General features: G+C 37.5%; 3 protein-coding genes and 1 long non-coding RNA gene across 4 annotated transcripts; 3 read left to right on the forward strand and 1 right to left on the reverse strand.

The window, feature by feature from the left end:
- The first annotated feature begins 18,107 nt into the window (after positions 1 to 18,107).
- Positions 18,108 to 19,212, forward strand: LOC113313059. The gene is made up of 2 exons (XR_003341717.1): positions 18,108 to 18,261; positions 18,745 to 19,212. It is a non-coding gene; the product is annotated as an uncharacterized LOC113313059 (long non-coding RNA).
- Positions 19,213 to 21,473: 2,261 nt separating this feature from the next.
- On the forward strand, positions 21,474 to 22,710 carry LOC113311952. The gene is made up of 4 exons (XM_026560735.1): positions 21,474 to 21,635; positions 21,736 to 21,827; positions 21,978 to 22,386; positions 22,495 to 22,710. The coding sequence occupies exons 1-4, from the start codon at positions 21,474 to 21,476 to the stop codon at positions 22,708 to 22,710; spliced, it is 879 nt and encodes a 292-aa protein (XP_026416520.1).
- Positions 22,711 to 38,268: 15,558 nt separating this feature from the next.
- On the forward strand, positions 38,269 to 42,852 carry LOC113309284 (amino acid transporter AVT1C-like). Its single transcript, XM_026557711.1, has 10 exons — positions 38,269 to 38,505; positions 38,672 to 38,872; positions 39,430 to 39,764; positions 40,850 to 41,064; positions 41,168 to 41,592; positions 41,704 to 41,839; positions 41,937 to 42,102; positions 42,193 to 42,236; positions 42,391 to 42,453; positions 42,555 to 42,852. Exons 2-10 carry the CDS (start codon positions 38,694 to 38,696, stop codon positions 42,648 to 42,650), a joined length of 1,659 nt encoding a protein of 552 aa, XP_026413496.1. The 5' UTR covers positions 38,269 to 38,505; positions 38,672 to 38,693; the 3' UTR covers positions 42,651 to 42,852.
- Positions 42,853 to 43,030: 178 nt separating this feature from the next.
- Positions 43,031 to 47,065, reverse strand: LOC113309283 (RNA polymerase sigma factor sigF, chloroplastic-like). The gene is made up of 9 exons (XM_026557710.1): positions 46,848 to 47,065; positions 45,854 to 45,999; positions 45,484 to 45,611; positions 45,150 to 45,350; positions 44,788 to 45,049; positions 44,463 to 44,693; positions 44,019 to 44,159; positions 43,717 to 43,914; positions 43,031 to 43,566 (listed from the first exon to the last, which is right to left on the reverse strand). The coding sequence occupies exons 1-9, from the start codon at positions 46,927 to 46,929 to the stop codon at positions 43,279 to 43,281; spliced, it is 1,677 nt and encodes a 558-aa protein (XP_026413495.1). The 5' UTR covers positions 46,930 to 47,065; the 3' UTR covers positions 43,031 to 43,278.
- Between the last annotated feature and the right edge of the window lie 21,854 nt (positions 47,066 to 68,919).

Below are 68,919 nucleotides of genomic sequence, written 5' to 3' on the forward strand. Positions count from 1 at the left end.
GTCACTATGTGATAACATATGTGAGCATTCGGCTAACTCCGTCACTATCTAATACTAGTGACGTCTGCATCCTCATCTTTAACTTGAGAAAATGAGGATTGCATCAAGGTTGCTCAAGTTTTGTATCATTATTAATTTCTTATTTTATTTATGTGAAGAAAATATCTTCTTGTTAAAATAGATAATGGATCATGAACCGTAAAAGAGTTGTTCAGAGTTCTTCTAGGGTTTGGTTGTTCATAGGTCTATTTACATTCATTTGTGATCAAAAATGCCCTTCACTTCTCTTTTCTTTGAAAGATACAGTTTCATGGTTCTTGTAACTAGAGGTACCACAAAAAAGGATCCACTTGAAGCAGTTAATGTATATCTTTGTGAAGGAATCATTTCCTCAAGGAAAAAGAAGGAGAGATCCATAAATAATAAAGAAGGTTCTTCCTATAACTGCCTCTTGTTTGTTGTCATAATTTTAGTGGTATGGTGAAGGATTTCATCAACAAAAGAAATGATTTAAAATCTCAAATCATTTTATCTTTAGAAAAGATAGCTCACTATGAACGTATGTTGTCTCTAACAAACAACACCTTGTGTGGACTAAAAAGAGAAATTAGTGAGTTAACTGATATTTCCGAAGATCTGGAGGAATTGAACGATACCATAATCAATGGTTTTTCAATAATGATAAGGAATTCTCTGTAGATGCTCTGAGAAAGCTCTACGATGTCTAGGAAACTTCTTATGAGAATTTATTTTTGTGTTTTAAGAAGGATAACTAGGGTTTGGAATAGCAATTATTGTGAGTACACATAGTTATTGCCAACGAATTTCATTTTGTAATGTTTTTAGAATTATTTATTTAAATTCTAAAGTTTATTTGGAAGATGATTTTGCAGTATTAATCTTTATGGTTTTATATATTGCAACTTGTTATGGGATATGTGTGTTTGTGTCCGTGAACTATGATTGTCCCATGTATGTCAAAAGTTAAGTCTTTCATATGTCATTATGCAAATATTGATAAAAGATAGCATGAACTTTTGACAACAAAAGTTAAGCCTATTATGTCATTATGAAAATATTGATGGAAGATAGGATGAACTTTTGTCTACAAATATTAAGTATATTACATGTGTTAGAGCACTGCTCGGTCGAACTCGCATGCGTTGCTATCTCAAGCATGTTTGTCAATGTTAGTGATCAAAACTATAAGTCTTGATTTCTAGTATACTATAGCTAAGGTCTCGAACTAGGATAGAAAGTGTAGTTGAGCTCAAGAACTCCATGGCAATCATCATACAAGACGAAGGACTACTTAAGGAACCGGTGGATCTTCACCGACTAAAAGGTATGTGGAGACTTGAACTCATCTATCACTCAAAAGTATACTTATCTCCTATCTTGAGACAAAAGTCGTTTTTCTATATAGACTTAGATTATACATATTTGCTATTTCGAGCCGAGTTTAACTCGCCTATCTATTTCTCGAAATATGTGTTGGTAAGATTTCGCTTTAACCAAGTTCATCTTTACCTAGTGACGAAAGTCATGACAAGTTTCAATTAGGGGTGTAAATTCGGGCAGGCCAGGCCGCCCGACCCAAAAACTAAGACAGGTCGGGAAGGCCAGGCTTAATATTTACGAGCCCGTAAAAAATTTCAGGCAGGGCAGGCCGGGTAAAAGTAGATAATTTGCTACCCAAAGCCCGTTTTTTTATACGGGGAGGCCAGATCGGGCCGGACATGCCACTATTTTGAAAATATTTTTTGTTAAAAAATTTTAAATTTTCAAATGGATGGTATTAAATTTATTTATTTTTAACACAATATTCTTTTCTTTCTAAAATTGCATATCATAAGTGATAGTATTATTTTATATTTAAATTACAATGACAAATTTCTTATTTTAGCCTATAGTAATAATTAATTAGAGGACAATAAACTTTCTAAATAAGAAAATATATTACCATTAATGTTTTGAAAAGGTTAATTATAAGTAAAAACAACTATATATTTTATTTTTCTAGATACACAATTGACAATTATAAAATGGTAACTTTTAAGTCTTTTTAAGAAGATACTAAATGATTGATGGCATAAAGAAGACTTTCAGGCCGGGTATCAGGCTGGGAATCATAATTAATTGCAAAGCCCGAGCCCGCCCAATAAATTAATCCAGGCCAGGCCAGACGGCCCGCGACATGCCATAACAGGCTTTGGGCTACTTCGGTACAGGCAGGCTCAGGCGGGTACATGTTGGCCGAGTATTTTCGGGTATTATTTACACCCCTAGTTTCAATCACTTTGGAAATTGCTTACTTTGACAAAAAATAGTTTGTGAATAACAACTATAGAATATCAACGTCCTCTAAGAATGTTCCAATGATTGAAATAAGAGTTCAGGTTATATAACCATTGGAGGATATAAGCATTGTTGTAGAAACACATATATGTATAAGTCCTTATTCCTTGAACCGAAGTTTGCGAACTTTGTTGATCAAGAGAAACGGAATGTGGCGTGAGCCAAGTCCGCGAACTGGCGGAAGTTCTCGACACGAGAATTTCTGCTGGAGTTTGTGAACTCCTTCCGTGAACTTAAGTCCGCGAACCCAGTCCGCGAACTTGAGTAGGTTATATCTAAAAACGATGTTTGTGAACTTATTCTTATATAAACTAAGGAATGAAAATTGCAAACCGTGGCTATATAGTTCATGAATCGATTCGAGTGAATCAAATCGTTTTTGCTTCGATTGTGTCTTGTGTAGTTACATAAGATTTCCTTGCAATTGAACAACTCTCTAACTAGTTCATTTGAGTCACTTGAACTAGTTATGATGAAGAATAATATGGTTGATATGAAAGTGATCATATGGATAACCATTTGGTTGACTATTGTTGAACCAACAAATGTAAAAGTTTGGGTACGGTTACACAAATCTAGAAACGTGAATTTCGTTTGTGTGTAACAAGCTAGTTTTCGATCTAACGGTTGAAAGATATTAGCTTGAATCTAAATCAGGTTTTCATCTAACGGTGAATATTGAATGCTTTGTTACCAAGCTAACATTGATTGCAAACCCTGATTTGAAATACTATATAAGGGAGAGCTCTAGCAACTGGGAAACCTAATCCCCACACCTTTTGTGTGATACTAGTTGTGCTAAGCTAGAGTCGATTCTCCTTTAACCTTTGGTTTCTTCTTCTAAACCAGGTTAACGACTTAAAGACTTCATTGGGATTGTGAAGCCAGACCGATACTACTTTCTTGTAGTTGTGTGATCTGATCTTGTTGTTTCTATCGTACGAGTACAATTGTAATAATTTGCTTGAGATTGATATCTCTGATAGGCAAGATATAAAAGTAATCACAAACACTTCGTTTCATCGTTTGTGATTCCACAATATCTTTTTTTTGCTGCGTCGATTAGGATTATTGTGAGGTGATTGATAATACTAGGTTGTTCTTCGGGAATATAAGTCTGGTTTATCAATTGGTTCATGTTCACCTTGATTTATCAAAAGACAGAACAAAACTCGTAGGTATATTCGTAGGAGACGGATTTATCTATTACCGTAGACTTTTATGTGTGATGCATATTTGTTTATTAAAGTCTTCGACTTTGGGTTGTAGCAACTCTTAGTTGTGGGTGAGATCAGCTAAGAGAATCAAGTGCGTAGTATCCTGCTGGGGTCAGAGACGTAGGAGCATAACTGTACCTTGGATCATTGTGAGATTGATTGGGGTTCAACTACAGTCCAGACCGGAGTTAATTTGGAGTAGGCTAGTGTCTGTAGCGGCTTAATATACAGTGTGTGTTCAATCTGGATTAGGTCCGGGGGGTTTTCTGCATTTGCGGTTTCCTCGTTAACAAAATTCTGGTGTCTGTGTTATTTCTTTTCAGCATTATATTTTGTTATGTAATTTAAATATCACAGGCTGTGCGTTGTTCAATCAATTAGAATATCCGACCTTTTGGTTGTTGATTTAAATTGATTGACACTTGGATATTGGTCTTTGGTACCATGCAAGTTATCTCTCTAGTATTTGATAAAGACTCGCAGATTTCTATTTGCTTGAGTATATATCAAATCGAGAGATTGAGATATTAACTATTTGATATACTTTTTATCTAGATTGAGTCTGACTGTCTAGTTGATTCTCTAGAAAGTATATTGGAGTTTGTTCATACGGATTGCTAAGCGAAATATTGGCTGTGATTGTTGTACCCCCGCTTTTTCAACATGTCTCTAAGCAAATATTGATGAAAAATAGAATGAATCTATGAATATTCCGCAGTATTGGTATTTCCCTGATCCACATCTTTGTGTAAGTACTGTGAGGCTCCGTAAGTTCTCTTATGTTGAGCATTTCCGATTAAATTAATCATGGGTTCTCTTGTGGTTAATTTATTTGAGATTTTTGGATACAAATTCATGTTTCATGTAATTTGTTAATGTCCAAAGAAATCCTTCTTTTCTTGTAAAAGTAAGGTCGCTCTTGTTGTTCTTTCGGAAATGACATTTTATGGGGGAGAGTTCTTAATTGAACTTGCGCTTAATTGCCAAATCTTTGTGGGGAATGCGGCTGTGGAATATTTTAGGAGTTTTCTTGTATCTTTATAAACTCCTTGATAAATACATTAAGTTTCGACTATGTGAAATCATCGAAACAAAGTTGATATGTTCTCTTTTAGTCATGAAGTATCTCTATGAGAATTTCATTATGATCCCACAAGTTTTTGTACCTTTGCCAATTTATATTGACAAAAAGGGGTAGAATTAATGTGTAGTTCACACTAATTACATATGGTATACGGGTCATTATGTAAGGGGGAGTGGTTTTCATTGTGAGATGAAGTATAAACTAAGGGGGAGTGACACATATCACCATAGTATTTTTGTCAAATTTGTGATACAATTGGACTTTGATGTTGTGTAATAATACTACTACGACACTGTATAACAATGATTGAGAGCTACTGTTTTCTCATTGTTATGGCTACGGATCTTCAACAACTATGATGCTGAGTTGAACACATTCAGAATCACTGGAGTACTGGGAAGTGACGAAGATTTCGAGTAATGTTGAAGAACCAAGGAAATCAAGCATTCTGATTGAGAGCTACAAAGTTTATTTATTTTGTATTCCATATGTATTAATAGTTTTGATCACTAAAATTGACAAAGGGGGAGATTGTTAGATCATTGATTGGTCAAACTCGCAAGCGTTGATATCTCAAGCTTGTTTGTCAAGTTTAGTTTCCAAAACTATAAGTTTTGATTTCTAGTCTACTTATAGCTAAGTCTCGGATTAGGATAGCAAGTGTAGTTGAGCATTAGACTTCACGGCGTTCATCGATTGAAGACGAAGAACTACTAAGGGGAGCTTGTGGAACTTCATCAACAACAGGTAAGTGGAGACTTGAACTCATCTATCACTTCAAAGTTTATCTACTCTATCTCCTATATGAGACAAAAATAGTATAGCTATATAGACTTCGATTATACACATTTGATATTTCGAACTGAGTTTAACTCGCTTACATATTTCTCGAAATATATGTTGATAAGCTTTCGCTTTAACCAAGTTCATCTTATATTCTTGACGAAAGTCAAAAGATGATCATGTGAAAATCGCCTGGTAACATCTTACATGATTTGTGTGAGACAATCATTTCATGTAGACTCGGAATGTTTCGTATTGATCATTCGATCACTTGAAAATTGCTTTGAAGCTAATAGTTTGTGTGATACATCTATTGTCTTCTTCCGAGAATGTTCCAATGGTTGAAGTGAGAGTTTAGAACAATTGGATATAAGCACAGTATGCGTACTTGCATATGTGTAATCCAAGTCCGGGAACCATGGTATGCGTATCCATATGCGTACTGTTTGGTTAAGTCAAGATCCGTGAACTAAGTAAGCATACCGGTACGCGTACTGGCGTGAGGTTCAAGTTCCGAGACTTTATTGAGTTTGGTGGTATGCGTACCCGTTCACATACTGGCGAACCCAAACTTAGTCCAGCCACTAAGGTATGCGTACCCGTTTTCATACTTGAGTGGGTTATGTTCTAAAATCGGTTTGTTCATGAACTGATGTATTTATATATTAAGGAATGCAATCTTTTGCAAGCCGTGGCTATAATGTTCATGACTTGATTCAAGTGAATCAAAATCGATTTTACTTTAATTGTGTCTTGTATACTTCTATGAGAATATAAACAATTGAACAACTCTAGAACTAGTTTCATTTGAGTCATTTGAACTAGTTATGGTTAAGATGAATATGGTTGATATGAAAGTGTTCATATGGATAACTTCGGTTAACTATTGTTGAGCCAACAAAGGTGCACAAGTTTAGGTACGGTTACTCATATCTAAATGAAGTCACTTTTTATTCGTGTGTAACAAGCTAAGTTTGATCTAACGATTGAAAGATATTAGCTTGAGTCTAATCAGGTTTTCATCTAACGGTCAATATTGAATGCTTTGTTACCAAAGTAACATTGAATGCAAACCCTGATTCGAAGACTATATAAAGGAGAACTCTAGCAACTGGGAAACCTAATCCCCACACCTCACGTGTGATATTAGTTGCGACTAGATTCATTTCTCCTTTAACCTTAGGTTTTTCTAAAACCCTGTAGGTTAATGACTTGAAGACTTCATTGGGATTGTAAAGCCAGACCCAACTGTTTCTCTGTAGTTGCGTGTTCTGATCTTGCTGTTATTTTGTCGTGATTGAGTTTTATCTTCTCTAATATTTGCTCGAGATTTAATCTCCAATAGGAAAGATAAAAAATAGTCACAAACATCTTCGTCTCATCGTTTGTGATTCCACAATATCTTGTTTCACTACCATATGATTAAGATTATTGTGAGGTGATTGATATTTCTAGGCTGTTCTTCGAGAATATAAGTATGATATATCAATTGGTTCTTGTTCACCTTGATTTATCAAAAGACGGAACAAAACTCATAGGTTTATATGTGGGAGACAGATTTATCTATTCAATAGACTTTTCTGTGTGAGACAGATTGGTTTATCAGGTCTTCGACTTTGGGTCATAGCAACCCTTAGTTGGGGGTGAGATCAGGTAAGGGAATCAAGTGCGTAGAGTCCTGCTGGTATTCAGAGACATAAGGAGCACAACTGTACCTTGATCAGTATGAGATTGGTTAGGGCTCAACTACATATCCAGTCTGAAGTTAACTTGGAGTAGGCTAGTGTCTGTAGCGGCTTAATATAGTGTGATGTTCAAATCTGGACTAGGTCCCGGCGGGGTTTTTCTGTATTTGCGGTTTCCTCGTTAACAAAACTTCTGGTGTCTATGTTATTTCTTTTCCGCATTATATTTTTTTATATAATTGAAATATCACAGGTTGTGCGTAAGTTCAATCCATTGTGAATCCAACCTTTGGTTGTTGATTAAATTGATTGACACATGGATATTGGTTTTTGATACCGTCCAAGTTATTTCTCTTATTCAATCAGGCTCGCAAATTCCTATTTGTTTGATTGCGGATTGCATTGAGAAATAGAGATATAACTCTTTGATATACTTTTCTTAAGACTGAGTATGAATGTCTAGTTGATTCTCTTAAAAGTATATTGGAGTTAGTCCATACAAATTGCTAAGAGAAATATTGGTTGTGGTTGTTATACCCCCGTTTATTTAATGTGGCTAAATTTTTATTACTTGGCTTGTTCTATTAATAGATCGACGAATTAAACAATTACATGTAAGCCATGCTTTTGTTCATGGGAATTTGAAGGAAACTGTTGTCATGGGTCAACCATGGATATCAAGATAAAACTCAGTCCAACTATTTGTATCAGCTTCACAAGCCTCTATATGGTCTTAAACATTGTTAGATCACTGCTCGGTCAAACTCGCAAGCGTTGCTATATCAAGCTCGTTTGTCAAGTTTAGTTGATCAAAACTATATACTTGATTTCTAGTATACATATAGTTATGTCTCGGATTAGGATAAAAGTGTGTAGTTGAGCTATAGACTTCACGACGTTCACCAATTGAAGAAGAAAATCTATTGAAGAGCTTGGAGGAACTTCATCAACAAAAGGTATGTGGAGACTAAAACTTATCTATCACTCAGAAGTCTATTTTATTCTATCTTCTAACGAGACTAAGTCGTATAGCTATATAGACTTTTACATTATACATAATTGAAATTTCGAGGTGAGCTTATCTCGTATATTTATTTCTCGAAATACGTGTTGGAAGCTTTTAGCTTTAGCTAAGTTCATCGTATACTTGACGAGTTTAGTTGGAGACAATTTATTTGTTGGAAACTAAATATTAAGTCAAAGATGATCATGTGAAAATTACCTTGAACATCTTACATGATTTGTGTGAGACAACCATTTGATGTTAACTTGGAAAGTTTCGTATTGACCGATTAATCACTTGAATATTACTTGAAGCTAGTGGTATGTGTAAGATTACCATTATTGTCTTCCAAGGATGTTTCAATGATTAAATGAGAGTTTTTGAACGACTACCATGTCTGGATATAATGCAGGATGTATACCTTGTATGCTGACTGTGTAAGTCTAGTTCAGGTCCGGAACTATTGTTTGCGAACCTTGTTTGCTATTTTACCTATGAAAAGGTTTGGAACTATTGTTCACGTACCTTGTTTGCGAACGGCTAGACAAGGCCAAGTCTGGAACTGCTGTTGGCGTACCTTGTTTGCGAACGGCTGGACAAAGCCAAAGTCCGGAACTGTTGTTCGCGTACTCAGTTTGCGAACACAATGATCAGGTTATAAAATCGTTAAAGTATGATTTTCATACTCATGAACTCAGGTTCGTCTGCGAACTAAAGTCCCTGGAACTTTAATGAATTAAGGTATGTAAACTAGTTTTACAAACCGTGGCATTATGTTCATGAATTGGTTTCTAGGTTACTCTTTGGAAGTATAAGACCGGATTATTAGTTGAGTTTATAAGTATTTGAATTTTGGTCGTAGCAACTCTTAGTTGAGGGTAAGATCAGCTAAGGGAATCAAGTGCGCAGAGTCCTGCTGGGATTCAAGAGGTGTAAGGAACGCGACTGTACCTTAATCGGTGTGAGACTTGGTTAGGGATCAACTGCATTCCAGTCAAAAGTTAACTTGTAGTAGGATAGAGTCTGTAGCGGCTTAATACAGTGTGGTGTTCAAATATGAACTAGGTCCCGAGGTTTTTCTGCATTTGCGGTTTCTTCGTTAACAAAATTTCTGGTGTCTGTGTTATTTTTTTTCCGCATTATATTTGTTTATATAATTCAAATATCATAGGTTGTGCATAGTTCAATCACACTTGATAAATCCGACCTTGTTTGTTGGATATAACTTGATTGACACTTGAGCATTGGTCTTTGGTACCGTCTGTTAGAGAACTGCTCGGTCAAACTCGCAAGCATTGCTATTTCAAGCTTGTTTGTCAAGTTTAGTGATCAAAAATATAAGTCTTGATTTCTAGTCTACTTATAGCTATGTCTCGTACTAGGATAAAATGTGTAATTGAGATTTAGACTTCACGACGTTCATCAATTGAAGACGAAGAACTACTAAGGGGAGATTGTGGAACATCATCAACAAAAGGTATGTGGAGACTCAAACTCATCTATCACTCAGAAGTCTATTTCTACTCTATCTCCTATTTGAGACAAAATTCGTATAGCAATATAGACTTCATTTTATACACATTTGATATTTCGAGTTGAGTTTAACTCGCTTACATATTTCTCGAAATATGTGTTGCTAAGCTTTCGCTTTAACCAAGTTCATCTTTATTCTTGACGAAAGTCAAAAGATGATCATGTGAAAATTGCCTGGTAATATCTTATATGATTTGTGTGAGACAGTCATTTAATGTAGACTCCGAATGTTTCGTATTGATCATTCGATCACTTGAAAATTGTTTTGAAGCTAATAGTTTGTGTGGGATAACTATTATCGTCTTCCAAGAATGTTTCGATGATTGAAATGGGAGTTTAGAATACTTAACCATGATTGGATTATAAACACAGTATGCGTACTTGCATATGTGTTGATCCAAGACCGGAACTTAGTATGCATACTCGTATGTGTACTGATTGGTCAGGTAAAGTCCGGGAGCTATAGTATTCGTACATGTACACGTATTGGCGAAGTCAGTTAAAGTCCGGGTACCAGAGTATGCGTACTTGTACGCGTACTGTTTCAAGTGAAGTTTGGATGTGTACGACAGTATGCATACCTGTTACTTAGGTATGCAAACACAGTCCAAGTCCGGCTACTTAGGTATGTGTACCCGTTTGCATACTTGAGTGGGTTATGTTATAGAAACAGTTATGTCATGAACTAATACATTTATATAATAAGGAATGAAATCTTTTGCAAACCGTGGCTATAATGTTCATGAATTGATTCAAGTGAATCAAACCGATTTTGCTTCAATTGTGTCTTGTATACTTATATGAGAATATAAACAATTTAACAACTCTATAACTAGTTTCATTTGAGTCATTTGAACTGGTTGTGGTTAAGATGAATAAGGTTGATATGAAAGTGTTCATATGTCTAACTTTGGTTAACTATTGTTGAGCCAACTTGGTGTACATGTTTAGGTACAGTTACCCATATCTAAATGAAGGTACATTTTATTTGTGTGTAACAAGCTAAGTTCGATCTAACGATTGAAATATATTATCTAATGGAATCAAGTGTGTAGAGTCCTGCTGGGATTCAGAGACGTAAGGAGCGCAACTGTACCTTGATCAGTGTGAGATTGGTTAGAGCTCAACTACATTCCAATCCGAAGTTAACTTGTAGTAGGATAGTGTCTGTAGCGGCGTAATACAGTGTGGTGTTCAAAGCTGGACTAGGTCCCGGGGTTTTTCTGCATTTGCGGTTTCCTCGTTAATAAAATTCTGGTGTCTGTGTTATTTCTTTTCCGTATTATATTTTATATATAATTGAAATATCACAGGTTGTGCGTAAGTTCAATCAGTTCTTGAATCCGGCCTTTGGGTTGTTGATTGAATTAATTGACATGGATATTGGTTTTTGATACCGTCATATTTATTTCTCTTATTCAATCGGGCTCGCAAATTCCTATTTGTTTGATTGCGGATTGAATTGAGAAATAGAGATATAACTCTTGGATATACTTTTCTAAAGATTGAGTCTGACTGTCTAGTTGATTCTCTAGAAAGTATATTGGAGTTAGTCCATATATATTTCTAAACGAAATATTGGGTGTGGTTGTTAGACCCCCGCTTTTTCACCATCCAAGTTATTCTCACATCAATCAGGCTCACAGATTTCTATCTGTTTGATTTGCTGATTGTATTGAGAAAGAGATAAATCTCTTTGATATCTTTCTTGATTGAGTCTCACTTTTAAGTTGGTGCTCTCGGAATTATATTGGAGTTTAGTACATACAGATTGTCGAACGAAATATTGGGTGTGGTTGTTATACCCATGCGTTTTCAACATGCTTTACAGGTCTAGAAATTAGTTGATGTATTGGTTGATTTGAACTGCAAACTCTCTGTGGCAGATTCTTCTTTATTTGTGTTGAAACTAGCTCTTGAATCGAGTATTATATTGGTTTTGTAAACGAAGTAATCATTACAGAAAATGAATGAGTCTAGCATATTACTGCAAACTCTCTGTGGCAGATTTAAGACTTTTTCCTACCAAAATTCCATCTCCAATGCAAGGGTTAAAGTCCTTGAGAATTGTGACATAATTATGTGGGGGGTGGAAGAGAAAGTCTAAATAAGACCTTCTCCATGACCTTGGCTCAAAGTCCACATCATCAATTTGTCTCTATGTTAATTTGAATATTGTTAGATAAAACCTTGAGGGTTGGAGATGATTTTTTGGGTTGAAAGATGTTAAACTTTATTTACTTTGTCCATATGTGAATGACCTTCATAGAAAATGTGATATTTAGACCTCCACATAGAATCACCACCACCCCTAGCATTGGAGATGCTCTTACGGAAGTTTCTTAGTTGGGAGTCTGACTCTGGGACAACATTGGTCAATCAATCAGTCCGCTGAAAACAAAGAAGCATATAATTAATATCTCAGTAGTAAAGAGTTTACCACAGAATTAAGTTCATGGTTGAATATCACTTCTGTCGAAATTGAAGGGGACAACCAAACAGTAGTAAAGAGTTTAACTGGAGAAAACACTAATGTCCCTTGGAGAATCTGGAGACTTAAAAGACAACATCATCGACAACATGCGAAGTCTCAACATCAACGGAGCTTTCTCTTTTGTGCATAAGTTGGCTAACTCTGCTGCGCATAACTTAGCCTCTTACGCTCTAAATCATAGAGTCCAAGATATGTGAACAAGCTCTAATTTTCGGACTAGCATTGCTAATCTTTGCTTTGTAAGCAATAGCTAGTTTCTGTTCTCACATTTTGTTTACCAAAAAAATCTCAGCGCAAGATCCGATGCACCTACACCACATTTACGTCTATATCAATGAAATGAGCGTTAATCAATTTGTCTGCTGAGATATTTTCAAAATAACAATATGATGAAGTGATGCAACCATGTTGGCTTGGGTCGCCAAAAATAAACCGTGTGATAAATTATGTTACCCCATGATGTCACATTGTTATTTCCTTATCGAGAGAAAGGAGAAATCTAGTAAAATGAGAATTACTTGGTCTATTTTGGACAGGAGTAATGTGCAGTACGTATGCCCCATTTGTGTTCTCGGCCTTTCACGTCTATGGAGAATTAGTGGGTGAGACGGTATATAAGAGGCAGAGGAAAAGGCAATTTGGTATGCAATGTGATGTGTGTAAACTGTAAAGCATAGGACTAAAACTACTGGCTGTTATGAGGCACGAGTTTTTGTGACGCCAGGCCCAGGCAGACTAATAATATCGGGGATGGTTGCAATGTTTGTTTCTTTATTGTTAAAAAAGGAAACATCAAAACAAGCTGTCAATCAGAGAGATCGTATGTATACCAATTTTTGAAGATTTGTTGCTAAACTACTTGACGATTGAGAAATTGAGATCCACATCCATATATAGTCTGACAGCTGTTTTGTACTTACAAAATACCTTCTGATAAGGGTCAGTTTGGGTGGGATGAATTTAAAAAAAAAAAAAATCTGTCTCTTAACGAGTTCCTAAAGCTCATTCCAACTTCTTTTAGCTCCAAGTCGTTTGTCCATGTTTTGGAGGCTGATAAGTGATAAGTGAGGCGAAGTGTATATTTTCCTACGGTTGGGGTTCCCTTGATCCTGGTGTTTCTTTTCGACTAGTACGTACTACCACGGATTCGTACGGAAGGCTGTATCCATCGAATTCACGGGAGATAGAGAGAAAATGCTTTGAGCTCCACCCCTCTAATTCACCAAACGATAGAAAGAAAAACAACTGTATTTGGATATGATTAAATGTGAGACTACGAGCAGACTTTAATTAGTACTTCTTTTTTCGCAAATCATCACTAGATTCTTCTATTTGTCTCGTGACAAGCTACTTTTTTCATGTGACAAAAATTACCTATCTCCTTTCGCAAAGGAAGATAGATCCTCGATAGTATTTGGAAGTTAATGAATCTAGATTAAAGCAATGTATCCCGGAGGAATTTGCAAGATAGGCCTTGAAAATGCATTTGACAATGTCAAGTAATCTTTCTCGATTGAAGTTCTTAAAATATGGATTTGGTAATATTTGGGAAAAAAATGGATCCTTGGCTGCATTGTAAGAGTCCTTTTGTCTTTTTTTTTCCAAAAGAAGGATCAGATCCTCATTCATTCATTGAAATATTTTCTCTTTGAGAACCCCGTTGCAAATCAGAATTGGGATATGGATTACACTGATAGTTCCAAAATTGGAATTCTAAATTGTTCATTAGGGTTCTAAAATTTCCTCCGACCGAGCCTTCTTGAGACCATGTCGGTTACAAAAATTAGATAAATGAGTTGCCTCAGTATATGGTATCTACTTTTTAAAATAAAACCTTGCACATTAAAGTTTATGCAAGTTCTTGGGTCTACATTATAATCTTCACTAATAATGTATCTATTTTCCCTAGTCTTTGCATACATTTCCATTAGCAATGTGAGTGTTGTTTCAGAATCGCTTTGGAAGATAACATTTTGTCCTCTACATCTTATCACTAACTGGAAAGCTTCTTTGGCACCAGTTCTCTCAAACTGTTCTATGGTAAGACAGTATGCATAGCTACCACTTTCTTCATCAACGTTACCCGCACAGTCAGAAATAGTTACTCCCACTGCAGAGTTTGCCCTATAATTTGACATTAACAAAGCACTGCTAATTTTCACAGTCAGAAAACTATCATTTCTTTCTGGCTCCACTGCTATGATTTTAAGATGTTCATCATTTATAGGGTTATAGTAAAGGTTTTGCATAATATTATAATCAATTTTGTTTATGTTCATGATACTGTTTATGAACCTAACTATTGTTTTGGCTGTTTTCATACTATTTAGCTTAGTTTTTCGAACATTACATCACATCTTGCCTTCCAAACATGCCAACTTACAATACTGCTAAGGACTAACCAGTCCATTGCAAGTCCATTTCTATCATGATCCGTAAACCAAGCATTGAGCCAATCATGAAAATTTGTTAAACCATTAGTAACATATAAGACATATCGAAATTTAGATGCATCCAAACCCGAGAAACAAAATTACAAGTGATAAAGATATGGGATATAGATTCCTTACCAGAGTTACAGAAAGGACAAGAAGTCTGAGTATCAGGTAAGATAACTGCAACCCTCGTATTAGTTGGTAAAATAGATCGAGACGCTTTCCAAATGAACATTTTAATAGAGGGGATAGTTTGCATATCCCATATTTTGTTTCAGTCTTGATTTACTCTAGCACAAGAGTTCAAAGAGTTGTATAAAGACTTAACAGAAAATTTACCTGAGTTGTTGAGGGTCCAGATAGCTTCATCCGAAGTATTATTACTTCAGATTGGGATCTTTACTATTTTCTCAATTGTGTTTTGATCAAAGCAAGCTTCCAATTTTTCAATATCCCAAGTATGTGAACTAGTAATCAAGTCACTTACATTTCTGAAATTTTCTTCTGCTGCAGAATTGTATGTTATTAGAGGCTTGATCTCTGGCACCCAATGATCAGTCTAAATATTAATATCATCTGGTAAACACACAAAGAAGAAGCTACATTTTTACCATGACAGTCCTACCTGCAACGTTTAGGTCTTTTAATTTATAACTTAGCATTATATTACGCATTTTATCTACCAAAGGTTCAAAACATTTAACTTTAGATCTATTTGTGAACAAAGTAGATCCAAAATATTTATCATATAAAGGAATAACATTCACTTTTAAGATGTTAATCACCTCATTTCTAATGTTTTCATCCGTCTTAGTAGTGAAAAATACTCTAGATTTTGAAAGGTTAATTAGTTGACCAGAAGCTTTACCGAACTCAGAGAAAAGATTAACAAGGTTTCTGCTAGTAGAAGCTTTAGCCTCGCAGAAAATCAAACAATCACCTGCAAAGAGCAGATAACTGACAGTTGGGATTTATGAGTGATTTTTATTCCATTTAGAACCCCATTTGACTCGACATACAAAATAGTTCTTGATAGAGCCTCCATACAAAAAAAAAAAAGAAAGATAGGATGACAATGGGTCACCTTGTCTCAGGCCCTAGTAGGTTTGAAAAAATTAGTGGGGGAGACATTTAATAGAACAACAAGAGTAGTAGTTGGTATTTAAAGCGTCAAGCGGAGCGTGAAGCGTTTTTCATTTTTTGGAAGCGATGCGTATATCGACGCGTGAAGCGTCGCTTCATGGTTGATGTTTGAAGCAGATGTTTTCTTATAAATAAATTAGTCGTAACTAGTAATTATAAATTTATTAGGAAGATAATATATATATAAATTTTATATAAGTCTAATTTTTATCAAAAACAAAGCGTGTGTACACCAGTTCAACCTACTCCAGACGAGTGGGAGGTGGGATGTTCAAGGTGTTCAATTCCCCCTTGAAACATTCATACTTTTATTTTAAAATCTTTAAAGCGCATGACCGCTTTGTAACGAATTGCTAAATTTGAAGCGAAGCGTACGCTCTGAAGCGTGAAGCTTACGCCTCATGAAAGATGCGCTTCACATGACCGCTTTAGAGCGAAATGCTGAAATTTGGAGTACGCTCCGAAGCGTAAAGCGTACGCTTTTAAAAACCACTTGAGATGCATTCCCTTACTAAGTTACATCATTTATCATTAAATCTTATCTTAGCCATAATTTTCATCAGGAAATTCCACTCTACTCTGTCAAAATGCTTTTGACATATCTATTTTTAATCCCATTAAACCATTTTTTCCTTTTTTGGTTCTCATTTTATGAATGACCTCATGAGATATTCTGATATTATCACTAATCTGCCTTCCAAGAACGAAGGCAGATTGAAAAGGAGAAATAATTTTATCAAGAAGACATCATTCTATTAGTCATTAGTTTTGAGATTATCTTATAAGAAGTGTTCGCCAGAGCTAAGTGAGAGTCCTTTTGTCAAATCCTCTTTTTTCTCTCTCTCTCGTACTCACTAAGTCACTTCTCTCTTCTCTTTGTGCCTAAATTTTTTTAGCCTAAATATTGGATTAGGAATTATAGATTACATGGATAATAATGTGTTTTGATTTTCTTATAATCGAGAAGATCTATATAGAATCTAGAAATATCCATGGAATATAATAAACTATGTTGATTTTTTTAATCGAAAAGGTATAGTACAGATTTCTAAAATAAAAAATATTTTGATGGGATATATTCGCCAAGGTGGTGGTAGCGACGACGGGTAGCGGCAGTGTTGGTTGTGGCGGTGGTGGTGGAGGTAGCTAGGGATGGTCCTGGTGCTGGTGGTAGAGGAGGTGTTGATAGCATTGGTGCTTGTGGCGGCGGTGTCTGTGGAGGTAGGGATGACACTAGCTAGTGCTGGTGGCGGCGGTGGTGGTAGTTGAGTCAATGTTGGTGGCAGTGTTGGTTGTGGTGCTAGTGGAGGTAGTGGTGGTACTAGTGGAGGCAGTGGTGATGGTGGTGGTGAAGGTGATGGAAGAGGTAGGGATGCTACGTAAGGTGGTTGTAGGGGCAATGCTGGCATTTATGGTGGTGCTTCATAATTCTTGGATGACTTACTTGGATCCAAGGTCACCCATCCATAAAGGAGTTCACATGAATATATCTAGATGTGATGAGACTTTTCGTTGTTAGGGGGAGGAAAGAAATGTTACCAGAACTCCGTGAGTCAGTTTCATCATGATTCTTGCACCAATTCGATATAAGGTGGAAAAAATATTCATGTCACTATGATATCCTTGAAGCATTTTATTCTTATAAGAAGATTAAAATCTCATATGTGTTTGCATGTATTTTGACATAAGTTCGTATCCCTGTAGGGAATGTCACGACTTTGCGACAAGTGAGTCGTTTATAATACATCTAAATTGATTATCGACGGAAAATATACATTCCTTGACAAAGGATGCCAATCACATCAATCAAAATAGTGTTTTTGGGGAGGTTATTAATAATGTTCTCAATGAGACTATCTAACTACGATCTTTTTAACTCTTGAGCCATACATATATATATATATATATATATATATATATATTTCCTAAAGAGTAACTCATTCCTAAGTGGACAAGTGGTGTCAGTATTAAAGAATAATATTTATACGCGTACATAATCGTAGTTATTGTCGAACATGTATTCAGAATAGCTACTGAAATTATCAAATAGGGATTATAAATAATTTTCCTTTTCGTAGAGAAACTGCCATGAAGTATCAACAATATGTATAATTGGCTAATATGGGGTGAACGACATCCATATTTGGTTAGGGTTGCACAGCAAACTGACCGTGCCAAGAAACCGGGACGAAACCGGCTGTACCGATTATCCAACGGCCAGTGACGGTATCTGATATCATAACCGTCTATCCCACGGCTCGGTACACGATATGAGGCATACTTATGCAATCCTAGCCTTCCATTCTACCTAGCCCTCACAATAATATGTAATCCTAACCTTCCATTCTACCTAACCCTAATAACAATAAAACTTATTTTTTCTTTTCTACTGATTCATTTCTAGCCGCTTCTTTTCTTCTTATCACTCTCACTCACAGCAGCAGCGATTCATCATCCACCCACACCACCTCCTTCATGATTTTAATTACACCACCAAGTTACCAACGAACACAACCACAAGCAACTGTAATTTAAAGACTCTAATTCTTAAGCCTTTCTTTTTCTTTTCTTTGTCTTCTTCATATAGGTGTTGTGAGTGTTTGATTTGGTATTTGTTTCATTTGTTTTTCTAATTGTTACTTGTTGGGGCTACGATTGATCATATGATATCAATTACAGGTTGATTTGGGATTTTAATGAAACCCTAGGTTTATATAGCTTATTAGTTGTTACACATAAATCGGATTTGGGGTTTGAAATGAAACCCTAGGTTTACATAGCTTGTAACTTGTGATACATAAATCAGATTTGGGGTTTTAAATGAAACCCTAGGTTTATGAATATTAGGGTTTCTTGATTTTTTTTTATTCTGATTTTTTTGTTAGTAATTGAATGATACATTTTGATTATCGATTATCTGTATATGAACACTAATTAGAGATGTTTTTATTGAATACCCTTGTTGTATTCATCAATTGTGTTTTCAATCATGCTTTTGATTTGTAACAGGAACCATGGAAGAACCAAGTCAAGACACACCTACACACAAACTGAATTTGGATCATCTAATGTAACTAGTCAATCTACACCTGGAGTTGGAGCTCAATCTACACCTCCTAATGAAGTTACAATTATAGAAGATAATAAAAACAAAGAGAAGCCTAAAGTTACATCCGATGTATGGAATCAATTCACAAGGGTAAGTGCAGAGAGAGCAAAATATCATCATTGTTTGCGCACCTTTGCTACTAACTCAGGCATAAATGGCACTTTTGGCTTGTGGGCTCATTTGGATAGATGCCGTAAAAATCCAAACACGAAGAAGAAAGGACAGAAAAGTTTGATGTTTTCTCCCCCCAAACCAGGTCAACATAGTCAGTTGGTTGCTTCTATTTATAATCCTGAAAAGTGTATAAGGGTGTGTTACGGTGGTTTTTAGCTTAGTTTTAAAATCTTAAAACCTTGCATCAGATGTGACGTCACTCTGTAAGGAAACGGTGCTGCGAGTACTAACCTCTCCACCGACACATTTATTGAGCCGCTCAATACACTTTTATTCATAACACTCTGTAAATTCTGGCACCTCGCCGATACTAGACTCATTGAGTACTTTCCTGTGCTATGCTAGCATAACCCTTAAATCGGTATGGCATGACGGATTTATGTTCACCCGCAGCGGAGTAGCATGAACCTCCAAGTATCAAAGTTAGGGCCATTGCACGAAATGCTCAGACAGAAAGTACACTACATTCTGTAGATAAAGATTTTATGCGACAACATACAAAATCCAGCCAATTACTGTGATAACTCACAAAGAACTCATAAACCCGACTAATTTGTAAAATTGGGGTTTCGCGCCCCGCGCAGTATACTAGACCCCGTTGGTTGAAATCATGCTTAGCCAAGCTAGGCAACCAAATCCGCCACAGCGCACCAAAAGTGCGGCCGCGCCCTAGCACGCCGGCCCTCTTTCCATCGACCAATCAGGTCGCTTCAAATCCGCCACCACGCGTTAAAAGTGTGGTCGTGCCCTAAGCTTTCCGACCCCCTACTTTCATTGACCAACCAGGTTGCTCGAAACCTGCCACGTTCTCAAAAGAGGTCGCTAGCTTCCCAAAACACGCTAGCTTCCCAAAACGCGCTAGCGTCCCAAAACTTGCCAGCGTCCCAAAACACGCTAGCTTCCCAGAACATGCTAGCTTCCCAAAACACGCTAGCCTCCCAAAAACGCGCCAACTTCCAAAACTCGCCAAACATGCCGCACACGCATAATACACGCACTAATTAGGGTTTCAACATGCCAAACCCTAATTTGGGCAAGTTGCTACCAACATTCCTCTTAAATTCTTCATGAGTTTTACTTTCGAGTTGTTTTCACCTCCCAAACGAGCTCAAAACCTAAATATTCCCGCTTATAGAGATAGAAAATTCTTTTCCGTGCAGAATGGAGGGACGGACCATCAAAATCCGAGTCCGTAAGAAAATTCTACAGCGATTCTAGTAAAAGGCGCTAATTAGGGTTTCGGCATACCAAACCCTAATTTAGACAAAGCCGCAAGCGCTTCCCTTCCAAGCTGCAAGCGCTTCCCTCCATGCCACTGGCTTCCAAACGGAAGGTTGCAACAATCAACGACTATCCTTCCTTCTGAGATGCAAATCTCAGCCGTACAAGTTCGTCACCGAGCCGGCAAGCCCTCAATTTTAACTTGCCAAACAATAGCAACATGCTACACGTTTTCCACGAAAACACTCGAGACATCAAAACATGTCACAAACTGGGGGATGCTCATCAGGGTATTGGTCTGGCGGTTTACAGCGTGCGACGTGCAATACGCCCGTTACAGGAAAGTGTCATAAGAGTGAGGCGGTTAGTAAATACAAGAAGTAATGGTGAAACGTTTCCTTCATTATGGAAACATCAATTCCATGCTTTACCTGTTACCGCTTTCTTCCATTACTCAACTGTTTCCACTTCTTACGAGGCTAGGGTACGTTTCGTTGCGACTTGTATAAATAGGTCTCACCTATTTCCACCAAAAACAAGTTTTGGTCAGGAGAACAATACCACATCCAGAAATCACCTGGTAGCTTTCTATTCAGCTCGCCAGTTCAACTTTCGGATACAAGTCGCAAAACACCCACACTTCCAGAATCAACTAATCTGGCCTCAACACTTTCTTCGCTTCCCTCCCTAAGACCAACCCTTCTCCTTCACTTTGTGACCGAAGCAAGCCTGGAACGGCCATTTCTTGGTTTAGGCCAGGATTGTACAGATTGATCTCTCAAATCAAAAGTACTCCCGTGCAGTACATTGTTTTGGGTTTAGATTTGTTTCTCACCCGCACTCACATGAAATTACCGAAATCAGCAAAAACGGTTTTCACCCACAAACATGGCGTTAGTTGAATTCATAATCAAATATGAATGCCATTTAAAAAGTTGGAAAGAGAAGGGTTTAGGGATTTTTGTCAGATGTTGGAACCTATATTCAAGGTCCCTGGTCGCATGACTATTTATAGGGATCTTTTGATAATCTACATGGATGAGAAAAAATATTTTGAAAGATTATCAAGGCATCCAAACAGAGGGTGTCTTTGACCACTGATACATGGACTTCACCCAAAAATTTCAATTATATGTGTGTAACCGTTTATTATGTTGATCAGAATTGGAAGTTGCAAAAGAGAATTATTTTGTTTTGCTAGGTGAAAGGTCATATAGGTACTGCAATTGGTAACATGTTGGAGAAGTGCTTGTTAGATTGGGGACTTGAAGATGTGTTTGGTGTGACTCTGGATAATATCAGTGCTAATACAAAGGCAATCGACTATTTAAAGCAAAGTATGATTGGTTGGACAGGAGCAATCAAAAGGACTGAATACTTGCACATAAGATTTCTTGTTTGCTGTAGTTTAAATTATTTAATTGTTAATTCAAGTATTCAACCATTGTTGTAAATTGCAATTGCTAATATTTATTGGTTTTTCATTCTTATAATAGGTAAGGTGTGTTTCCCATGATTTTGCTCTGGTTATAAAAGATGCAGTTAGACTCTATAACAAGTCGATCGCAAGGATCATGTCAGTTATCAAGTATTTTACTAGTTCTCCTGCTAGATGGGATAAATTTAAGCATTGTGCTACACTAGAGAAGATTGATTGCAATAAAGGATTGATATTAGATGTCGAAACAAGATGAAAAAGCACATATTTAATATTGGAGGCTGCAAAAAAATATGAAAGAGATTTCAAAAGGTTAGAAAAGTATGATAGAGACTATAAGAAGAAGTACATTTTTGAAGAAGTTGAGTCTGTTGATGTACCTAGTCATGAAGATCTTATTGTGCTATCTAATTCCATGGAAGATTTAACTTTTAGTTTTTCATCGAGTTCTGAATCTGAAATGGAAGTTAATACTAATCCACAAGCCAAGAAGAAAACGATGAAAAAGAAGAAACAACCTCGTCACCATGCTCCCTATGTAGATGATTGGCGTTATGCGAAAGGCCTTGTGAAATGCTTAAAGGTATTCTTTAATGCTACTGTTAGATTTTCTAATGCAACACAAGTTACTACTCATACTATCTTATGGGAAGTGGTACTCATCCATGAACAGTTGGTTCAGTTTAGAGATAATGTGGCAGGCTCTTTTGTGAGAAATATGGCTGAAATTATGTTTGCTAAATATAATAAGTAATGAGGTACGTATGAATATATGAATTCTGCTTTATTCTTTGCACAATTGTTGGATCCATGAGAGAAAGAGAATGGATTGGAATTTGCTCTTGAGCGTTTGTATGAGAAAAATAAGTACAAGGTTGATAGAGTTATGAAAAGGGTGGAAGAAGATATAACGAGACTCTTTGAAGAATGTAAGTCTTTGTATGCAGTTGTTGAGGAAAGTTCAACTGGTATTTCTGTAGTTGAAACTTCAGTTGCTGTGGAAGAACAAAGCATTGAGGCTATGCTGGGATGAGGAGGTTGGATCAATTCATAAAGCATGAAGGCCGAAACCAACTACTGATGGAAAAACAACATCATATTTTATCCAAGGAAGAAAAGGCATAAAAGGAACCTATTTAGTGTTGAAGGATTAAATGAGTTGGATAAGTATAAGTTGGAGGAATTTGACGAAGAATAAGTGGAACCGATTTTGACATTTTGGCTTGGTGGAAATGCAATAGTACCAAATATAAGGTACTCTTGTATATGGCAAAGGATATACTAGCCATGCTGGTGTCTTCAGTTGCTTCTAAATCATCATTTAGTACTGGAAAACGTGTGCTTAGTCCTTGGAGAATCTCTTTATCTCATAGGAGAGTTGAAGCATTGTTCTGCACACAAAGCTGGCTACAAAAGCCAGTTGCTCTTGATCTTCTATCGGAGTATGTACCAGATGATAACTCAAGCATTAAGGAAGGTAATGTAATCTGTTGGTTCTTTTTTTTCTCTTTGTTTCTGTACTTATTAATTCAAAGTTATTATTTACTTAAAGTATCGCTTGTTGCAGCAATATTGGGTGCTTATCCAGTACTAGAGGAGTTTGATGATCCAATGATCCTTGATTGTTGAAGTTCAGATCTTGTTGCAGACTTGAGATGGAAAGTAACTATGGAAGTGCTGGTTTTAACACTTTTATGTTAAACTTTGAAGAATATTTTCCTTCATTTATGTTAGTTAAAATCTTAAAGAACTTAAAGTAGTTAACAACCTATGTCACGAACTTTGAAGTTATTTTCATCTTTATCGGTTTATGTTAGTTAAAACTCGGTATTTTTGAAGTTTTTTTCTTGTTTTTGTTTTAAAGAACTTATATTATTTATGCATAGGTGTGTTTTTGTTTTAAAGAACTATTAAGATGGCAGGGAAAAACTGCATCAAAATTCAGGAAAAAGTAAAACCGCAGGAAAATTCCTGACACAGTTTAAAACCGGTACCGAACCGAGCCAACTCGGACTGGTTTAAAACTGAACCGGAGGATGGTCGGCTCGGCTACGGTTTCAGATTTGAAAACCGACACCTAGTCTGCTCGGTGGCCAGTTTCACCTAAAAACCGGGCCGACCGGACGATGTGCAGACCTATAAGTTGTCCTCTCAGTAATGTACACTTTTGGACATCAATACGAATTGGGAATCCGGAAGGTTACAAATTTGATGTTTACTTTACATGAGAGTGTAACGAGAGGAACAATGGCGCTTATTACACACCGCCACTCCTGACATTCTAGTTTCTATAAATACTTGAGATTTGTGAAATTACATCTGCTAGTCTTAAATAATTTGAAAATATACAATACTTTGGTACTATTTATAGGTGAATTTCAATGGGAACTATTATTTTCCATTTTTACATGTCATAGTCTGACATAATTATTTGTTATCAAAGATAACATTCTTTTAAACTTCTAAAAGGTTGTCACAAGTTAAATTTGCTTATTGAGAGAATTCAAGATAAAGGATTTTGGAACCATGTCTCAAACTTTATAAGCATTATAATGGTCTATCATTTTGTCAACTTCAGAAAGTTCTGACATGTTTACATGGATAGGTAAGTAACCTCCTAATAAAACTTGTGTAATATCAATCTACTTTCACATTGGAAACGGGTATGTAACATTCTCTCTGGTTTGCAATACATACCAGTTATAAGTAGCTTTTATGCTTGATTTTATATATAACTTTGTATGTTATACTTGAAATTATTTGTCAGTGAATTTCCCAAACTTAATTAGCATTAATATGGAGGCATCGGTCTAAAGATACTTTGTATATTGATTTTTGTGTTATCTCTAACATTTGATATTTGTTTTGATGGTTGATGGTATTTTTCAATGATGTTATAGTAAGATGATTCGTTCACTCAGATTTGTTGAGAATTTGTTTTAAGACTTAATAAAGAAAATAAGGAAAAATATATATACAAAATTTTTTCACAGGATGAAGAGAGACCGGGACTCGGGATTTCACTACTTTTCATATTGTTGTGGTTCAGTCATTACTTCTAGACAATATAGCTCAAACAAAAGAAGTTGTGACTCTAATTCTTTGCCATAAATAGATTTCGTAAAATATTATTTGTAAGTTAAAAGCATGACGCATCTGAAGTAATTAAAACTAAGCATGCGGCATCTGACAAAATAACAAGTAATTAATAGAAATCATAAAGCAATTAAATCTATGCAAAAAGTCAATAAAAGAATTAATTCATTTACCACAATCATGAAAAGTTGCTTCCTCCGTTGTCCCGGTGGTGGGGTTTAGCTTCTCATGGTGAAAACACACTCAAAGGAATTTTTCATTGCTCAAAAAGGTGCTTACAAGGATGAAAAGGGAGGAACAACAATTAAAACCGGGTTTGTAACAATTATATTTGTTACAAACCAGAACGACCCACAGTATGTGTCACTGATACTGTTGCTCTAAGACTGCTGCCGCTGTGTCGCAATAACTGTAGCAAAATAAGACTGTTGCCGTTGTGTCGCAAAAACTGTAGCAAAATAAGACTGCTCAGTGTGGGTCTTATGTTCTTCGTGTTCTTGGTGCAGCAGCAACAATGGAGGTTTCTAAAACTATGATTTTTCGTCTTTGTTGTGTTCTCTTTCTCTCCCCCAACTCTCCATCATCCTTCTATGATACCTTGTGAACATATTTATACGTGATTGCGACATTGAATCTCCTCCATTAACTCCAAATAATTTTCATTTATTAGGGTTATTTTCTTTTCATTTTTATCACTGATATTGATTTTCACGCGTTCTGAAGCTTCCATGTTGCCATATTTAACTTCTTCACACTCCAAATAGTGGTTAGGTTCTTCCAAACACGAGCAGCACACGTCTAACTCACTGTAATCCCGTGAATATCTTCTTCCTTGTACGTGCTGCCCTGTTTTCTTCTCACGGATTTTTCAGCCAAATTCGATCGAAACAAACACCCATACCAGCTTTGTTATGACATATCACGTCTACCCACTAAGTTTCAGCCCTTTAGTCTACCCAGAACTCCTTCAAGAATCGATCGAAAACTCTGCCATTGTTGCTGCCATTTTTCCCGCCTTTTTTTTCATTTTTGAATTTTGGGAAGAAGATGTCCTCCCCCTAATCCTGTACGGGTGTCCCTTTAGCACTTGTCCTGGGGTGCAAATAGTATTTTTCGGCGTAAATAGTAATTTTTCTGGGATTCCTTCAGCGCATTTCTGGGGTGCCTTTAACACATTTAGGGGGTGCCTTTAGTACTTCACCATGGGGTGTAAAACACCACTTTTTGAGCCAATTTCGCCGCAAGAGCTTATTTTTCCAAAAACATCTACAAAAACATAAAACACCATAATAAGTACGAAATCGAGTACTAACAATACAGAACATTGAGGACAAATTAGTCACAAAAATGTGTCTATCAATGGTTTATCCAAAGTCTCGTAAATAATGAACTACATATAATCAGTTTCCATTTTAAAACTTGTTAGACGAGACAACAACATCCTTTTTGCAGCAACAAACATGATCATCTATTATTGTTTGAAAGAAATTTATGAAGAATAAAATATATACCAGATACAACAAATCAACCGCCAAGAATCGGACAAAAACAATTCAACTTGAGATTTGCAATTAAGTTATGGTAACATAAAGGTCTCCATTACCAACAACAATTTTCTTGATTTGAAGATGATTGTTGATTAGCTATTTATGAAATCGTATCATCAAACAAATCAACTGAGATATATTATTCATGCTGGAAGATATTGGATATCTTGGACTTTACACATTGTACTCTTTTTCCTTTGTCAAGGTTTTTGTCCCTTTGGGTTTGCCTTCTCAAGGTTTTAACGATGCAACATATTTGTGTCCAATTATTTTTCTTAATTTACCTACAGTCGTACTCTTTTTCCTTAGTTAAGGTTTTTCCTATTGGGTTTTCCTGAAAAGGTTTCGATGAGGCAACCGACTTGAGGATAATTGTTTAAAGAGATATTCTAAGAAATTATTTAAAGACCAACATACCATTTCCAACAAAGATGGCTAGTATATGGGTTCTATTCGAAGACAAACATATATCATGGAGATCATATCATTAGGGAGAGAATCATACCATCGGGGGGATAATCATATTTGTGTAATTGACACTGGACGTTACAAGAAAGTGTCATGAAGTAGGGAAATTAGTGGTGGTAAAAGTAACAGTGTAATTAATTCATTTACTTCATCATGGAAGCATAATGACTGAAGGTTACACGAATTCACTTCCCTCATCATGGAAGCATAACGCCTTACGGTTACACGTTACTCTTTTCTTCCACCACTCAAACGTTTCCACTTCCTACGAGACCAGGGTACGTTTTCTTACGACTTGTATAAATAGGTCTCACCTATTTCCACCAAACAACAAGTTTTGGTCAAGAGAACAATATCACATCCAGAAATCACATGGTAGCTTTCCATTCAGCTCACCAGTTCAATTTTCTGATACAAGTCACCAGAAACACCCACACTTCCAGAATCAACTATTCTGGTCTAAACACTTTCTTCGCTTCCCTCCCTAAGACCAACCCTTCTCCTTCACTTTGTGACCGAAGCAATCCTGGAACGGCCATTTCTTGGTTTAGGCCAGGATTGTACGGATTGATCTCTCGAATCAAAAGTACTCCCGTGCAGTACATTATTTTGGGTTTAGATTCGTTTCTCACCCACACACCCGAAATTACTGAAATCAGCAGAAAAGGTTTTCACACACAAACAATTGGCGACCACAGTGGGAGATTATTATCTCGGTTGCAATGTCAATTTCCTATTCCAAATCTCATTTTTCAACCCAGACATCAAGATGGTAGAAAAAAACGATCCGCGCGGGGTTCAACGGCTTAGTTGTCAGTTATTAAACGACGAGGAATGACTGGGGACTTCCCGCAATCACAACGACGTCGCCCACAAAACTCAGACTTACGCTCGGAAGATTCAGTCTGTTGGGAGACCCTAAAAGCGAGTAAATCTTGTTAGACAAAGTGCACAATCTGCTATTTCAAGTTTTCACATTGATGATAGAAACTGATAGCCATGTTATCCCCAAAATTTCATTCCATACTTTCTACCGTCATACGACATTCACGGTTCCATGACTCTTCTGGAATATTTGTGTTACTAACAGTCATGATCAAAACATCCATTATTCTAAATATTCATTCCAAAGAATAATCCAAAACCCTCATAGGTAACAATTACCTATCAATCCAAAAATCCAAAAAGAAATCAATCCATAACTAGGCGTTCGCTTGCCTTTCAAAAAAAAAACCTAAGAAAAGGAGTTCAGAAAGTAAAAGTATTCAAGGAAAATTGCCTAACAACGGCTCGTTCTTCTTGGAGAAAATATCCTTCATGCTCTGAAGAGCCGCATGCTTCAGCTTTAACTCCTGGGACAACTTCTCGACTTCTGCCTCCTGTTGATTAATCAAATCCGCGGAAGGGCCATCAACCGCTTCAGCCTGCAGCCTTTGGATATCGGAGAATCGCTCGCAAAACTAGGAAGCATTAAACTCAAAGTCTACACACAAATCCCGGAGGAACTCCCAGTTTGAGATCACATCTCGTGAAACAGTATGGCTAGTAATTCTGCACATATCACGAATTGAAGATAATATTTCCTCCACCCGCTTAACCAACGCGAAACGGCTAGTAACCTTCTTGGTCGTTGCGATATGTCCATACTACTCCCATATTCTGGTATACAACTCCGCATGCTTAGATGGTACACTGAAGCCTCCGATCAACACGTGGTCTTTATGGGGATCCAAATATGGAGGAGCGAAAATGGCGCTCGCAACTGAATCTGTGACCGGAAGCGGATTCCCGGCTACAATTGCGCCAACAGTTGCCGAGGTACTTCCCACCATATGGGTCGCAACAACGTCTTCAACCTTCATTTCTAAATCACCAGCAGGCGTGGTTTCCACGGTTGGAGATAAAGTTACACTTTCACCATGACGAGTCTCTATTTCAAGACCCTCTTCAGAAACAATTCATTCCTGCGACATTACGGTTCAGTTTTGTTTCAAAAAAAAAAAAAAGGAGGAGAAGAAGAAGAAGAGTACGAAAACTTACCAACTCAGTCGCGGACTGGCTGGAAGAAGATTCAGTGCTACTTTCAGAAGCGCTTTCATCATCATCACTGGATCCCGAACTCTCCTTTTCTTCGGACTCTTCTTCGTCTTCAGGAAACTTAGCCGATTTCTGGATGTGCGCAAGTCTGGCAACGGGGTTTGCGTCGTCAAGACCCTGAGTTAGGAAAAAAAAATACGTTTAGCAACAAAATAGAAGATTTGTGTGAATCAGTCAAATCAAGAAGGAGCTGTGCATACCCGTGTGTTGAAAGAACTGAAAGTCACGAGAGCTGACGAATCCGACTGAAAACCACCCGCACGGTTTTTAGACCTTCTCTCCTTTTTCTGGGAACTGTCCACGTCCAGGCTGGGAGATTTTCGCTTAGCTGTAGAAGGCGATGTTCCGCTAAAGTCGCAGAGGAAGGCTTGCCACGAGAATTTTCCACAACATCACTCACGAATCCGTGGATGACAAGACACTCATCCTTCCATAACTTGTTGTACCTAGGGGTTGTCACTGGACTTCGTTCTAGGAGCAGAAAAGGAAAGCTTTTACCTGGCGCGAAAACACTGGCATTGAGAAGAGCTGACAACAATTATTCCGGAGCAACCGGCTGACGAATAAATGGGACCCCTTGGTCAAAACCCATATGCCGAGCCGCCCTGTCAATATTATAAGGAACCGCCTTGCAACATCCCCGGAAGAAAGATGGCACGTGTCCAGGGATACAACTTCACATAAATACGACCTCTCCAACGCTCATATTATCTCCAGCAAAAAGCAAAGTCAAGTTCGGAGCAGCGGCGAAAGTGTTCGGCTGAACTATGGACGCATGGACTGGAGCCCAGGGACGAAAACTAAGGGCAGAGGCATTGTCAAGAGAGTCGATGAGCTTTGATCTAGATTTTGGGCGCTTATTCCACCAGCGCAGTATTCTGGAGCCAGACTCAGGAAGTGGAGCCGACAGTTTGGGAGCATATGTTGCGAAATGATCCCACAACCATGCTTGGAGAAAAGCGACGTGAACATACGAGTCCAGTTTCATATAACCATCTGAAGCGTACATGTCTGCGACCAGATGGGTAAAAGAACCAAGAAATAAGCCACCAATAGGAAGAACGACGCCTTTCACCAGTTTGATGGCAAATTTAATAAGCTCCTGTCTTATTTCCTTCTTACCAGAGCCGTCATCAAAAATATCTCTGGAAAACCACAGAGCTAAAAATGCGGCAACATGGAGTGTATCATCTAGCACTAGATCCGACTCATCAGGGAACCACTCAGGCACCCACCAGCTATAGAAGCACTTCGTCTCGTAGTCCTTCCGAGCAAATCTCTTGACTTCTCGACAAGAGTGGCACACATTTCTTCTTCATCGCCGGACAACGTGATATCAAGATTCCATGTTATGGGAAGGTTCAGTAAGACGGATACACTCTCTAAAGAAATGGTCATTTCACCCCACCTACATATGGCGGTGTGAGTATCTGGACACCATCTGGAGACAAAGGTGATCAATCCCGCGATGTCTTTCCTAATTTGAAGTGTTGCAGAAGCCATGACAGCTCCAATGATTTGCGCCTTGGTCAAATTGGCTCTCACACAGTCTTGACGTATCATGAATTGCATCCATTTATCAAAAGAGCGCAATGGACTCTGACAGATTTTGAAGTCGATAGGAGAAGCAGGATACTCTTTCCTCTGAAGGCAAAACCGCATTACGCGCCCCGGCCAAACCGACTGGACCTCTCCTTCATTTTCTGAACCAGTCAGAAGGTTCGCCACATACTTGGGATGGGTTTTCCTCGGTGAAGAAGACTTCGTAAAAAATCCATCATCCGTGTTTGGCTTGCAGTTACCAACGTTCTTCAATGTGGTGGCGGGACTTTTCTCAGGTGACATCTTAACAAAATTCCTTATGCTTTTGAAGTAAATACAACGAAGCAAAACGAAGAATTACTACTTTGGGGAAAACCATACATAGAGTCTTATCAAAATCGGTTATGACAACAACACATTTGCTACGAAAATTTCTCTTTGGCCACAAGTCATGACATTCACGACTAAAGGAATGGGGACTGATGCCTTCTCAACGGGATGCATGTGATTCCGCGGGAACTACGCTCTTGTCCGAAACTAGATAATGTCGCAGGAAACATGCGAAGCCGCGGAAAGTATGACCTAGGCCAAGTTACGCTTAGTCATGGGAAATATGCTCGCGGCCAAAAAGGGGAATGTTTCCACCACAGAAACTATGCACACGACCACAAGAGGAAAAGGAAACCCTAGAGCTAGGTTTTCACGGGAGGAGAACTATGGCAGCCACCCATTCACGCGTGCCTATTTTGCATAATAATTGGCCTTCTTACTATCGATGTGACGACTAATATTACTACGATACTGCTAGCAGTGAAGAATCATTCATACAAAAGTATTTCTTTATGGAGAATATGTCTATGGCTAGGGTTTGCACCGACAAAAAAAAAGAAGAGAAGAAACGTTGGAACACATACCTAGAGTGCGCTCGCCTACTTCTCTGCTTTGCTGCTAACGCGGAGACGTGGAAACAAAGTCAATGTTACAAAAATAAAAGATGTGCGACACCTTTTATATATATATTACTTTTGGAGTTTTGGTAGAAGAAGGTTTCCTTTTATAAGCGCAACACTTTTGGAATTAGGATGGAGGAAGATGTCTTGTTTAAACTATGCACGGAAAAGGTAACCGGGCACGCAGAGGCAACGCTCCATGGCGCCACCAATCCGCGGCCAAGACAACGCCATTATTCCCGCGCCTAGACAGTACCATCTCCGCGCCCAAGCCTTCCACGCCCAAGCTAATGGCTTCGCGCCAAGTCATCTTCGCGTCCAAGCCTTCCGCTCCCAAGCTAAGCCAATGGCTCCGCGCTCAAGCTATCCGCGCCAAGTCATCTCCACGTCCAAGCCAAGCCAGCAGCTCCTCGGCCATTCCGCGTCCAAGCCAAGCTAGCACTATGCCAACGCTCCACGGCCATTACAAGCTAGCCACGCCATCTGCCATGCCAAGATAGCACTACGCCAACCCCCCATGGTCATTACAAGCTAGTCGCGCCATCTGCCATGCCAAGCTAGCCGCGCCATCCGTAACTTCAAGCTAGCAGTGTCATCCGCAGCCCAAGTCAACCGCATCCTAGCCAATGCTCTAGCCAGCAGGACCACGAGCCATTCCTTAACCAGTAGCCAAAGATGCCGCACTGGTGCCAACGACCCATGGCCAAGATGAATCTATGCAAAATCCGCCAGCACAAGGATCACATATTTCTCATGCCTTCCACTAAAGGTTAGTTGAATTTACTTGGCGATCTCTTCACGTCTTGCTCTCTCGATTTTACTCTTGTTTGTCACCATCTCATGCTTACCCCGCAACAATGCCACTGTTACGTGCTAAGCAGGGGACTTAATGTTGATGGTGGTTTTTAGCTTAGGGTTAAAATCGTAAAACCTTGCATCTGATGTGACGTCACTCTGCAAGGAAGCGGTGCTGCGAGTACTAACCTCTCCACCGACATATTTATTGAGCCGCTCAATACACTTTTATCCATAACACTTTGTAAATTTCGGCACCTCGCCAATACAAGACCCACTGAGTACTTTCTTGTGCTATGTTCCCCAGCGGAACCCTTTAATCGGTATGGAATGACGGATTTATGTTTACTCGCAGCGGAGTAGCATGAACCTCCAAGTACCAAAGTTAAGTCCATCGCACAAAATGCTCAGACGGAAAGTACACTGCATTCTGTAGATAAGGATTTTTGTGTGGAAGCATACAAAATCCAGCCAATTATTGTGATAACTCACAAAAAACTCATAAACCCGACTAATTTGCAAAATTAGAGTTCCGCGCCCCGTGCAGTATACTAGACCCCGTTGGTCGAAACTATGCTTAGACAAACTAGGCAACCAAATCCGCCACAACGTACTAAAAGTGTGGTCGCGCCATAGCATGCCGACCCTCTTTCCATCGACCAATCAGGTCGCTTTAAACTCGCCACGCGCACTAGAAGAGTGGTCGCGCCCTAGCTTGCCGCCCCCCTACTTTCATTGACCAATTAGGTTGCTCCAAACCGGACGCAGCCTCAAAAGAGGTCGCCATACTAAGTCGGCTTCCCGAAAGCGCCAACTTCCCAAAACGCGCCAACTTCCCAAAACGTGCCAACATGTCGCACGCGCATGCCGCACATGCCAGACGCGCATGCTGCACGCGCATGCCAGACACGCACGCCAGACGCGCATGCCAAACGCGCCACTGCCAATTAAAGATATCCATGATCGACGACTACCTTTCCTCCTGAGATGCAATCTCAGCCATCCAAGTTCGCCACCAAACTAACATGGCTTGTGGCCACTTTTGAGCGACCATGACGCCAAACCCTAAACTAGCACGTCGTTATGCCACGGCTACTGGCATGCCACCATGCCACAGCTAATAGCACGTCGGTATGCCACGGCTACTGGCATGCCACCATGCCACAACCACTAGCACGTCGCTATGCCACGGCTACTGGGATGCCACCATGCCACAACTACTAGCACGTCGCTGTGCCACGGCTACTGGCATGCCACCATTCCACAGCCACTAGTACGTCGCTATGCCATGGCTACTGACACGCCACTGTGCCACGGCTACTGGCATGCCACCGTGCCACAGCTTGGCATGCCACCATGCCACAGTCACTAGCACGTCGCTGTGCAATGGCTACTGGCATGCCACCGTGCCACAGCTACTAGCACGTCGCTATGCCACGGCTACTGGCATGCCACCTTGCCACAACTACTAGCACGTCGCTATGCCACGGCTACTGGCATGCCACCATGCCACAGCTACTAGCACGTCTCTATGCCACGGACACTGGCATGCCACACATAACAACCTGCTACAAGTTTTCCACAAAAACACTCGAGACATCAAAACATGTCACAAACTGGGGAATACTCATCAGGGTATTGGTCTGGCGGTTTACAACATGCAGCGTGCAATGCGCCCGTTACAAGAAAGTGTCATGAAGTAGGGCAATTAGTGGTGGTAAAAGTAACGGTGTAACCAATTCATTTCCTTCATCATGGAAGCATAATGACTGACGATTACACGAATTCACTTCCCTCATCATGGAAGCATAACACCTTACGGTTACACGTTAGTCTTTTCTTCCACCACTCAAATGTTTCCACTTCCTACGAGACTAGGGTAAGTTTTGTTACGACTTGTATAAATAGGTCTCACCTATTTCCACCAAACAAAAAGTTTTGGTCAGGAGAACAATACCACATCCAGAAATCACCTGGTAGCTTTTCATTCAACTCACCAGTTCAATTTTCTGATACAAGTCACCAAAAACGCCCACACTTCCAGAATCAATTATTCTGGTCTCAACACTTTCTTCGCTTCCCTCCCTAAGACCAACCCTTCTCCTTCACTTTGTGACCGAAGCAAGCCTGGAACGACCATTTCTTGGTTTAGGCCAGGATTGTACAGATTGATCTCTCGAATCAAAAGTACTCCCATGCAGTACATTGTTTTGGGTTTAAATTCGTTTCTCACCCACACACCCGAAATTACTGAAATCAGCAGAAACGGTTTTCACCCACAAATACACGGCTGCATGGATTTTAGGATGTTAATAATTTCAGCTTCATCAGATATTTTGGTCAATACTTCATTATCTGCATCTATGACATATCTTGGTAATAAATTCATAAGAAGATCATCAGTAGAGGGATTTGGAGTACTCATGATATCCTAAAAATGAGAGTTCATGAGCACTTCCAAATTATCTCTACCACTGCACCAACTCTTATCCTTTTTCTCTGGTGACTATGTAATTTCTTGATTTTTCTCTTGTTTGCTTGCAAGTGAAAATGGTTGGTATTTTCATCTACCTCGTTGAATATAATTTTTATTGACTTTTTTCTTATAAAACTCATCTTCCCGCGCATGTCATTCGTTTATATTCTTTTCAACCTCCTATACTAGTTGAGTATTATCCGATGTTGAGTCCGGTCGCCGAAGAATGCATAATTGTTGATGTAAAGATTTTAAATTACCTTGAACATTGTCGAGCGCGTCGCTATTCCATTTGGATAGGTATGTTCTTGTTTTCCGTAGCTCTTGATCCAGTATATAAGCCATAGATCTATTAAAGTGCTTAGCATATGAAATTTCTATTTCAGCCTTGCAAGTGTTATCTCTTAGCCATATTAAAAAAAAAATTTTGAAACTGCGAAATGTGCTAGGAGATAAATCTAGAAATGTAGAACAATGATCAGATCCATATAATGGTAGATGTTTAAGGCAAGACTCAGAATAATGTAAAATCCACTTAGAGTTTACAAGATCCCTATCTAATCTAGATTTAACTCATGTCGATACCATGTCTATTATTGTTCCAACTAAATTGGTTACCATGATAACCCAAATCTCTTAAGCCGACATCATGAACAATTTGAGAAAATTTAGTGGACTGATCAGAAGTACTTGCACTATTAGCTCTTTCCTTAATATGGAGAATGGTGTTCAAATCACTTATGAGCACCCAAGGAGCAGAAATGTGGTACAGGTCGCACAAAATCATAATTGAATTTCACGGTTCATTTTTTTTTTTGAGGGTATGGGGAGCCATAAACACAAGAAAGAATCCACTGAGGTTTAGATGGGTTACTTTGAACTAGACAATGTATCATATTCTTATCATTGGTAAATGATATATAACTAGCCCATCTTTCCATAACAGGAAAATTCCTCTAGCTTTACCTATGGAAGGAACACAAAAAGAGTTTGGGAAGCTCAAAGGTCTATTGAATCTAAGAACTTTGTATGAGTTTATTTTTGTCTCTTGTAAAAAAAATGATATATGGGTTAAGCATTTAATTATATCATAAATATAATTCCAAGTGTTTTTAGCAGCAAAGTCATTTCAATTACATGGGATGATTTTCATAGCTTGAAAATGAGAGGGTGCCATCAACTTTTTCGTTTGGATACATGTATCTGTAACTGCAATGAAATTGTGTCATACTTTAATCCTAGTACTAGACTTGACTTAAGTAGATTAGAAATCAAGAAAAGGTTTTGTGCGCCTAACAATAATAACTAGCTTGAGATAGAAAAATTGCGAGTTCGACCGAGCAGTTCTCTAACATAACTCTTATGAAAATTGGTAACACTAGATTAAAATTTTAAGTAGTTGTTGATATAAATAAAAGTATGGAAATTTAAAATTTGAAGTTTAGGATATACCTGAGAGGAATCTTCATGAAATCTATTTGTGGGATCAGAGACACTTGCGTCTGAATCGTTCAAGTTCATCAACACATTTGTTTGAGTCCCCATATTAGCAGCAATGTCGGTATCAAGAGTCTTTGGTGGTGTAACATGGATGTTATGGGGGTTCATGGTTTAGAATTGAGTTTTTCATTCTCTTATTCTGTTTAGGTATATCAGGATGTTCTTCTTCTCACATATCTTCCTCAAAGATAACATTACCAATACTACCCTTAACTTTCTTCATAGACATCTCTTTCCTCTTATTGATGAGCTTCATATTCAACAACAGTTAAGTTGTCAAGGTACAAAACATATGTTGTGTGAAAACAACTACCATCCAAGTGATCTATAAAATATCAGATGTTTTTGGTTATAAATCCCAGCGGTGACATGCATGGCTCATTGTACGCCTGCAACAAATGTTCAACCAGTTAGATCACCTGCACCTATTAAGACCCCGGAAAACAGTGGCTTGTCTGATACTATCATATACTTTACTGTGATACAAGCTATGACAAAGATACTAATGAAACAGGTTTTGAGCTTGTTTTGACTGATATGGCAGGGACCTTCGAGGACGCAAACTCATCAAAGGAACAACAATAATAACGGGAGAAGCAGAGTGCATTACCATACTAGAAGGAATCAAATGGATGGAAGACAAAGGCATTGGCAGTTTCTGCGTTCGACGTGATGCAAAGAGTGCAATCACTTATCCGAATAATAATAATCACCAATTGTATTTCCATTGGTTTAATCAAACTATTTTAGATGATTGTCAATTTGTTTTGAACAATTTTCATTTCTCAAGAATAGATTTTGTCAACAGAATGTTTCTATCTTTAACTGATAAAGCAGCAAAACATTATAGTGGGAATAATATAACGAGCGAATGGTTAGGTGACAAACCCGACTTTCTTCTGAATATGTAATCTCTTCTTTAAAATGAAATCTATTATCTTAGACCAAAAAAAAAAAGAGTTCTAGGAAGTGATTCTATTTTTTCTTACCGGACACGCCATAAACATCATCTTGGGCTCCTTCAATTTCATGGGCGACTAAAACTCTTCATGATCAAGAAACAGATCCGCCTTGCAACAAGGTTGTAGTTGCAGGAAATCCTACAACACACCCCTTGTATTATCATGACTATGATTTCTATATCTAAACTTATTTGATATAAAAATAAAGATAAAGATAATGAAAATAGAAAATAAGACACAAGATTTACGTGGTTCGATCAATTTGATCTACATCCACGGGATTAGGTTTCACTATGATCATTGAATTACATTGAGACTCCATTAATGAGTGTTTGGAGCTCTCTCTCTCTGGTTTTTGGGGAAGAATAAGAAGATAATAATAATACCAGTTACTTTTCTCTCTCCTACCTTTCTCTTTATATAGGATGCTACCTAGTGGATGACAGCTCGTATACAGTTAAGATTTCTCCTAATTTCGGATCTGGCTTGCGATGATATCGCAAGCTTACAAATGTTAATTTCGCAGATCTTCTAATCTTCGCAACGTTATTACATTTTTCTTATGTTTAAGCTAATATCACCTATTGTGTCGCTTCTCAAAATGCTCTGCGACATTTTTGTAATGCGTTGTTAAGAATTTCGCGAGCGTATAGTTGTCGCGAAATTCTGATCCTACAAAGATAGACACGTATATTTCGAAAATTTTAAATTCGATTTTCTTATGGAGACTCGTGACTCATGAGTCTTTGAGTCACCGGAGGATAAGATTTCGGAAAAAAAAAATCTGACAAGCTATTTATTTTATCAAAAATAATTCTAAGAAATGATTCTATTTTTTCTTACCGGTCACGCCGTAAACATCAAGGGTTTTGGGCACTTTAAATTTAACGAGCGACTAAAAATCTCTAAAAAAAACGAATCCTTGCATCAAATATTTTGGAAATTTTAAATTGGGTTTCTTTTGGAGACCCACGAGTCATCGAGTCATTGGAGGATTAGGTTTCGCAAATAACACCTTAGCGCGCGGTAAAACCCAAATTAGGAAGACAGTAATTATGTCGTGCTGCCCAATACTGTATCCGATGTTTCGGTGATGAGGAGCATTGTTTAAATTTCCTCCTCATTATAAATATTACAAATCAGCAACCATCTAGAGAAACAAAACAGAAAGAAGCAGTGAGAAAAAAGCAAGTAATACTTTCTTCTTCTATATAATATATTTCTGGGGATTATTCCGCCACTACTTTCTGTGTGAATCTTCAGAGATTCTGGAAAATCCCCAGCCAAAAAGATACTACAGATTATCACTTTCCAATACTTCTCAGATCTCCTGTCTTGATATAATTCTCGGGATTCATCCACTTAAGCCTCTTCTCTGAGACGTAACTCCCAGTTGTAAGTCCAATTCTGTTCTTTCAACTTCTACAGGATTTTAGTACTTTTGTTCCACTGACAAACCAAAAGTAGTACCACTTTTGTTTCTCTTTATCAATCATTATTGCAGTAGCATCTCTATCATTAGATCTGAATTTATCTACTACTTTTGTTCTCAATTGTCTAGAATTTGGAAAACAAGTGAAAATATGAAGAATTCAGTCTCAGACCAAAGTTTCTACATTGAAAGTGACGATGAGGATGAAAGAGTATCGGAAAGAGACGGGGAAGAAGGAAACGATTCGGATTCTTCCGATAATTCATCGGAAGGTAGTCAACAGCAAAACAGGCCTAGTTCTTACACCACTACTTGGCCACAGAGTTACAGGTAATTAAACAAAACACCATTAACCAATTACCTTTCATTCTCTCTGTTTTATTCTCATTAATTATGATTCTATAAACTTTTTTTTTCATTATAATTTCCACTTTTAAATGTGATTTTAATAAATTAGTGATTGGTGGAATTTCAGAATTAGCTAGTGTATTTCAAATTCTGTACTGCATTGGATTCTTTTTTCTCACGTATTAAGAAATTTTATAAACTAATCAAATAACTAAGTAAGAATTTGACTTAACTAATACCCCAATTGAAATAAAAAATTTGCAAGAAGAACATTGCGTGAGGGCCAATGGCACATCGCATTGACGTCTGGATTTTGTGAACATCAGCATTGTAGGTGGCGCATTGTCATTCATAAAGTGTTCTTCTCCCAATAATTCAATGAATTTGTTTTCTTATACTCATAAATAAATGAATTTCCAAATGATAAAATTCATAGACATTAAAATTGCTATAACAAGTAAATAGTAAATTATGAAATTTGAATTGAATTGTATTTCCGTAATAATTGGATTGTAATTATTTTGTTCCAACTATTTCAGGCAATCCATGGATATGTATGGTAGTTTAGCATCACCAAACATTGGATTTTTGGGAGGGACACCTTCACTGTCTAAATTTGGCAGTTCTTTCTTATCCTCATCGCTAACAAGGCGACATACGCCAGAGGTGCTCTCAAATTTGATTAAGCCATTGTTGCCTACGCATGGCCAACAAACGCCACAGAAACAAAGTTCTCATTCGTTACTTCCCCCTATTCCAAGTGGTAGAAAGTCATCTATACAGAAGATAGATATCCACTTGAGACCTTCATCTAAAGTCTCGCATGAAATACCGCTTCCTCGCCATAGCACTTATGGCCAATCTGTTATGAATGGTAAGTACACTCTTCACTGCTGTATTCTTTTGACACATGCATAAGGTGGCAAGGGATGACTCATTTTGATAATTAGGACTTGATCATTTCTTGGTTAAAATTAGGTCATTACGTGTGCTTGCTGAGTAATCTAATAATCATGTAACCACGAAATTAAAGAACCTGGTCAAATTAAATCAAATCAAAGAAAGAAAAACATCAAAAAGGAAATCTCGAACACGTGGTGTGAGTTGAGTAAGCTCCGTAAACAACCGAGCTTATCTGGCGGTTCAAGGATCATCTTTGATGCATAAGTATATGCGGCGACACGAAACCTAACACCAAAAAGTATCATTATGAATGTCAACATTAGGGAACATAACAGTACATCAAGTTGCTATGTTGAAATGGGAACGGAACTTTGATGCATGTGTCCAACAACATTCAACACATGATCACATGGTCGAGAAGTTTCATAAACGCGGAGAATAGATCAAAATCCCAATTCATCTCTATCCTTCTCTCATTATGTTGTCTCCTGATCCAGTAGCTGTCGTATCAATTGTTAGGTGAGGCAGCCAGAATAATTTCTACCCCATTGCTCCCAGTATTCCCAGACTTTGTGAGAATTACTGTTAAGGGAAATATGCTAATGGGAAATCATAGTTAGTCAAAAAAACGATTTGATTGATATGGTGTTTGGTGTACATCCAACAGACAAGACCTCGTTCTGTTTTTAGATCTCAGCCCACTTCCTCAGCTTGTTAATTGTTTTCTAGTGTCATCTTATTCCATTTAATGAAGCATGTTCTAAAGATTTTTTATATTAGTGACTAGTGTGAGTTGTGAACTGACCCATATGCCTGAACAGTCCAAACGTGCCCAGTCAGATAGATTTGTCATTTTTCTCACAATAATATCTCTTTTTAAATAAATAATTCTTTGATGAAAAGTGTACTGGCATTGATCCACACATAAAGAAACCAAGGTCAATCAAAATTTCCATATTTTCACTTTTGAGTTGAAGTTTTCTTTTATGGTGGTGGTCGAGTAATTATTAATTTTACTGTTAAAGTAAAACTGTAATATATCTTCCATTTTTGCAGGAATTAATGTTCTGTGCGGAGTTGGAATATTGACGACACCGTATGCTGTACAACAAGGTGGATGGTGGGGATTATCTATACTTCTCATCTTCTCTATACTCTCTTTGTACACTGGAATTCTTTTGCGGTACTGCTTGGAAAGTGAACCTGGCCTTGAAACTTATCCCGATATTGGTCAAGCTGCTTTCGGCACCACCGGTCGATTTATCATTTCTGTAAGTAGTAGCTGTCTTGAAGTTAGTACATTTGCTGCAGATGAATGTTGTTACCCTAGCTATTACATTTCATCTTCATTGAATATTTTCATGGTCAATGCAGATTATATTATACGCTGAGCTATACGCTTGTTGTGTGGAATACATAATCCTCGAGGGCGATAACTTATCTTCATTATTCCCGAATGCACATTTGAGTATAGGAGGTCTGGTGTTGAACTCGCGTCATCTTTTTGCGGTGATCAGTACACTTGCTGTTCTCCCTACTGTTTGGCTTAAAGATCTCAGTCTTCTAAGTTACATATCAGCTGGAGGAGTAGTTGCTTCAGTTTTGGTAGTAGCTTGCTTGTTTTGGGTTGGAATTGTTGACAATGTTGGAATTCACAGTAAAGGGGTACCTCTTAATCTTGGTTCGCTTCCTGTTGCCATTGGTCTGTATGGTTACTGTTACTCTGGCCATGCTGTTTTTCCTAACATTTATACCTCTATGGCTAAGCCTAGAGAGTACACATCGGTTCTCCTGACAAGGTATATCTGCCAAGAGATATTACTTACAAAGTGATGAAATTGGGAGCTTTACTTGTTAATAACGAGCTTCGAATTACTAACTAAAACCTGATTCTTCCTTCGTGATTGCAGTTTTGCTATTGTTACCTTGATGTATGGCGTGGTAGCAGTGATGGGGTACAGTATGTTTGGTGAGTCAACACTGTCCCAGTTTACTCTTAACATGCCACAAGACTTGGTTGCTTCAAAAATCGCTCTCTGGACTACGGTATATTCTCTTCTTTACATGATTTATTTGAGAATCACGATTGCTAAACCTGGAGTTGTTAACTTGTTTTGCAGTTTTCTTCTTAATTCTTTGGCAGGTAGTAAACCCATTCACCAAATATGCTCTAACCATGTCACCTGTAGCCATGTGTATCGAGGAGTTGATACCATCAAGCCATATGAAGTCACCAATGTATTCAATCCTAATCAGAACATTATTGGTGTTCTCTACTTTGTTCGTCGGGCTTACCATTCCTTTCTTTGGTATGTTTCATTCTTGAATTATCCATAGCTTATGCTGAAAACATAAGTTATTTCAGCAGATTTTCATGTTTTCCTGTTAATATCTTTCAGGTTTGGTCATGGCGTTAATCGGATCTTTATTGACAATGCTTGTTGTAAGTTCTTAATTGACTACAGTTTTGTTATAAGTTTCTTTTCTTAGTAGAGGGCATGAGTCGCATACAAATTTAGAGCTTTTAACTTTTGAGGATTGGCAACTCACTATGTCTACAAAAATTTTCTGATTGAAAAACACATTTTTACCTGCAGACTTTGATTCTTCCTTGTGTTTGCTTTCTGGGCATCTTAAGGAGTAAAGTGACATGGTTGCAGGTATTTCCATTATGCTCAAAACCTCTCCAATCTTGCATGTCATTTTTGCAGTTCCTTTTCTTTTCGGCTGTTTTATAAATCTTTATTTCTTGTTTAAACAGGGGTCACTCTGTATTATGATTATAATAGTAGGAGTTGTGTCATCAACCTTCGGAACTATTTCGGCCATCTCCAAAATCATCGAAAACTTGGGTTGAGACGCATAGCCGCAAGCAAGGCAGAGCACATTTGTCGAAATTCACTTATATGGTTTTCATTTTCTTCGGCGGTTTCGATTAGATTCTGGAATTTGTAGCTCTTAAACATCTTAAGTTCTACCTCTTTTTTCCTTTGTTGTTAGCAGTCGCCGCAGTTGAAATCATCGATCGTTTTCACTAATACAAAATCATATATTTTTTCTCTAGTGCTCCAATGAACAATGAAAACCTGGCAAGGAAATCAGGGAGTGAATGAACTCTGAGCAATCCTAATTAGACAGTTGAGACTGTCGAGCATTTACATTCTTATCACATTCCTTTCGACAACACCAAAAATAATAAGTCAGTAAAGCATCTAGGTAGAGCGAATACTCTTCAAAAAGCTAAACACCGACAACCAGACCTAACAAGAGATTTAGTGTCGAAAATCTTTGGCCTTTATATGTTCTTGATGAAAGTACAACAAGAAAATCAAAAAAGTTACACAAAAGACATTCATATGTACAATCAATTACAGGATATAAATCCAAGAAAAATATAAATGCAGACGGGGAGGTGATCAAAACAATAGCATTACCGAAAGCTCATCTGATAGATAAATAGTGTGCTCGTAAGTAGCTATACCTCTTTACGTTAGTAAATTTGTGTAAGCCTCTAGACCTTGGCTAGATAAGCAGTTCCTGAGTTTGTCTAACGCTCGATTCTCTAGCTGTCGGACCCTCTCTTTTGACAATCCAAATACGTCACCAATTTGTGCCAAGGACTTCTGTTCTCCGTCTTCAATTCCATAACGCAATCGAATAATTCGCTTCTCCTTAGGGGGAAGAACACTTAGAAGATTACGCACATGCTGCCTCATGAGATCTTTCGAAACACCCTGTTCAGGGGTTTCAACCTTAGGGTCTGCGGTGACCGCCTGCAAACGTAAATTAAGAGCTGATTTAATCATCAAAATTCCTCTTTTATCCTTATCAGTGAACCAGATTTTGTTTACGGGTAACGGGGAAGTTGATCTGTTAGATTATTGTTTTTCTCCAAAATAAATTTCAAAGAAACAAATCAATACCTGGAAGGTGGTAGCTTGATCTGACCATATTGGCCTTTGCATAGAGAGGGGAGTTTTTGTGGTAACTAGCAGTCTTTCCAACTTCTCAACAGTAAAGCCGACCTGTTTTGCTATCTCCTCATTTGTTGGTTGATGTCCCTCTTTAATGAGAACCTCCTTAGCATTTTTCACTTGTCGTAGGGCATTATACACATTCTCCTGTAAACAATATTTGTATTATAAGAAAGGACTAGTTTTAGTGCAAATAAGTGGAGTACAGCAACAGAATTGAGGCTGAGAAAGGTAACAAGTTAGGTATTTACCGGTAAACGAATCGACTTAGAATGGTGAAATATAGCCTTCCTAACTGATTGTCTTATCCACCAGTATGCATATGTAGAAAATCTGCAACCTGCATGAGGCTTGAATTTCTCTAGGCTCTTTATAAGGCCTTTACTTCCTTCCTACAAATTGAGAAACATACAATGTTTAGAGTTACTTCTGATAGAGCATGGATGATTGGTCACACATACCAGGGAACAATTGGCATCACTTAGACGTACATTCAACAGAAGTAATAAACATCAAAAAAGGAAAGAGAATCATTTTGCACTCCATATTCTGTGCTGGATTAGTTGGATAATAGAACACATCCTTCTTCAGATTATCTTGTACTAGAGTATATATACTGGTGGTACCAGTTTCAACCTATGTTTTGTTTCTATATTCATTAATCTAGAAACTTATTCTCAAGTTTTTACGCTTACCTGCAATAAATCCTGAAGGTTCATACCCTTCCCCTGATAATTCTTAGCCACATGCACCACCATACGAAAGTTGGAATAGATCATTTTTTCTCGACTTCTATGACCTGAATGCAGATGCAACTGCAGAGTCGCACAAGACATCCCAACAGCTTCAGCCCATTCAACTACTGTTGGTTCACGATCAAATTGAGACTGAAGCCTCTGCTTCACTTCCTCTAATCTTGTCAACTCCTGTTCAATAATACATAAGTAGCACAAAACTGAATTTTAGTAATCTATCAAACAGTGTCAATATACTTGGTGTGTAAGTGTCTCAACGACATACCTGAACTTGAATGAACAATTCTTTTTCTTCCTTTGCAGTCAAAAGTTGTCTGGCCTCAGCACCCGACAGGAAAAGCCGGAGTGGATCACTCAGATCAATGAGTGACGTTTTGTGATGCCTGTCTGTTGTCCTTAAACTAGAAATCTCATCTCCCAAGGGAGCCGACTTAGGAGCTCTGCGTTTCTTAGATTGCCTCTCAAGAAGCCGTGTGGATCTCACTATGTTTTCTTTCTCTGGAGGAGATATATCATTCATTCCAAAACTGTAAGAGGGCTCAAAATTAATGAAAAAGAGTAAAAAGATGATGCATAGAGAAAGGAGAATACTAGACAAAAGCATATAATATCAGGTAAGAACCAAACCTTGGAATCAATTCATTAGCATTGTGTAAATTTGAATTAGAATCCACAATTAAAGAGGCAGCTTGTTTAGAGACCAGTACAGCTTGCTTAGCAAGCGCAAGTAAATCATATGCTTTAACATGCAGCTCCTCATCCGTGTCGGATGGCATAGATTGCATGTCCAAGGACGAAACTCTATTTTCCCTTTGCGAGGGCGGTGATCTGCAATAAAAATTGGCACAAACACAAGTTGAGAGACTGAAGACTGTACAAAGGATTAAAAGGTCATATTCTCCAAACACAAATGCTTAATGAAGTGAAGTGAGTGACAGGAAATGGGCCTGATTTATCTTACAAATACCATAAACCAGGAGAGTAAAGCAACTGGCGTTCAAAGTCTTTGAGATATTTGTCAGATCCGTGCTCTTTCTTTTCTTGATTGAGTGATGTGTCATTATCTATCTGTGTCCTATCCAATGCTGCCTAAACAAGCAAAAGTTAAAATCCAACAAAATGGACAGAAAGGATTTTGCTGAAACACTATGATGCATAAACAAGAAAGCGAACCATACACTTGATCATCAACTGTTCGTAGATGAGTTATGTGTCAAATCCAAGTTGCATAAGATAAAAACTTTCAGCAAGAGTTGTCACATTGTTCAATCATCACCTCTTAAAGTTGTATAAGATAATATAGAACCGACAGGAAACTAATAAAGCCTCACCTGGTATGGTTTTTCCTCACGTAAGTGCAATAAGGACCTAAACTGATCACGCTGCTCTTGCAGGACGGAGGCAGGAAAGTGTCTAGTTGTCGATGTTGTTTGTACAGCGGTAACTGCAAGAGCTGCTTGCTCATGAAGGACCGCAACTGCAAAATCAAAAGGTAAACTGAGTAACCGTGTCTCCCAATGTAAAGGCTATTAGAAAAAGCTAACAGTCATCAGTTTAAGTATGAGAAACAAAAAATACGGAACAATGACCTATATTTCAATCAAGGACCACTATTTAACTATCCAGTATGAAATAAAACATGAGCTAAGAAACTTGGTTTTGAAGTAAGTAAAGTTTCCCAAGATTCCCCACTGCTAAGACACTTATCTGAAATCAATCAATGCATTGTGAATTGCAGACACGGGTACCAGTTGTACCTACATAGCACGTCAGGATGAAAGGATTGGAGTTACATTTCCAGGAATGTGATTCATGTAGGAAATGAGAATCACAAACCTACCTTCCTTGGGTGTTCTATCATGTCAGATAGTCCTATATCAGCCAAAATCCGCATACCAAAACACGAAATTTCAATGGGAGATGCATTGATTCCAATCCGGCTTTCCAAAATGTCTTTTAACTCCGACTTTAATTATACATTAAGGAAAATGTCCCCCCTCCTTATATCTTAATTATGGTAAGCTATCTTCTAATACACATCCTCATTTGCTTTGATTTTCATTCATCACTAATTTTTTAAAACACATAAATCGATAATAACGATCTCATAAATTAGATTCCTGGGGAAGCAAGCTTAGAGAAATCTATAACCAACCCATATCAATAAATTATTTCTAGTTCAGAGTTCAGCAAAGGGTTTTCTTCTAAATTCTACAAAACCCCAAAACTAAAACCTTTATCTAAAAAAAAAAGAACATGACAAGTAAAGAGTAATGAAACAGATAAAACCAAACAGAAGAGAAATTGTGGGTAGTGTGATAATACCAGAGAGAGGATGAGCATTTCTCAGCTGATGTTTTGAAGGTATGAATGGAGGAGAAGAAAGTAAATTTCGACCTGCCTCCATTGTTGGTCTTCTTCTTCTACTTCTGATTCCTTTTACTACATGAGATTTCGTAAGATGCTACTAGTTCAGTGCCAGTGCTATTTCAGTTACGAGTAGATAAAATTTGTGCAAACACTTCCAAGCCTTTCAAAATCAGAAGTCACTTCTCTAGAAGATGAGGTTACTGTATTATAAAAAGCTGGGGTACCCGCTAGTAAACCAAATTTTAAAAATTACGGAATTAGGCCTTTCGCCTTTGCAATACGGGAAAGTCTGGCCCCTAGTTAACAATTCGGGATAACGAGAGGAGTTCGAGACGGCATATGTTTGGAAATTATACGGATTCGGATAGGTTGGATTCGTTTAAAAAGTCCGTCAACAGTACAAAATACGGCAGTAGTTCGGAACGGCAGACGTACGTGTATAATTCGTTTTACAGATATGAGTTTGGAATTGAAAATTCGGCATACATCAAATTAATCGAAAGGACATTTTTAGGATTATGGTGAACACAAAATATGATATTTGACCAAGTTTTATATTATATAGATAATTCACAAAAGATCATTCAAAAACAAACAAACAGCTCACTGGTTGGAGTCTTACTCCGCAACTTCGAACGAATTTTAAGCAAATCCGAATTATTCACGAAAAATTCGAATTTCTTATATGATGCACATATCTGGTTCGGTATTCCAATAATTCGGTCGTATCATATGAATTCGGACAGTTCGGTACGATTCAGGAATCATTCGTGAATGATTCGTCAGAATGATTAATTAGGGTCTGGCCCGATCCCTACCTGAATCCAGCCAGTCGGACTGACAAACCAGCTAGACCCAACAATATAACTATATCATTATAAATTTTGGTGGTAGGGATTGAACCATGATTTCCTCCTCTATCAATTAGTTTTTTTAGATAAAATAAGAATTTATTCCAATTAGGAAGTTTCAGAGGGCAATATCCATGTTCAACAAAGGAACAATCCAATGAGAAAAATTACAATACTCCTCGAGTTTTTCATTTCTAATTCTTTTGAGATGTTATTGTTTCTTCCAACTTGAATTACTCTCCAAGATTCAAAAGTAGATAAATGCGATTTACTTCTCTAATAAGCTTTTTTATTTTCCAATCTGATAGTAAAATGATTTGTTGTGATATATTGAATTACAACTTCTGCATCAGCTGCAATGGGTATCTTGTTGATGTTTGAGTTTTATCCCAACTTAATGCTTCTTGTGATGTCATCTCTCTCATGCTTCTACATTAGATTCCAATTGCATATGTTCCTTTACCCCATCCATATCCACCTACACCATCATACATGACCATGCCAGTACCCGAATTGTCAGTGAAGTAATCAAATGAAGCATTAACATTAATTTTAAATGCATTAGTACTCCTAAACACTGCAGACGCTGTTAATATTAATATGTAAACACAAAATTGGCCGACTAGAAATGACATGTTCAATTTGATCAAAATTATTCAAGTGAAAGTTAATTTTAGAAATAGAGTTGATAGGCTTGAGAAATTTATCAATTAGGTTGAATGGTGAAGACTACAATAACATGAAATGAGGTGCCCATAGGCTCGCAGATCAATTAAATTCCCTTGGGTTGACCTTACTGAAAGCTAAATACTTCTCCGATGGTTGTTGTTCTTGCTTCATATTTGTCGTAATTATTAACAATTTTTCTTGAAAAGAACCTGTCCAAATATCTAGATGGGAGCCAACTTTTCCATATATTCAGAAAATTGAAAACAAAGTAGATCATATTATAGCTGAAAAAGTAAAGATAATTGTACCAAATTTGGCCAACTGCGTTTGGCACTTGTGCAGTTTTAGTCTGCATCCCGTCACTGATCTTAAATTATGATAACCGTTTCAGCAAACGTGATTTAAATTCATTTTTGTCGAAGCATAATTTTTTGAATCCACCTCATTGATATTTTTGAATCCTCAAGTACACGAATTGATTTGATCAGTACGCGAACTGGTCTATTTTAAGAGGTTATTAGGCATTTTTTGTAACTTGAATATAGGAACTGATTTGGAGAATTAGGGAACTTATGGATTCGAAAGGTTTCTGAATTCCGAGACGACAAATTGTTCACAGACTGTTGTGGACAGTTCCTAACTGTTTTAGTACTGAGAGTTATTGAACTCCATGAGTGCTTGATAGCTCCAGAATTACAACTTTGTTGGGGCTAACCACTTGGTGAACAAAACTTTTTTTGACAAATATGTTGTTGCATATTCGTATTTATAATGCAACAACTTCTCAAATGCTTGCATGATCAATCTATGATGAGAATTTGAGATTGCTTGGGATCAAAGCAATTGGTAAACATGGGAAGTAGTTCACGAACTCAAATTTGATTGTGAGCTACCTATCCTTGTTCATCATTGTTAATAGATTACTCTCTGCAAACTAGAATCTCAATCCTTAAGACTATGTGTCATAAGTTTCTTCATGAGAATGTATTAGGTTACGACTTTTAAAGTCTTTGCTGAGGAATTCTTGAAGCCCGATCAGACTATCTTATGCCTGATATTTCTTGATATCCAGAATCATATCCTGATTATCGTAATTCTTATCCATTCTAAACGTCCGTCTCTTCTGCTACACGACATCCAAGAATTATCGATCAAGGAATAAGGCTGATAGAAATTAAAAAGTACACTTCGTCTCAGGCTTTGTGACTCCACAAGTATCATTTATTTTTGATTTATTTTGTGAGGTAGAATTTGTTAGAGCACTTCTCGTTCAAACTCGCATGCGTTGCTATCTCAAGCATGTTTGTCAATGTTAGTGATCAAAACTATAAGTCTTGATTTCTAGTCTCTTATAGCTAAGTCTCGGACTAGGATAATAAGTGTAGTTGAGCTCAAGGAATTCATGGCGATTCATCATACAAGTGGAAGATCTACTCAAGGAACCGGTGGAACTTCTTTAAAAAAAGGTATGTGGAGACTTGAACTTATCTGTCACTCAAAAGTCTATTTATTCTCCTACTCTTTGAGACAAAAGTCGTATGCTATATATATAGACTATATTATACACATTTGGTATTTCGAGCCGAGTATACCTCGCCTATCTATATCTCAAAATATGTGTTGGTAAGCTTTTCGCTTCGACCAAGTTTATCTTTACCTAGTGACGAAAGTCATGAATGTTTCAATCACTTTGGAAATTGCTTTGAGGAGAAATAGTGTAACAACTATATAACGTCCTCTAAGAATGTTTCAATGATTGGAATGAGAGTTTAGATTACATAACCAATGGATTCCTTGAACCGAAGTTCTCGAACTTTGTTGATCAAGAGAACCGGAAGTATGGCAACTGCCAAGTCCGCGAAATCAGTCTGGGAACTGCCGAAGTTCTCAAACCCGAGAATTTCTGCTGGAGTTGACAAACTACTTGCGTGAGCCAAGTTCGCGAACCCAGTCCGCGAACCGGCGAAGTTCTCAAACCCGAGAATTTCTGCTAGAGTTTGTAAACTTTATCCGGTGTCTTAAGTCCGCGAACCTAGTCTGCAAACTTTAGAAGGTTATATATCTAAAGATGATTTCTGAACTTAATCTTAAAAGACTAAGGAATGATTTTGCAAACCGTGGCTATTAAAGTTCATGAACCGATTCGAGTGAATCAAATCATCTTTGCTTCAATTGTGTCTTGTGTAGTTACATAAGATTTCCTTGCAATTGAAAAACTCTCTTAACTAGTTCATTTGAGTCATTTGAGCTAGTTATGGTGAAGAAGAACATGGTTGGTATGAAATGATCATATGGTTAACCTTTCGGTTAAACTATTGTTGAACCAACAATGCACACGTTTGGGTACGGTTAACAAACCTAGAAGCGTGCAGTTCATTTGTGTATAACAAGCTAAGTTTTCGATCTAACGGTTGAGAAATATTAGCTTGAATCTAAATCAGGTTTTCATCTAACAGTGGATATTGATTGCTTTGTAACTAAGGCAAAACCCTGATTTGAAAGGCTATATAAGGGGACATCTAGCAACTCTGCAAAAATAATCCCCACACCTTACGTGTGATACTAGTTTGCGTGTTAGAGTCGATTCTCCTTTAACCTTTGGTTTTCTTCTTCTAAAACCAGGTTAACGACTTAAAGACTTCATTGGGATTGTGAAGCCATACCAATACTACTTTTATTGTAGTTGTGTGATCTGATCTTGCATCTTCTATCGTAAAAGTACAATCATATTGATTGGCTTGAGATTGTTTGATTTCTCCGATAAGAAAGATATAAAAAGTAATCACAAACATCTTCGTCTCATTTTTTGTGATTCTGTAACATCTTGTTTCGCTACCATACGATTAAGATTGTTGTGAGGTGATTGATTAATCTAGGCTGTTCTTCGGGAATATAAGACCGGATTATCAATTGGTTCCTGTTCACCTTGATTATTATCAAAAGACGGAACAAAAACTTTAAGGTTTTTTTTCTGTAGGAGACAAATTGATTCTTTGATAGACTTGTCTGTGTGAGACATATTTGTTTATTGTTAAAGCATGAGATTTTGGTTCGTAACAACTCTTAGTTGTGGGTGAGATCAGCTAAGGGAATCAAGTGCGCAGTATCCTGCTGGGATTAGAGGCGTAGGGAGTACAATTGTACCTTGGATCAGTGGGAAACTGATTGGGGTTCAACTATAGTCCAGTCCGAAGTTAGCTTGGAGTAGGCTAGTGTCTGTAGTGGCTTAATACAGTGTGTATTCAATCTGGACTAGGTCCCGAGGTTTTTATGCATTTGCGGTTTCCTCATTAACAAAATTTCTGGTGTCTGTGTTATTTCAGTTTCCGCGTTATATTGTTTATCTTTATAATTGAAATAATACAGGTTGTGTGTTTAGATCATCAATTAGATTAATCCAACCTTTGGTTGTTGATTATCATTGATTGATCCTTGGACATTGGTCTTTGGTACCGTCTAAGTTGTTCCTTGTGTTTGATTACAACTCGCTGATTTCTATTAGCTTGAGTAAATCAAAATAAGAGAGAGATATTAACTCCTTAAGATACTTTTACCTAGATTGAGTCTGACTGTCTAGTTGATTCTCTAGAATTTGTTTCGGAGTTAGTCCATACAGATTGCTAAGCGAAATATTGGGTGTTGTTGTTAGACCCCCGCTTTTTCAAATGGTATCAGAGCAGGAAAACACGTTCAAGACCTTACAAGTCTGTGTTTGTAGCGATCTGACTCTATGGACAGCTGTACTATCTTAGTTAACGTACCACCAGTCTTCGATGGCTCAAACTACCTATGGTGGAAAATTGTTGTGCGTACTTTTCTTTAATCGCGTGATTTCCAATCATGGGTTTATGTTGTCAATGTCTATAGGTTCCAGTCGTTATAGTTGAAGATGCTATCATGCTTAAAAACATTGGTACATATATTGCTGCTGAGTCTCTTGCTGCAAAGCAAAACTCCGACGGCTTGAATGTCATCATGCATGCCATTACCCCAGATCTTCGACACCATGTGGCTTCTTGCTCCACGTCTAAAGATGCTTGGGATACTTTAGAAACTGTATTTGAAGGTAACACCAACGAAAAGGAATCTAAGATTCAAAACCTTAATTCCGAATGAGAGAACCTTCATATGGCAGAAGAAGATTCATTTGATGAATTTTATCACAAAATGTCTGAAATTGTTAATGCATCCTGTGTATTGGGTAGGACTATTCCTGAAAAGGAAATTGTGATGAAGATTCTCAGATCGCTGCCATCTAAATACGAATCTAAAAAACATGCCATCGTTGAGGGAAATAACCTTAATACTCTTTCGCGAAATACGCTTGTTGGGAAGCTTAAAATTTTCGATCGCGAAATTAAAGATAAACATAACGTGTCTAGTAGTCATATTACTACTACTGATGGAAAATCTCACCGCCCTCATCTGATTAATAAAAAAAATGAGAATTTCTTTATTTCTACGTTGTCTCTGCTTATACAACAACTTAAGAAAATTCTTAGACAAAGTAAAAGAAAGTCTCAAAAAGAGGTTCAATTAATCAAAAAGAGGGATAAGAGAGTTCTAAAAAACTGCACTAGCGAAACTAGTCTCTTGTCCTGTAAAAGTATTCATACTCTCAATGATCCATATTTCAAGGAGAATAAGATAACTAAAGCATGGATGAATACTCTTGATTATGATCCTGAGGATGAAAACCATGAATGTTCTTTTAATCTCTTTGCTGAAAATCACAATCGTGATCCTTATACGACATGCCGAATTATTCCGTCCATGTATCATAAGTTGTGTCAGCAAATGTCACCTGACTTTGTATCACTCCCTAGTCATCTTGACAACAAGAGTGATACAAAAAGACACGAGATGCTACCAAAAATTTCGGGTTCCTTGTGTAACAATCAGGATCATTTTAGCACAAATAGTCAAATGTAGTCCTTCTCTGCTAAATGCTGTGTGCAAAAAGGGAAGAAGAAACCTTCTATGAAATCCTTTTTCTCTCAAACATTGATTTCTAGAACAGTGCAGGACTTGCGCAATTCAACATTCAAGTTCCTCAAAACTGTGATTAAAAGGGAAAAGAATGATGTGCATAACTCTTTTTTAAAGAGTAAGCATAAACTTGATTTAGCAAACAATTCCCCTCTTCATGAGAAATATCCCAGTCCTATTGGATTGGAATGATCTGTAATCTTGTTCCTCATTATTCTCTCGTCTGTTCCTCTTAAGCAAGAATCATGATTTTCAAGAGGGTTGTAATGGAATATGTTTGTTATTCTCTAGTTTATTCTTCCCTAGTACCGTTGACTGTTCATGTACGGTTTCTGACTCTTTAAAAGACGTTTTCTGAAGATAACCGAATTCTGTTAGGGTTTGGTTAAAGGTCGTTTTTGGAATTTTTCCATCTTCATTCCTTTAAAATGAAGTTTCTCCTTTTTCTGAAGGATTATTTCATTTATCTTCTCTATCATGTCCTCCTCTAGCCTTTCTAGCAAAGAAAGTGATGTATGGACTGTTCTATTTTCTTCAAAGAAGATTCGGTTTGATTCTTATGATAACAAAATGTGTTATGACAAGAGTATCTCATCCTCTGATGAAATTCTTTCTGTCTCACAATTTGATAAGCTCTCTTTAACCATGAATCTCGTTTTGGAGCAAGTACGTGGCCTGAAAAGCGAACTCGAAGCTTCCTCCAAAAGACTTGAAATAAAGATGGATAATCTTGAATCTAGGATTGATCTAATCGAATATGAGCTTGACGAATATAGGGAATACGAGAAGAACCTTCAAAGTAATTGAAATGCATCATAAGAGTTTATCATTGTTTCCTAGTATGTCTTCTTTTTGAATTAGTAGGAAGAATAACTAGTGCTTTGAATAGCGATGATTGTGACTACACATAGCTATTGTTTTCATCTTCTTGTTTTTAGCTTTATGGTTTAAAATTCTAAAATTTTTTGGAGGATGATGTTTTGTAGTATTTAATCTTTATGATTTGTTATGTTGCAATTTTTTATGGGATATTGGTGTTTACGTCCGTGAACTATGTTGTCCCATATTTTGTCAAAAGTAAAGTCGTTCATGATCGGTATTCGTTTATTGGTTTAGGGATGAATAGACTTTTGACATTTACAAAAGTTAAGCCTATATTGTCAATCTTTGACGGAAGATAGGTTAAAATCTTTTGTATCCAAGGATTATTGCTATCGTATATGCTTGTGCAAAAGAATGAATCCTTGTGTATTCCACGGTATTGATCTTCATTGATCCATCTTTTTGTATTACCGTGAGGCTCCGTAATATATCTTATGTTGAGCACGATACAACCAAGTTGATTATTTTTGATTAGCTTTGTTGGTTGTTACGTGAGGTACTTTATGTTGAGCATTCTAGAACTAAATTAATCATCTTCTTGGTTATTTAGTTATTACTCCACAAGTTCTCTTGTGTTGAGTACATGAACGATTAAACCAATCACTCTCTTGTATGGTTATCTTAGTCGTTGCTCCGTAAGTTCACTTATGTTGAGCAAAATGAATTAAATTGGTCACTTTTATGGTTGATTTGATTATGTATTCCGATTAAATTAATCATGGGTTTTCTTGTGATTAATTTGATTGAGTTTTGGATATAAAAATCATTCTCATGGTTTTGGTGTCCAATAAAAATCCTTCTTTTCTCTTGAAATTAAGGTCGCTCGTTGTTGTTCTTTCGGGAATGACATCAAATGGGGGAGAGTTCTTTTGAACTTGTGCTTAATGGTCATGTCTTGAGGGGTGTGCGGCTGTGGAATTTTAGAGGGGTGATCTTGTATCTTTAAACTCCTTGATAAATGTTGTTAGCTTCGGCTATATGATTGCATCTAAATAAGATGATGTGTGTTTCTTTCTCTAAGTCATGAAATGTCTCTTATGGAAATTTCATTATGATCCCGTTCTTGTACCTTTGCCAATTTTATTGACAAAAAGGGGGAGAATTAATATGTAGTTCACACTACAAATACATATGGTTTTCGGATCATTGTGTAAGGGGGAGTGGTTTTCATGTGAGATGGAGTATTGACTAAGGGGGAGTGATACATATCACCATAGTATTATTGTTGAAGTTGTGATACAATTGGACTTTGACACTGTGTAATAATACTATGACACTGTATAACAATGATCGAGACCGATTTTTTCTCATTGTTATAGCTACAAATCTTCATCAACGACGGTGCTAAACTTACAACCTTTGGGATCATTGGAGTACTTGGAAATGACGAAGATTTCGAGGAATGTTGAAGATTAGACATATGGAATAGGAGCTACTAAAGTTTCATTATATTTTTTGTATTCCATATGTATTGATAGTTTATCACTAAAATTGACAAAGGGGGAGATTGTTAGAGCACTTCTCGGTCAAACTCGCATGCGTTGCTATCTCAAGCATGTTTGTCAATGTTAGTGATCAAAACTATAAGTCTTGAATTCTAGTCTCTTATAGCTAAGTCTCATACTAGGATAGTAAGTGTAATTGAGCTCAAGGACTTCATGGCGATTCATCATACAAGTAGAAGATCTACTCAAGGAACCGGTGGAACTTCTCGACAAAAAGGTATGTGGAGACTTGAACTTATCTGTCACTCAAAAGTTTATCTATCCTATGTCCTACTCATTGAGACAAAAGTCGTATGTTATATATATAGACTAGATTATACACATTTGGTATTTCGAGCCGAGTATACCTCGCCTATCTATATCTCGAAATATGTGTTAGTAAGCTTTTCGCTTCGACCAAGTTTATCTTTACCTAGTAACGAAAGTCATGAATGTTTCAATTACTTTGAAAATTGTTTTGACGATAAATAGTGCAACAACTATATAGCGTCCTCTAAGAATGTTTCAATGATTGGAATAGGAGTTTAGATTACATAACCAATGAATTCCTTGAACCGAAGTTCTCGAATTTGTTGATCAAGAGAACCGGAAGTATGGCAAGTGCCAAGTCTGCGAACTCAGTCCGCGAACTGCCGAAGTTCTCAAACCCGAGAATTTCTGCTGGAGTTCACAAACTACTTGCGTGAGCCAAGTCCGCGAACCTAGTCCGCGAACCGGCGAAGTTCTCAAACCCGAGAATTTTTGTTGGAGTTTGTAAACTTTATTGGTGTCTTAAGTCCGCGAACCTAGTCTGCGAACTTGAGAAGGTTATATATCTAAAGATGATTTCTGAACTTAATCTTAAAAGACTAAGGAATGCTTTTGCAAACCGTGGCTATTAAAGTTCATGAACCGATTCGAGTGAATCAAATCATCTTTGCTTCAATTGTGTCTTGTGTAGTTACATAAGATTTGAAATTGAACAACTCTCTTAACTAGTTCATTTGAGTCATTTGAGCTAGTTATGGTGAAGAAGAACATGGTTGATATGAAATGCTCATATGGTTAACCTTTCGGTTAAACTATTGTTGAACCAACATGCACATGTTTGGGTACGGTTAACAAACCTAGAAGCGTGCAGTTCATTTATGTATAACAAGTTAAGTTTTCGATCTAACGGTTGAGAAATATTAGCTTGAATCTAAATCAGGTTTTCATCTAACGGTGGATATTGATTGCTTTGTAACTAAGGCAAAACCCTGATTTGAAAGGCTATATAAGGGGACTGAAAATGTGGGGGTCTAACAACACCACCCAATATTTCTCTTAGCAATCTGTATGGACAAACTCCAATATACTTTTTATGAGAATCAACTAGACAGTCAGACTCAATCAATAAAAAGATATATCAAAGAGCTTATATCTCAATATCTCGATTTGATCTTTACTCAAGCAAATAGAAATCTGCGAGTCTTTATCAAGGAGAGATAACTTGGACGGTACCAAAGACCAATGTCTATGGATCATTCAACAACCAAAGGTTGGATTTCCAATTGATGATCACGAACGCACAACCTGTATTATTTCAATTATATAAAATATAATGCGGAAAAGAAATAACACAGACACCAGAAATTTTGTTAACGAGGAAACCGCAAATGTAGAAAAACCTCGGGACCTAGTCCAGATTGAATACACATTGTATTAAGCCGCTACAGAAACTAGCCTGCTCCAAGCTAACTTCGGACTGGACTATAGTTGAACCCCTATCAATCTCCCACTGATACAAGGTACATTTGTACTCCTACGCCTCTGATCCCAGCAAGATACTGCGCACTTGATTCCCTTAGCTGATCTCACCCACAACCAAGAGTTGTTGTAACCCAAAATCACAGACTTGATAAAACAGATCTGTCTCACACATAAAAGTCTATCAAAGGATAAATCTGTCTCCCACAGATAAACCCTAGGTTTTGTTCCGTCTTAAGATATAAAATCAAGGTGAACATGAACCAATTGATAATCCAGTCTTATATTCCCGAAGAACATCCTAGATTAATCAATCACCTCTCTACAATCCTTCCTGACTACACAAGCGGATTGTCGCGGAATCACAAACAGTGAGACGAAGATGTTTGTGACTTATTTATCTTTCCTATCGAAGAACTCTCACGATCTCAAGCCAATCAATCGATTGTACTCGTACGATAGAAGATGCAAGATCAGATCACACAACTACGATAAAGTAGTATCGGTCTGGATTCACAATCCCAATGAAGTCTTCAAGTCGTTAACCTGATTTTAGAGAAGAAAATCAAAGGTTAATGGAGATCGACTCTAGCGAGCGCACTAGTAGCACATATGTGTGGGGATTAGGTTTGCTCAATGCTAGATGTCTCCTTTATATAGCCTTCAAATCAGGGTTTTGCCTTAGGTACAAAGCAATCCTTATTCACTGTTAGATGAAAACCTGATTTATATTCAAGCTAATATTTCTCAACCGTTAGATCGAAAACTTAGCTTGTCAAACACACTTGGGTAAACGTTTACTGGGTTCGTGAAAACCATGCCCAAACGTGTACGTTCATGTTGGTTGAACATAGTAACCCAAAAGGTCAACCATATGAGCATTTCATATTAACCTTGTTCTTCTTCACCATAACTAGTTCAATTGACTCAAATGAACTAGTTAGAGAGTTGTTCAATTGCTATGAGATCTTATGTAACTACACAAGACACAATTGAAACAAAGATGATTCGATTCGATTCGATTGAATCAACTCATGAACATTATAGCCACGGTTTGCATAAAGCATTCGTTAGTAATTTAATTTTTCTTGTTCAGAGCATATCTTTAGATCATAACCTCTTAAATTCACAAACAAGTTCACGGACTTAAGTTAATCGGTTGAGTTTTCCAAACTCAACAGAAATTCTCGGTTCGAAAACTTCCGCCAGTTCGCGGACTGGGTTCGCGGACTAAGAACACAAACGAGTTTTGGAAAATCCAGCAGAAATTCTCGGTTGAGAACTTCCGACAGTTCGCGGACTGATTCTGCGGACTGGGTTCGCGGACTTGGCAAGCCAATTCCACAATCCTCCCGATTTCTCTTGATCAACAAAGTTCGAAAACTTCGGTTCAAGGAATACATGGTTATGTAATCTAAACTCTCATTTTAATCATTGAGACATTCTTAGAGGACGTTATGTAGCCGTTATTCACAGACCGGTTCACGTCAAAGCAATTCTCAAAGTGATTGAAACTTTCATGACTTTTGTCACTAGGTGTAAATAAACCTGATTAAAGCGAAACGCTTTACCAACACACGATTTCGAGATAAAAGATAAGCAATGAATGCTCAGCTCGAAATGTCAAGTGTGTATGATCTAGTCTATATAGCATACGACTTTTGTCTCATAAGAAGTAGGAGATAGAATAGATAAACTTTTGAATGATGGATAAGTTCAAGTCTCCACATACCTTTTTGTTGATGAAGTTCCACGGTTCCTTGTATAGATCTTCGTCGTTGTATGATGAATCGCCATGAAGTCCTTGAGCTTAACTACACTTTTCCTATCCTAGTCCGAGAGTTAGCTATGTATGCTAGAAATCAAGACTCATAGTTTTGATCACTAACATTGGCAACCATGCTTGAGATAGCAACGCATGCGAGGTTGACCGAGCTATGCTCTAACAATCTCTCCCCTTGTCAATTTTAGTGACAAAACTATTAATACATATGGAATACAAAAAAGATAAACTTTAGTGGCTCCTATTGATAGACACATTTTTGTGTCTAATTTGTCCTCAATGTTCGTATTGTTGGAACTCTATTTTTGTACTAATATTGTGTTTTTATGTATTTTTAGGAAATAAACATTTTTGGAAAATTCGGCTCGAAAAGGTGATTTTGGCACCCGGGGGACAGGTGTTATTCAGACTCTCGCTTTTGGATAAGGGGTAACCTAATTACTAAGGGGAACCCCCAGGTCACCTCCAAGGCAGCTGCTATTCGCACCCCTACTCTGGATAGGGGGCTACCAGTTTCTTCCCCATTTGAAACGATTTTGGCGGGAATATTGCATGCAGACGCTGCAGATTTTGGAGTTGAATTCTCGGGCTGTTTTAACGAGATTCAATCGCTGTAAATGATTGGGCTGGACTTGTATTGATCAAACAAAGTTAGTTTGGGCAGTTTAACTAATCAAAATGGGCTGGATAATCTGTTGGAGGAAGACAGCGTCAACAGCAGGAGCGTGAACATATTTCGAAGATATGGTGATTAATCAGCGTAAGATATCATAAGATTTGCTTCTATCCTATCTTAACAAAGTTTGGAAAGTTATTAAAAACCAAATATCTGCTATTAACGAGAAATCAGAGTCCACAGGGAAAGAAATAACGGACGAGGCCGTGAAGAATAATAGAAGATATTCGGGATTAAACCAAGAGATTTTTGGGCCTGTCGAGTATAAAAAGTCATGTGGGAGTTCAGAGAAGCTTTATCAAGAGTTTGGGGAAGGTTTGGGACGCAGAGGAGCGAAGAAGAAGGATTAGCAGCAATTCCCGCCTGCTACTGCTGCTGCCATTAGAGGACCTTGAAGATCACGAAGAACAGACTGCACAGAGCAGTCTTATTTTCCGCAGCATCAACAGCAGCAGCGGAGTATCGTTACTTTACTGCAGTTCCCTGGTATCGTTCTTTTTGGACGCTTATAGAGGGTCGTAGTTTCACTGTTTTATACTTTTCACTCTTTTAATCATATTTTGAGCATCAAGTATGTATTTTGAGAACATGATTATTATGAGTAGCTAAACCCCAATACTGGGATGATGGAGGAAGCTGTTTTTCAGCCATGTGGTTATTTAAATAATTCTTAATTCACTTTTTGCACCGATTTTAATTGATTTATGATTTCAATTAATTACTTGTGATCTTGTTTGATGGAACATGCTTAGTCCTAGGGATTCTTGATGTGCCATGCTTATAATATACAAGTAATATTTTCTGGAATCTAATTTGGCAAAGATAGAGTTAATATTTGTTTTATTTTGAGCTATAATCGCCTAGGATTATTTTCTGAGCCACTTGAATATGAAACACATTGGAATCCTGAGTCCTGGTTCCTCTTGATCTTGTGACATATTTTCTGTATATATATCTTTATTTTTAAATCTTTACAAGTCCGAGCAACGAACTCTTATTTACCACATTAAAACTACTAAAACACCTATTCCATAGTCTAATCTTCAACGTTCCCTGAAATATTCGTCCTTCCAAGTACTCCAATGATCCCAAAGGTTGTAAGTTTAGCATCATCTTTGTTGAAGATCCGTAGCTATAATAATGAGAGAAATCGAGATTCTCAATCATTATCATACAGTGTCATAGTACTATTATGTAACATCAAAGTCCAATTGTATCACGACTTCAACAATAATACTATGGTGGTATGTATCACTCCCTCTTAGTAAATACTCCATCTCGATCATGGAAACCACTCCCCCTTACATAATGATCCGAAAACCATATGTATTTGTAGTGTGAACTACAATATTTCTCCCCCTTTGTGTCAATAAAATTGGCAAAGGTACAAGAACGGGATCATAATGAAATATCCACAAGAGACATTTCATAGACTAAAAGAAAAATACATACCAACTTAATTTAGATGCAATCATAAAGCCGAAGCTAAATGCATTCATCAAGGAGTTTTAAGATACAAGATAACCCCTATAAAATTCCACAGTCGCACTCCCCGCAAGATATTACCATTAAGCACAAGTTCAAAAGAACTCTCCCCCATTTGATGTCATTCCCGAAAGAACAACTAGAGCGACCTTAATTTCGAAAGAAAAGAAGAATTTTTTATTGGATACCAAACACCATGAGAATGATTTTCTATATCCAAAACTCAACCAAATTAACCACAAGTAAACCCATGATTAATTTAATTGGAATACGCAACTAAATCAAACCACAAAAGTGATCAATTTAATTGAAGGTGCTCAACATAAGTAAACTTACGGAGCAATGACTAAGGTAATCATACGAAGACGACTAACTTAATCGTTCACATACTCAACATAAGGAAAACCTTACGGAATATGCGACTATTTTAACCGATAGAACATGATTAGTATAGCCGTTCATATACTCAACACAAGAATTTGTGGAATATATGAAAACTCAACTAGACTAATTAGAAGAGAACTTATAATTAATCCAATTGGAATACCAATAACCAAACTAATCACCGAAGTAATCAATTCAATTATTTTGGGCTCAACATAAGAGAACTTATGGAACCCCGACTAAGTTCATCATAGAAAATGACAACCTTAACCGTACATGTACTCAACATAATAAAGAAAACTTATGGAGTACAAACTAAATAACCAAACTAGTTGATTAATTTAGTTTCTAATTCTCAACACATAACATCTTATGGAACAACCAACAAGCCAATAAGAAGAATCGACTTAGTTGTATCGTGCTCAACATCAGTCACACAATGGAGCCTTCACGGTAGAACATAATAAAATGGATCAATGAAGATCAATACCGTGGATAACATACAAGGATCTATTTTATTTTCCATCATAACGATATAATAGACTTTATCCCTGACAAACAAAAGATTTTATCCTATTTTCCATCAAATACATGATTGTATAGGCATAACTTTTGTAATTGTCAAAAGTCCATTCGTCCTTTCATCAATACGAATACTAATTCATGAACGACTTTACTTTTGACCGCAGTATGGGACCTTCAAGTTCACGGATGCAAACAATACATATCCCATAAAAATATTGCAATATATCAAACCATTAAAATACTGCAATAACATCATTCTCCAAATATTTTTAGAATTTAATACCAATAAACCTAAAAAATAACATAAGAAGATGAAAACAAAAATAGCTATGTGTAGTCACAATCATCGCTATTTAAAGAACTAGTTATTCTTCCAACTAATCCAAAAAGAAGACATCCTAGGCGACAATGCCTTTGAGAAATTCAGCATCATTCCCGAACTCCTTGTTGTCAACAGCTATTGGAACATACGGTTCGCAAAGATAGGAGTTTATATCAACGAACTGTCTTGACTGATTATGTCGTACCAGGGCTCTCTGAATTTCTAAGGACTTTGACACAAAAGCCTTTATTTCACGAATTTCCTTTCTTACTTCCTTCAACTCATCAAGAACATCGGAAAACTTATGAGAGTTAGAAGGTACGACCCTTGGTTTTCTTGTCCTCTTTATTTTCAAGGACCTAGAACCAGGAGATTTCTCTTTTTCCTTGATTGATGGCTTAACAATCATATTGACATCTTTTCTCTCCATAGACACAATGCTTAGAGAACAGTTATACCGACTGCTTTTTGTGGATGGAATTCACAATCTCGTAAGCAGTCTCGAGATATAAAGGATATCAAGGAGGAAAAAGGAATGTAGGGTTCGAAACCTATAAACAGGTTCGTGGTCGTTCAACTCCAAACCCTATGAAGAGTAGAATTGTCGATATTAATCCTTTATTTGATAGACAGAAAACAACAAACCTAAGAAAACACTTCTTTTCTAAAGCCTGTACGTTCATGATCTTGTCTCTTTTGAATAGGTACATGAGACAAGATTTCCCAAACAACACAATTAGTTTGTGCTGTGGTGAACAACAATTTGTCCACCATTTTCCTCAAGAGAGGAATCTTCAGACTTATGTCTATCAAAAGGATTCGACCATACTTTCTTTTCAAATGGTCTTACTCTATCCCTGTAAACCAACTTCTTAGATGAAGATAAGATCTTACATACCTCAGCGGTCTTCTGAGCAAGTTTCAGCTTTCTTGCTAATCGATCTGCTCTTCGTTGGAGTTTGCTGGCGTGCCTTGTTTGGTGCTTGTATTTGTAACACCTTGATAGTTCGTGTCCCTTCATCGAACAAAACGAGCACGTCGAACTTGGATAGTATTCAAGCATCTGAGATGTGCAAGAAGCTAGACATACACTAGATCCTGAAACATTACTGACAGGGTTTCCAGTTAGAGAATCTTCCAGCCTGATTAGGTTTCCTTCTTCTCTGAACCCATTAAGGTTGATATATGTATTGCTACAAGTATCAAAATCGATGTTTTCACCAAGGAGCCCTACACTTGATTTCCTATCTTCATCGGAATCATAGGTTTCATACATTTCATCAAGTGTTACGGCTAGACCTTTGTTCCCAGTGTATTTTCTATGATTTGGGAATTCGTTAGCAAAATGGCCAAAACCTTTACACTTAAAGCACTGAGGCATGTCCTCGTCATCAGCCTCGTCAGCATCCCTGTTTTTAGGAGGTATGCGACGGTAAGGTTTGTCTGATGACCTAGGTTTGTCTCTCGAAAACCGTTTACTCCTCTTCAACAGAAGATCCCTAAACTGTCTTGTGAACAAGGAGACCGACTTGTCAAGGTCTTCATCTGAAAAATCATTCTCAGACTGATCATCCTCAGAGACATGAACACTTTTACCTTTGGAAAGTAATTTAATGCTCTTTTATGCTTTAAAGGAAACATGCTTACCGAATTTGGATGTATGCTCATGATCAAAGATATTTAGCTTCCCAATCAAGGTGTTTCTGGAAAGATTATTGAGGTTATTTCCTTCAACGATGGCATGCTTCTTAGACTAGTATTTAGATGGCAGCGATCTGAGAATTTTCATCACAATGTCCTTTTCAGGAATAGTCTTACCCAATGCAAAAGATGCATTAACAATTTCAGACACTTTGTGATTGAACTAATCAAATGTTTCTTCATCTGTCATTCGAAGGTTCTCCCAATCGGAATTAAGGTTTTGAAGCCTAGCTTCCTTTTCACTGGTGTTTCCTTCAAATACGGTTTCGAAGATATCCCAAGCATCTTTAGACCTAGTGCAATTAGACACATGGTGTTGAAGACTTGGGGAAATGGCATGTATGATAACATTTAACCCTTCAGAATTCTGCTTTGCAGCAAGAATCTCGGCATCATTATATTCACCAATATTCTTGGGAACAGTTCTGTTTCCAGCTGCAACAACGGGCGCATCATAACCATTCACCACATATACCCATGATTGAAGAAAAGCTCGCATAGCAATTTTCTACCACAAGTAATTGGAGCCATCGAAGACTGGTGGCACGTTAATAGAGATAGCACCTCTGTCCATAGAGTCAGATCGCTACAAACACATACTTATTAGGTCTTAAAAGTGTTTGCCTGCTCTGATACCAATTGAAAAAGCGGGGGGTCTAATGACACCACCCAATATTTCGGTTAGCAATCTGTATGGACAAACTCTAATATACTTTTCATGAGAATCAACTAGACAATCATACTCAATCAATAAAAAGATATATCAAAGAGCTTATATCTCAATCTCTCGATTTGATCTTTACTCAAGCAAATAGAAATCTGCGAGTCTTTATCAAAGAGAGATAACTTGGACGGTACCAAAGATCAATGTCCAAGGATCAATCAATATCAATCAACAACCAAAGGTTGGATTTCCAATTGATGATCACGAACGCACGACCTATATTATTTTAATTATATAAAATATAATGCGGAAAAGAAATAACACAGACACCAGAAATTTTGTTAACGAGGAAATCGCAAATGCAGAAAAACCCCGGGACCTAGTCCTGATTAAATACACACTGTATTAAGCTGCTACAGACACTAGCCTACTCCAAGCTAACTTCGGACTGGACTATAGTTGAACCCCTATCAATCTCCCACTGATACAAGGTACAGTTGTACTCCTACGCCTCTGATCCCAGCAGAATATTACGCACTTGATTCCCTTAGCTGATCTCACCCACAACCAAGAGTTGCTGTAACCCAAAATCACAGACTTGGTAATAAACAGATCTTTCTCACACAAAAAAGTCTATCAAAGGATAAATCTGTCTCCCACAGATAAACCCTAGGTTTTGTTCCGTCTTAAGATATAAAATCAAGGTGAACAGGAACCAATTGATAATCCGGTCTTATATTCATGAAGAACATCCTAGATTAATCAATCACCTCTCTACAATCCTTCCTGACTCCACAAGAGGATTGTCGAGGAATCACAAACAGTGATATGAAGATGTTTGTGACTTCTTTATCTTGCCTATTGGAGAACTCTCACGATCTCAAGACAATCAATCGATTGTACTCGTACGATAGAAGATGCAAGATCAGATCACACAACTATGATAAAGTAGTATCGGGCTGGCTTCACAATCCCAATGAAGTCTTTAGGTCGTTAACATGATTTTAGAGAAGAAAATCAAAGGTTAATGGAGATCGACTCTAGCGAGCGCACTAGTAGCACACAGACGTATGGGGATCAGGTTTTCTCAATGCTAGATATCTCCTTAATATAGCCTTCAAATCAGGGTTTTGCCTTAGGTACAAAGCAATCCTTATTCACCGTTAGATGAAAACCTGATTTAGATTCAAGCTAATATTTCTCAACCGTTAGATCGAAAACTTACTTTGTCACACACACTTGGGTAAACGTTTACCGGGTTCGTGAAAACCATGCCCAAACGTGTACGTTCATGTTGGTTCAACATAGTAACCCAAAAGGTCAACCATATGAGCATTTCATATTAACCTTGTTTTTCTTCACCATAACTAGTTCAATTGACTCAAATGAACTAGTTAGAGAGTTGTTCAATTGCTATGAGATCTTATGTAATTACACAAGACACAATTGAAACAAAGATGATTCGATTCGATTGAATCAGCTCATGAACATTATAGCCACGGTTTGCATAAAGCATTCCTTAGTAATTTAATATTTCTTGTTCAGAGCACATCTTTAGATCATAACCTCTTAAGTTCACAAACAAGTTCGCGGCCTTAAGTTAATCGGTTGAGTTTTCCAAACTCAGCAGAAATTCTCGGTTTGAGAACTTCCGCCAGTTCTCTGACTGGGTTCGCGGACTGAGTTTGCGGACTAAGCACACAAACGAGTTTTGGAAAATCCAACAGAAATTCTCGGTCGAGAACTTCCGACAGTTCGCGGACTTGGGAAGCCAATTCCACAATCCTCTCGATTTCTCTTGATCAACAAAGTTCGAAAACTTCGGTTCAAGGAATACATGGTTATGTAATCTAAAATATCATTTCAATCATTGAGACATTCTCATAGGACGCTATGTAGCCGTTATTCACAGACCGATTCACGTCAGAGCAATTCTCAAAGTGATTGAAACTTTCATGACTTTCGTCACTAGGTGAAGATAAACCTGATTAAAGTGAAATGCTTTACCAACACACGATTTCGAGATAAAAGATAAGAAATGAATGCTCAGCTCGAAATGTCAAGTGTGTATGATCTAGTCTATATAGCATACGACTTTTGTCTCATAAGAAGTAGGAGATAGAATAGATAGACTTTTGAGTGATAGATAAGTTCAAGTCTCCACATACCTTTTTGTTGATGAAGTTCCGCGGTTCCTTGTATAGATCTTCGTCGTTGTATGATGAATCGCCATGAATTCCTTGAGCTTAACTACATTTTTCCTTTCCTAGTCCGAGACTTAGCTATGTAGGCTAGAAATCAAGACTCATAGTTTTGATCACTAACATTGACAAACATGCTTGAGATAGCAACGCATGCGAGGTTGACCGAGCTATGCTCTAACAGGGACATCTAGAAACTCTGCAAAACTAATCCCCACACCTTACGTGTGATACTAGTTTGCATGCTAGAGTCGATTCTCCTTTAACCTTTGGTTTTCTTCTTCTAAAACCAGGTTAACGACTTAAAGACTTCATTGGGATTGTGAATCCAGACCGATACTACTTTTATCGTAGTTGTGTGATCTGATCTTGCATCTTCTATCGTAACAGTACAATCATATTGATTGGCTTGAGATTGCTTGATTTCTCCGATAAGCAAGATATAAAAAGTAATCACAAACATCTTCGTCTCATTGTTTGTGATTCCGCAACATCTTATTTCGCTACCATACCATTAAGATTATTGTGAGGTGATTGATTAATCTAGGCTGTTCTTCGGGAATATAAGACCGGATTATCAATTGGTTCCTGTTCACCTTGATTATTATCAAAAGACGGAACAAAAACTTTAGGGTTTTTCTGTGGGAGACAGATTGATTCTTTGATAGACTTGTCTGTGTGAGACAGATTTGTTTATTGTTAAAGCCTGCGATTTTGGGTCGTAGCAACTCTTAGTTGTGGGTGAGATCAGCTAAGGGAATCAAGTGCGCAGTATCCTGCTGGGATCAGAGGCGTAGGGAGTACAAATGTGCCTTGGATCGGTGAGAGACTGATTTGGGTTCAACTATAGCCCAGTACGAAGTTAGCTTGGAGTAGGCTAGTGTATGTAGAGGCTTAATACAATGTGTATTCAAACTGGACTAGGTCCCGGGGTTTTTCTGCATTTGCGGTTTCCTCGTTAACAAAATTTCTGGTGTCTGTGTTATTTCAGTTTCCGCATTATATTGTTTATATTTATAATTGAAATAATACAGGTTGTGCGTTTAGATCATCAATTAGATTAATCCAACCTTTGGTTGTTGATTTTCATTGATTGATCCTTGGACATTGGCCTTTGGTACCGTCCAAGTTTTTCCTTTTGTTTGATTAGGACTCGCTGATTTCTATTAGCTTGAGTAAATCAAAAAAAAGAAAGATATATTAACTCCTTGAGATACTTTTACCTAGATTGAGTCTGACTGTCTAGTTGATTCTCTAGAATTTGTTTCGGAGCTAGTCCATACAGATTGCTAAGCGAAATATTAGGTGGTGTTGTTAGACCCCGCTTTTTCAGAATTTATTAGGAGTCTCTACAAATTTTTGAAGAAAGCAAGATATCTAATTGTTGAGGTTTGCTTAACATCTTCTTTACCTTGAAGATCCCTGATAAGCAAACAGATTTCCATTACTTTGATTGTATATCTTTCTAAATCAAATCAATAGGCTATCTGTTAGAGGCTGATTAGTTAAAAGTCTTCTTCTTAGGCTGAAGTAACTCGTACAGTTATATAGGATGCCATATGAGGGAATCAAGTGTGTAGGATCTTGAGAGATCGGGTCCTTTGTTTTAACTATATTCCATTATAAAATCTGATAGCGGGTTTAATTATAATGGGCGATGTT

This window comes from Papaver somniferum, chromosome 9 (genome assembly GCF_003573695.1).
Source record: "Papaver somniferum cultivar HN1 chromosome 9, ASM357369v1, whole genome shotgun sequence".
NCBI classification, from domain to species: Eukaryota; Viridiplantae; Streptophyta; class Magnoliopsida; order Ranunculales; family Papaveraceae; genus Papaver; species Papaver somniferum.

Coding starts and splice junctions, on each gene's coding strand:
- LOC113311952 (XM_026560735.1), top strand. CDS start 21,474: ATGTTGGAGAAGTGCTTGTTAGATTGGGGACTTGAAGATGTGTTTGGT. Junction 21,636..21,735: donor ACTTGCACATAAGATTTCTT/GTTTGCTGTAGT, acceptor TTCTTATAATAG/GTAAGGTGTGTTTCCCATGA. Junction 22,387..22,494: donor ATAATGTGGCAGGCTCTTTT/GTGAGAAATATG, acceptor GATCCATGAGAG/AAAGAGAATGGATTGGAATT.
- LOC113309284 (XM_026557711.1), top strand. CDS start 38,694: ATGAAGAATTCAGTCTCAGACCAAAGTTTCTACATTGAAAGTGACGAT. Junction 41,840..41,936: donor AAATCGCTCTCTGGACTACG/GTATATTCTCTT, acceptor ATTCTTTGGCAG/GTAGTAAACCCATTCACCAA. Junction 42,454..42,554: donor GTAAAGTGACATGGTTGCAG/GTATTTCCATTA, acceptor TTGTTTAAACAG/GGGTCACTCTGTATTATGAT.
- LOC113309283 (XM_026557710.1), bottom strand. CDS start 46,929: ATGGAGGCAGGTCGAAATTTACTTTCTTCTCCTCCATTCATACCTTCA. Junction 46,000..46,847: donor AAATGCTCATCCTCTCTCTG/GTATTATCACAC, acceptor TTGATTTTGCAG/TTGCGGTCCTTCATGAGCAA. Junction 43,915..44,018: donor CTAAGTCGATTCGTTTACCG/GTAAATACCTAA, acceptor TATTGTTTACAG/GAGAATGTGTATAATGCCCT.